The sequence below is a fragment of the Puccinia triticina genome, chromosome 2A (genome assembly GCF_026914185.1).
Source record: "Puccinia triticina chromosome 2A, complete sequence".
NCBI classification, from domain to species: Eukaryota; Fungi; Basidiomycota; class Pucciniomycetes; order Pucciniales; family Pucciniaceae; genus Puccinia; species Puccinia triticina.
Window position 1 is genome coordinate 133,148 of NC_070559.1, and position 56,015 is coordinate 189,162.

Genomic DNA, 56,015 nt, shown 5'->3' on the forward strand with positions numbered 1-56,015 from the left:
ACTCTTGATCAAGAGTGTCCAATGGAAAGTAGCTCTTGGTTTCCATTGTACACTCTTGCTTGTGATTGTCAGTTGGATGGGGTTTTGATGTCCAGTTGAAATTTTTGAGGGCTGAGAATCTGTTGGACACTTTTGGAAGTGTACAAGTAATAGTCAGCAAACCTGGAATCCAATGGATTCCCACTGGGCATCCTGTGGGCTTTCTTCAGCTTGAAGAATCTGTGGTACGTATCCCCGTTCCAACTTCTCTAAACCTGTCCTGTGGTGTATAGGGCTCTGTGGCGATACAGGCCAGAAGGGGGTCAGCAGGGGTACTGCGGCGAGGCATGTGAGGATGTGGAACGGGTCCAAACCTTAGTTATCATTAGTTTAGTTTTAGCGTGTATTTAGTCTATCCATGTTGAACCGTTTCCCTTTTCCTTTTTTTTTCCTCACTCACTCATCTCTTGTCAAAACTCCTCCGCACCTTCCATTGGCATAGGTGCTGAGTTGTTTCTCCACCTCTTCTCTTGTTCCTATCATTGGCCTCCCATCATCGGCTCCTCTCAGCTCACTGCTCATAACTGGTGTTTCACAGGTTATGAGCCCAGCGCTACCGCGTGATACCTAGTATATTATGGATTCCTGTTATGATAAACCCCTTTCATAGCACGGGGGGCTGTCAGGTTGTGGTTCTGCTACTCTTAGCTTTATCATACCTGCTGGTGTCACACATTCATGACCGTGTTCAAGGCTGTTCTTGAAGACCAACTTGCAAAAGGATATTCATGAAGGCTTAGGGGGATTTGTACAACATGACCTGCATGGAATTTTGCAACTGGGTGTTCAAGAATAAACTTGAACGCTGACTTGCAAAAGTGCATGCAAGTTGCACTTGGCCAACTTTGAAACCCCCTATTGTATCAAATGATATCAATCCAGTGTTGGGAGAACATTGCATGCATATTTGAATAGAAATGATGAAAAAATAGTGAGACACAATAGTGAATCTCAAAAATAATCATTACGTGTTTGAGAGAGGATATGATAAGGAGACCCAGAAATCATCTTGTCTAGCCCAATGATAAATAGTCCAATTGAGATATTAGAGTCATATTTTTATTTGGAATGTGATACCACTGGCTCAATACAAGTTAAAAAGGTTTGATAAAACCAAGAAATCTAATTGAAACTTGACAAATTCTTCTTGGGGGACAAAATTCATTGATAATTTGATAATCAAAATTTGATCCAGATTTTTAGATGAGGTAACCAGTTTGATTTTTTTTCTTGGTCTATACAGTCACCAAATTCCTATGCATGTGCATTTGCTGATATCTACCCCCACTATCCATCTGCTGATGTCCAGCCCCAGTGGCCATTTGCTGAGTTCCAGCCCTGTTGGCCATTTCTTGATGTCTAGCCCAGCCAATCATTTGCCAATATCTTTCCCAGCTATCTTGTACCAAGCGCCCATCAGGGTCTTCATGAAAAATATATGATGGGTTATTAGTTTAAAATGGCAATTATTCAATCCTGAAAGAAATAAAAAGTGGAGACTTTATGGGGAGCTTAGTTTTGGTTGAAGTGGTTTGCTCACCTTTTGCCAATAGCTCATAATGGTGACCATGTAAAAACAGTCCCACAAACTCTTCAGATTCTTGATCCAATTTATGAACCGAAGGATGCACAGATCTGTCTCTATCAATCAGAATAATATGATTTTTCTTATAGATCTTTTGAAAGGCAGATTGCTCAGTAGGACCACCCCATGCACCTTCTCTCTCCATAAATTCAAGGTGTTGCTGCATTCTTATAATTGGATTTTCATGTCCTTCAATAGAATCTATGAATTCACCCGGGTTCTTTTTTATGTAGTCCAGGATTTCCTTTTTGATCATTGGATATTTTTCTTGATCTTGGTGAACTATGTGAGCGAATGCTCTAAACATACAGTTACCATCTGGTTCTATAAATCTTTGTGTAACTGCATAACCTGGGAGGTAGTTGACAGAAACCCACATGGCAATTTCTGGTGCTGGTAAGTGAGTTACTAGTTTTTTATTATCCAATTCATACACCACACTGTTGGTACCTTGCCGTGGTGGTTGTGGCTGCAGATGATGGGGAGCTGATGACTGCTGAAGCCATGAAGGCTGCAGAGGTGGAAGGTGTGATGAAGGCTGCAGAGGTGGAGGGTGTGATGAAGGCTTCAGAGGTGCAGGGTGTGGTGAAGGCTTCTGGTGTTGAGGGCTCCAGGAACCAGATCCATCTGAAAATGAGTCCCAATTGGAGCTTTCATGACCTGGACTGCCACTGCTGGAGGAAGAAGAGTGACTCAGGTAGGAATCACCAACTGGGCTTGGGTATAATGGACTGTTGGCAGTTGGGGCTACATAGTTTGTTTGGCTGGGTTTTCCTTGGGCTGCTCCGTTTGCGTTGATGGTAGATCCTGGGCCTACTTTGTTTGGCTTGATGGTAGATCCTGGGGCTACTACGTTAACATTTGTGGGATTTCCTGATACTGGTGCTAGTTTAGAGAAACATGAAAAAGGGTCAAAACCCTGCTCATTTTTTTTTACTTGGGGAGATGGGGTCATGCAGGAGACTGAGTCCAGCCAGATAATAAAAATCAGGTGAGACTTACGTTTATTATTTTTTCTCCCCCAGGTAAATGCTCTCTTGAATTTGGCAATGAAATTTTTGATCCAATTCTTGATGCTAGTTGAAATATTTTTCCACTTGAATCTTTCCTTGGGTTTTTCACCCAACTTAGTCCTGGGGAATCCTCCCTGGGGCAGTTCTACATTTGGTTTGACAGCATGTCCAATGACTGGGTTTTGACCTCCTGGGCCCCAGGATCCTCCAGCTTGATCCGGGACAAATATTGGATTCCCATTGAGATCATGGTATTGAACACTTGTTGTGCCTGCGGTGTTTTCGACCTTTGGAAAATGTTTGGGAACCTGCTGTACAGTGTGCACTGAAGAAGCTGGGTCAAAAAATCCTGTAACGGCGGCTGTTGGTCGTACACGGGACATCATTCCTTCCACGTCAAGGAGGAGTGATGTGAAGCATGCCATCGAAAACATTGCTAGAAAGCCGGTGTAGCAGAGGCCCATTGGGAGTGAATGTGAATCATGATTGTTCAACCTTCGACCCTTCATTGTACTTGGTTGATCTAATCTTAAGCAGGCGGCGGGTTGGTGATATGTTGTTTGGGCAGGCTAGAATGTAAGATACGAGAGATCACAATGCGGGTTTGAAGAATGAAGGAAATGATAAGAAAGAGGATCATGATTGCGGTGAGGTCACTCCTGATTAATACCCTCAGCGAAGGCCACTCACAGGATGTGTGGGCGAGGCTTTGCCAAAGCATTGATTCAGCGACGCACATATTTATTTAGCAACTGCGTCTATGGAGTAGGTGCAGCACAGCCTCATTGACCAGTGATGTAGAGCCGTTAAACTATGAATGTCTTGAGCCGGCAGCAGTGCAGGCCTACAGTGACACGCCCGCACCCGAAAACGGTGCCTGCATCCTCGAAGTCGAGCCTCGATATCCTTACGGCCCAAGCCAATCAATGATCATCATCATCCATCCATAGTACACCCCGACCGACCGAACTCCAGCAGAACCATCATCATCCATACTCTCAACCCCAGCCCGACCGTCATGAGCCACCAATATAACCAGCATCATCGGTATATCAGCATTCCAATACCTTCCAAACTCCGGCCGTCTCGACTCCGAGCCTTCAAACTCCGACCCTTTCCCCGGCCTCAGTGAACCAACAACCGTTCCGACCCCGGGAAGACCCCTGTTGTATGAGGACTGTATCCTTACGTGAATGGCACAGCCTACTCAAAATGCTGTAATATCGACCCCCACAGACCCTGTTGCAAAGTTGAGTGATGTCCCCCTTTTTTTCCTCAAACTGTACTTTATGTAAGGAGATAGACACTGATCCATCTGGTTTTCTGTACACATATTTAAATAGTGTTGGTTGAAGTATGACAATTAGCCTTGGCAAGTTTTCCAGCACGCTTCCCTGTGCACACACTGCAAAGCAAAGCCTCTAGGTAGACCTCCCCGCAGCATCTAGGTTAGGGCGCCATTTGGATGCATCATAATTGTAGTTCTTATATTGCACAAATCCTTACATGGAAACAAACCATTATAAATATGGCACATCCTCAATTGTCTGTCAGGAAAGGTGAACACCTGTTACACTTGTAGGGGTTTTATTACACAACAAAGTCATGTACATACATATAGCTGGTATTGTAGGGGGATCAAACCCTTGGGAGAATTAGAAATTCTGTTTTTTACCATCATCTTGCTCTATAACACTCAATATTTTGATCAGATTGAAACAATTTGCCCATCTTCAACACCATAAAAGCAATATTGTGCTTTAAATTTAGGGGGTTACTAAACGTACCCGGTTTTTCCGCGTTTGTACCCGGTTTTTGCGTACCCCCTTTTCCGCGTGCGTACCTGGTTTTTTTCTACTCATTTCTACGCAACCCAAATAGGCTTAAAATTCATCTAAAATCCTGAAAAGAATTATGATACATTCAAAATTCCAAAAAAGCAACTTTAAATGATTTAATTAATTTTTTGCATACCCCCTTTTCCCAAGTGTGTACTAAGGGGATATCTTTTTTGTTACATGTACCAGGGTTCCAAAAATTTGAGGGAACATTTAAACATGCATTAGAAGCTTCCTTTGAAATTTTTGAGAGAAAAAAATAGGTGCGTGGCGGGTACATGGTGTGCTTAGTAGAAAAATGACTGCTACATGTATAATGTTTTTGTTACACATTTAAAGAGTCTAAAAATTTCAATAATGTTTCTATGGTGTATATTCTGTGCGCCATTAAATTTACGGACTTACTTCGCGCACTGCGAAAAACACTTCGCGCACTGCACAGTGCGCGGATTCCCAAACACTTCGCGCACTGCGGGTAAACTACACAACTTTTTGAAGATTTTTCTTGACAAATCAATAAACAGGCTTCTCATTGGCCTCTCTGAATTTTTTGGAAGTTTTTCAAAGCATTCTTCTATGTTTAAAAAAATCATTAAAAACCAGAAGAAATGTAGGATTTGGGCGCCTAAAAAACAAGGTTCCTATAGCCCAAAAATTTCAAATAATTTTTTGAGTAATGAGAAATGTAAGAAAAGCTACTTCAAAACTTTTCAGCCACTTTTTGCAAGCATACAGGTCTGAAAAATGAGGATAATTTAGATGCAATGTGCTAATATGTGTTGAAGTTTCTTATTTTTCAGACCTGTATGCTTGCACAAAGTGCCTGAAAGGTTTTGAAGTAGCTTTTCTTACATGTTACATTACTCAACAAATTATTTGAAATTTTTGGGTTATGGGAACCTTGTTTTTTAGGCACCCAAATCCAACATTTCTTCTGGTTTTTAATGATTTTTTTAAACATAGAAGAATGCTTTGAAAAACTTCCAAAAAATTCAGAGAGGCCAATGAGAAGCCTTTCTATTGATTTGTCAAGAAAAATCTTCAAAAAGTTGCGTAGTTTACCCGCAGTGCGCGAAGTGTTTGGGAATCCGCGCACTGTGCAGTGCGCGAAGTGTTTTTTGCAGTGCGCGAAGTAAGTCCGTAAATTTATAGCAATGGGGTAAACACCAAACATGAGATATAGGGGGGGCGGGCAGCCTTAATAGGAACAATCTGGCTAGTTATTGAATATCTTTTTTGATAAATTTCCCAGAAGTCTAAGGACTGCAGGGTTTGTAGAATGATGCATATTCTCTGCGCTCTGAAACTTTTGGCAATATTGGTACCTCAGAACATCAGATATAAGGGGTGCGCAGTAAGGCAATATGACTACCACACACCCCTTATATTTCATGTTCTGAGGTACCAATATTGCCAAAAGTTTCAGAGCGCAGAGAATATGTATCATTATGTAACCCCTTAAGTCCTTAGACTTCTGGGAAATTTATCAAAAAAAAATTCAATAATTAGGCAGATTGTTCCTATTAAGGCTGCCCGCCCCCCCCTATATCTCATGTTTGGTGTTTACCCCATTGCTATAAATTTAATCGCGCACAGAATATACACCATAGAAACATTATTGAAATTTTTAGACTCTTTAAATGTGTAACAAAAACATTATACATGTAGCAGTCATTTTTCTACTAAGCACACCATGTACCCGCCACGTACCTATTTTTTTCTCTCAAAAATTTCAAAGGAAGCTTCTAATGCATGTTTAAATGTTCCCTCAATTTTTTGGAACCCTGGTACATGTAACAAAAAAGATATTCCCTTAGTACACACTGGGGAAAAGGGGGCATGCAAAAAATTAATTAAATCATTTAAAGTTGCTTTTTTGGAATTTTGAATGTGTCATAATTCTTTTGAGGATTTTAGATGAATTTTAAGCCTATTTGCGTCGCGTAGAAATGAATAGAAAAAAACCGGGTATGTACGCGGAAAAGGGGGTACGCAAAAACCAGGTACAAACGTGGAAATACCCGGGTACGTTTAGTAACCCCCTAAATTTATGGTGTTCAATGTTGAACTGGTTACTGCATAAATTCATAAATGCTTCAATTACACTTTCATAAACTCAATTTACAGGCAATTGAAAATTTGAAATTGAAGTTTGCCTGCAAATTGAGTCTATGAAAGCACAATTTCCCTTTGGAGCATAAGACTTGTCTCACTCTTCCTATATTGTTTGCCACTACACATGTTCCTCAAAGTCCAATTATCCTTCTCCCATGAACCTTCAAAGTTATGGATTTTCAGGGTTCCTTGAGCTGTATGACCTGTGTGTATTGAACTGAGCACAGAAAACAGTATGGTTGTTCAATTATTATTCAATTACACAGGAACCAGGCTCTCCAAGCTCTGGTTAAGATGCCTTGGCCACTCCAGCTCCTGCATCCAACAGGGCCAACATGAAGCCAAGATGGTCAGCTATCTTGACCCTTCAGGGCTTCAGCAGAGGTTTGCTAGTTTTTGCTGTGTGAAGGGTGAAAGGAAAAAAAGGGCATAAGAAGCCCCAAGAGCCCCAACCTCTCAGGCAAGAAGTATGGCATAAGTCATAAGTCTCTTCTACGGGGAGTCCCTCCAGGACGCGGGTGGTTAGACGGAGCTAGAATTTTGCTGGCAAAAGCATGCAGAATGCACCAGCAATCAGGAGAAGGCACCATCACAGGGAAATGCAGGGAGCGCGGATTGGGGGGCTGGGAGCCGGATGACGGGGCGGACCAGATAGTTGGAAGTTGTCAATCCCCCTAAGTTGATGCGGCTCACGTCGTAGCAAGCTACGAGTCGTATTTTTGAGGCCATTGCCTACAACACGGAACATACCCTTGTGTGTTTTTGATTAATTCTGTGCTTTTTGGTGTTTTTAAGAAGCAGTGAGGTTGTACACCATGAGCCCACTTTTCCCTCTCGCATTAATTGTAATACCGCTCGATGTACATACTATAGCAGGCCATGGTAGACACGTTGAGAACCAAAGACAGTAAACGTTGGCGGATAAGCCAATCTTCCTGCTTGGATGTGCAAAGGACAAAGAAAGCAAGATATAAAGAAGGAGGAGGAGTGAATGTTAATGACGACTGTAGGGTTTGAATCGGTTATCCTTGGAGGAGTGTGTCTTGTTGATCAGGCCCGAGTCAGGCGTGGGATGCGGGGGATGAGCAGCCCGTTGGTTTTGAGTCTGGATGGCCGGGGTGGCGGAAGGATTGAAGCGATTGACGAGTCGGAAGCTCTGCTGGTTGGCTGTGTCGTTGGACCATATACAGACCATCCCGTCTTCTCCTCCGGTCAGAACCAGACCGTTCTGTGTGTTGGGTAGGTAAGTGATTTTTGTTTTGGGAGTTGAGAAGACGCGGATGACTCAACCTGTGGGTGGAGTGTGGCGCATCGGACCATTTCCGAGTGGCCTCCGTTGAATGATCCCAACAGCTTCCATCGGTCGGCCTCTGGATCAGTGGTCTCTACCAATGCGACGTCGCCCCTGTGGGAACGAGAGAGAGAGAGCATGAGGATCCGGTTGGTGGGTTTTCAAAGTAAGTTTTGATGGATGCTGACGATTGTGAGCCTGCAAAGTAAGCGGATCGTGTGGGGGATGGGTTTGCCAGGCTGATCAGGTAGGAGACCGGTTGGAGCCAGCTCGGGTCCGGTTTGGCCAGACTGTCTTGCCTCAGATCGCCATAATCCTTGAGGAGTGACAACTGCAGGGGAGGTTAGATAAGAGAGTGTATGTGTGCAGTGTAGATATGATCCACACACCTCCTCGGCATCCCACCGGCTCAGGGTTTCCATGTCCGAGCCGGCCCAGATCGTCTTGGGGTCGGCAGGCAGCCACTGGGCGTGGGCTAGGCTGGCGCCGGTGTTTGAGGTGAGCAGGATGGACTGGTCCTGGTCGGCGAGCGAGGTGTCGTGGATGGCGAGCAGGCCGTCGGTTGAGGCGGAGAGCAGGTGGTGGGTGTTCCCGGCCGGGCTGAATTCGAGGGCGGTGACCGAGTCGGAGTGGGCCTGGTCGTAGACGCAGCACGGCAGGGAGGGCCCGCGCAGGTCGAAGAGCTCGATCTGGCTCGCCGTCGACTCGTCCTCCTTCGCGCTCCCGGCGGCGATCATGAGATGGGAGTCGGAGTCGGAGTGGGCGAGGGCGAGGAAGGGTGTTGGGGAGTGGCCGGCGAGCCGGATGGTCGGCTGGCTGCCGGGGCGGTGGTCGGGCGTGCGCAGGTCCCAGCCGAGGACGGTGCTGGGGGAGGCGAAGCAGGCGAGCAGGAGGGCGGGGCTGCTCCTCAGCTGGGTGGGCCGGCCGAGGGCGTGGGGATGGGCGATCGCCCCGATGGCTGACTGGCGGGCGAGGTCGAAGATCCGGATGGGATCGCGCGGATCGGAACTGGCGGACGCACAGCACTGGCCGGGCAGCGGGGCGAGCTGGAGGACGTAAGCCATCTTAGAGTGCGGAGTTCCGGGGAAATTAAGTAAACCAAGACCATGCAGATGGGCTCATCCGACGACTCCCCCGCAAAACGGAAGCGAGCAGACGAGGACCCGCCGAGCAGCAGCAGACTGCCCAAGCGGCGGGTGGCCGTGCTCGTCGGATACTACGGGCGAGGATACCAGGGATCGCAGATCAACCCCCACACGACCACCATCGAGGGCACCCTCTTCCGCGCATTCGTCCACGCAGGCTGCATCACCCAGGACAACGCAAGCCACCCCACCAAGGTCAGCAGCAGCACAAACACAAACACAAACACCACAACACCACCACAAAAGCTGACACATCTCTCCAGGTAGGACTCCAGAGAGCCGCCCGCACCGACGCCAACGTCTCGGCCTGCTGCAACCTCATCTCGCTCAAGCTGATCCTCAATCCACCCGGAATCGAGCAACAACCGGGCGAACTCGATCCACTCCACAAAGCACTCATCGAACAGCACTCACAGACCTCGCACTATCCACTCATCAGGCACATCAACCGATTCCTGCCCGCCGAGCTCAGGGTCTGGGAGATCCTCAGGGTCCAGAACTCATTCAACCCGCGCTCGCTCTGCGACTCGAGGGTCTACGAATACTCACTCCCCACCTGGCTGTTCCTGCCCCCGAAGCCCGGCTCACCCCTCCACCAGCGATTCAGCCAGAACCACGCCCAGGGGATCGGCCAAGAAGACCCCGAAGCGGCCTGGTGGGATGTCCACTCGGACCTGCTCGAGAAGGACTTCAAAGCGATCCAGGCAGAGAGGCGGGGATCCTACCGAATATCCCACACCATGATCGCCCGCATCCAAGCCGTCCTCGACCAGTACAAAGGCACCCACAACTTCCACAACCTCACCGTCGCCAAAGCGTTCACCGAGCGCAATGCAGTCAGAATCATGAAACACTTCTCCGTCTCCGAGCCATTCCTAGTCGCCGCTTCGGACCCGAACGACCATCCCACCGAATGGATCTCGATCACTTTCCACGGTCAGAGCTTCATGCTCCACCAGATCGTTCGTTCCTGCTCGCTTTCATCGGCACTTCTTCAGTTTTGAACTGACCTAATCACATCATACCTTGCTTGCAGCGGAAGATGATCGGCCTGCTCGTCCTGGTATGTAGGACTCGGACCCCAGTGACGATCATCAACAAGCTCTACGGCCCGAAGAAGGTCAGCATCCCCAAGGCGCCCGGGATCGGACTGATCCTGCGCAAGCTGCACTTCGACGGCTACAACAAAAAGATACACCGCATCAATCAGCAAACCCTGAACCGACAGCAGAAGAGGCGGAAAGGACCAGCACAAAAGGGAGGAAACAGCCAGGAGGACGACCAGCTGATGGTCTGGGACTCGATCGACTGCAGTCGGTTCGACGCCCTCTTCGAGCGATTCAAGCGTGAAACTCTGTTCCATCGCATCTTTCTCAACCAACCCTCTCAGCCATCCAACGAGCCGCAGAACTCGAAGCCTGCCCAGCCGATCTCCGCGGATGACGAGAAAGTGGGGCCTGTAGAGGTGGTGGATCCAAAGAAGGTAGAAGAAGAATTAGCAGGCTCAAAAGATCCCAATCCAGCACCGACTCGGGGGCCCGCCAAGCGGCCCAAACACGGTCAAGCGCCCGATGACGAGGATGACGAGGATGACGAGGCGCATGCAGACGAGGAGACCGACTTCCTTCCTGCCGAGAACCAGGAGGGCGAGGATCCATTCGGGGTGTGGATGAATTACATGGACGTCTATACCGGAGCCGACCTTGAGTTTCGTCGCCCTGCTCCTCTCTCTCCCGAGATGCTGGCATCATACTGACTTCCCGTCTTTGTAAATCTGGGTAGCTTCTTGGATCCGAAATGGGGCTTACCTGATCAATAGCTGGGAGGAAATAAACCTACGATGTGGATATGTAACACGTGCTGTGGAAGATACATCCAGACCAATGCTTTGAACGATGGGGGAGTAGTATGTTTCAGTTCAAATTGATAGTGATTGCTCCGATACCCAGACCCGAAGTTTCTAATTGGGCGGTGTCACATCACATCATTTGCTTTTCCAACTGGTCGTGTCTGTGGGGACCCAACAAGCCGATCAGAGGACTTTCTGTCAAATCTGCAGCCTCGCAGATGTCAATGTGTGTAGAGCTAAAAGGCCTAGGTGGGAAGGCAGTCCGAGAAGTTCCAGAACAGCTTCGGAAGGGTCTGGACTTCGTGACCAGGAGTCCTCTAGTGGAGGACTTCCCTTCGCAATCTGGGAGCAATCTGGGAGCCTCCCAGAGTCTCAAAGCCTAGATTTACCTGCAAAATTTGGCTCAGATCCAGGTCTGGAAGGGGGTCCCAGACTCCAGTGTTTGTTTTGATTACTGGTTATACCTAATTTTTGTACAGCTCCTGGTCAAGTAGAACTCATGTTTGCAATTTTGCCATGAGGAGACAAAAACCCACAGTTTCTGTGAATACCTTTAACCATTAGCACTCCCTGGAGCTTTGTTCAATCAAGCTTAGTGTGTTGTTGGGGAACAGCTCTTTCAAAGTCGGGGTCAAAAGGCTATCATGTTTCCAACCACCTCTCCATATGCCTTCTGGCTCTCATCAGCAAGCACCAACCCCACCAAGTGCATGGTCAGGAGGTTATATAAGACAAAAGATTGGAAGAAATGAAGGACAGCAAAATTTGGATTCCAAGGCTCAAGCATAAGATCAAAATGAATCACAGAAAAGTTGGCCTTCAAGAATGCAGGTAAAAATGTGAAGTCATGGTTTGTAATGAGTGGAAATGATGATATTTTTTTGATCATGGCAGTCAGGTATTTTGTAAATAGATGCAGAGAGATGTATTTATGGGGTGCATAGACAGAAGCCTAGATTCATGGAGAGTGTGATGAACTGCTGTTCAAGGGGATCAATTCACCATTCCAGGTTTAGATGAGTCCAGAAGCTGAAGTACTGGGAAGGATTGAGAACTTGCTAGGACTTGGCCAGAGTTACTGGTACTCTTTAAGGATTCTGAAGAGCCAGCTCATGCATTGGCCCGGGGACTTAATTGGGTGAAAAGTATAGATTCAGCTATATTCACAACAGAAAGAAAGAAGAAAAAGTAATCAATTCAATCAGTGAGTTATTCAAGGATTGAGTTTGAATAATGGGGACTTACACCTTCCAAATATCTCATAGTGTCCATTTTCCACAATTAATCCTCCTTGGACAAGGGAACCCACATTATCCCAAGAAAGCCCATAGTGAATCTGAGTGGGAGCTTTTCTCTCAAAAGCATCCCTAGTAACAACACTATAACCATACTGATAGTACCTTGAAAAGGCAGAAAGTAAAACACCCCCTGTACCACTTTGGTTGCGCTTTCCATAAGTAATGCCGTTCACATCAATTGTTTCCACATATTCATGTTTATTCTCATCCTTCATCATATATTTAAAAAAAATGCGTGGATTGTTTTTGATGTATTCTAATAGATCTTCTTTGATGAGCTGATGCTTCTCTTGATCTTGGTATCTGATGTGTGCAAGTGCACGAAAGATATTCTTTTCATCTGCCTTGACAAAGTCCTTGGTTATAGAAAGCACAAATTCAGTTCCAGCTCGCGCCGGAAATGGAGGCCTGTATTTTGCTGGTATTGCTGCTCGTTTGATGGGCAAACCCATGTTTTCACCTTTTTTGATAAGATCTTTGGCTTCAGAAGGATTTTGCCTAAATAGTCTAGATTTGGCTGAATTTGTGTGAAAACAACTAGATCAGTGATTTATTCAAGGATGGGTTTTGAATAGTTAAAGGATACCAACATTCCCCAAATATCTCATAGTGTCCTCCATCTACAACTAATCCACCTTTATTCAAGTCCAGTGGTTCAAATTCAATAAGGCCATAGTGAGACCTCTTTTCTGAATCCTGAAGCGCATATCCATGTCCTCCATTTTTGGGAGCTTTCCTTGGTGCAACACTAAAGCCAATTTGATGATACCATGAAAAGGCATCAAATACCACCCCCTTTGTCCCACTGTGACTGATCTTCCCATACTTGGTACCATCCACCTGGATTGTATCAAGATATTTTCTCTTATTCTGGGGTGTTATCTTAATTTGCTGGCGGTGGCTAGAAACATGAGAACTGGGCTGTGTGAGCTACTGTGGCTTCAACGAGAGAAACTACATAAATACTCATTATGTTCCGTAGGCAAATCGGATGGATCTGACGCCGAATACATAAATACAACACTTAATGCTTGTAAAAGTCACAGCATCTCCATCGAAATTGGTCGGACAAATCCCTGGCGGGGGCGGTGCCGTAATCCTGATTGCCAGGTTGTGTTTGTAGCAGGTGAAAGTAAATAAAGGGAGTTGAAAAATCGACTCCCATAAATTAATTTATCGACTCCCAAAACGTGTTTACGTCGCGGGGACCGTCTCACAACGTCCACCCCGGGTCCGCTGGACCAAATTTTGACCCGCGCAGTTGTTGGGAGTTGGAAAATTAATTCTGCTAGCCAGAATGGGAGTTGGAATTTTTATTTCACAAAGCATGCCAAAAAATAAAGAAAAATTTATCCCTCCTCACTGGGGCGCCCAAAGCCCCCCAAAATTTTACAGCAGTCAGAAAGTGCTCTTGAGAGCACATGGTGAGCTGCACAGTAGTATCACAGCCCATGAAATGGGTGTGCTACTGTGGGTCTAATTTTGGGGATTTCCTACTAAGGAAATCCGCCAAAGCATTAGCTATGGTGCCCCAAAGCCCCCCAAAGTTTTAGGGTCTGCCTTTTTGCACACCAAAAAATTACCCCGCGCACACCAAAAAAGGTGTGCACTCCAAGGTTTTTTGGAGTGCACAGGTGTGCACTCCAGCATTTCTTGGAGTGAAAATAGTTCACTCCAAAAAGATGTGGTTTTAGGAGTGAACTATTTTCACTCCAGGAAATGCTGGGTGTGCAGAAGCGCACTCCAAAAAACCTTGGAGTGCACCCTGTTGCACTCCTGCCTTGACGGCCGCCGCAGACCGGCCATCAAGGGTAGACCGGTCATTGGGAGGAAACATCCCTCTTGATGGCCGGTGCTGATTATCGAGATCCTCCCAATGACCAGCACCAGTCATTGAGAGGGATGAGTCCTCCCAATGACCAGCACCGGTCATCGAGAGGACTCACCCCTCTCGATGACGGATACAGATCGGTCCTGATTGGTCATCAGGAGGAAACAAGTTTAACCCTCTCAATGACCAGTCTATACCGGTCATCGAGGAGATGAGTCCTCCCCATGACCAGCACCAGTCATCGAGAGGACTCATCCCTCTTGATGACCGGTACAGATTGGTCATCGAGAGGGTTGCTTCCTCTCAATGACCGGTCTGTCCCGGTCATCGGGAGGAAGCAACCCTCTTGATGACCGGTCTGTCCCGGTCATTGGGAGGAAGCAACCCTCTCGATGACCGGTCTGTCCCGGTCATTGGGAGGAAGCAACCCTCTCAATGACCGGTCTGTCCCGGTCATTGGGAGGAAGCAACCCTCTTGATGACAGGTCTGTCCCGGTCATCGGGAGGAAGCAACCCTCTCAATGACCGGTCTGTCCCGGTAATCAGGAGGAAGTAAACCTCTTGATGACCGGTCTGTCCTGGTCATCAGGAGGAAGCAACCCTCTTGATGAACGGTCTGTCCCGGTAATCAGGAGGAAGCAACCTGTGAAACTCCATAAAATATTATGTGTCCTATGAGAGTTGAACCCATGTCTCTTATATCCATGTCAAGTACTGTACTAATGACGCTTGGATATGAACAGCTGCAGGTGGGTGAATGAACATCCACTGGTGTCACATGAAGATCCCTAATTGAGGGTAAGACCTGTACATGACAGGTCATGAATGAGTGACACCAGCAGGTATGATAAAGCTAAGAGTAGCAGAACCACAACCTGACACAACCCTCTCAATGACCGGTCTGTCCCGGTCATCGGGAGGAAGCAACCCTCTCAATGACCGGGACAGACCAGTCATTGAGAGGAATGAGTGGGATGAGTCCTCCCAATGACCAGCACCGGTCATCAAGAGGGTTGTTTCCTCTCAATTACCAGGCCATACCGGCCATCAAGAGGGATGAGTCCTCCCAATGACCAGCGCCATGCATTGGGAGGACTCATTCCTCTCAATGACCGGTATAGACCGGCCATCAGGAGGAAAAAGCTCTCTCAATGACCGGTCTGCCCCAGTCATTGAGAGGGATGAGTCCTTCCAATGACCACCACCGGTCATCAAGAGGGATGAGTCCTCTCAATGACCACCACCAGTCATTGAGAGGGATGAGTCCTCCCGATGACCACCACTGGTCATTGAGAGGGTTGTTTCCTCCCAATGATTGGGAGTGATGAGTCCTCCCGATGATTCGCAGGGATGAGTACTCCCGATGATTGGGAGGGATGAGTCCTCCCAATGATCGGGAGGGATGAGTCCTCCCGATGATCGGGAAAGATGAGTCATCCCAATGATTGGGAGGAATGAGTTCTCCCGATGATCGGGAGGGATGAGTCCTCCCAATGATTGGGAGGGATGAGTCCTCCCAATGATTGGGAGGGATGAGTCCTCCCGATGATTGGGAGGGATGAGTCCTCCCAATGACCAGCACCGGTCATAGAGAGGGCTGTTTCCTCCTAATGACCGGTCTATACCGGTCATCAAGAGGGCTATTTCCTCCCAATGACCGGTCTATACCGGTCATCCAGAGGAATGAGTCCTCCCAATGACCAGCATCAACCGGTCATTGAGAACTCCAGGGAAGCGTGGTCTTTGGAGTACCTGACCCGCACTCCATGGAAATTGGAGTGCACAGACATGCACACCAAGTAATGTGGTGTGCACAGACTTGCACACCTTTTTGGTGTGCGCGGGGTAATTTTTTGGTGTGCAAAAAGGCAGACCCAAGTTTTACAGTGGGCAGAAATACCGCTGAAAGGCACCTTGTGATCTTCTTGGCAGTAGCACACCCCAGGCAAGTCATGTGCAACTGGGGGTCTAACTTGTCAGATTTCCTACTAAGGATATCCGCCAGAACCAGCTACTGTGCTGCAAAGTGCACCAAATTTTGGATCATCAAGTTAAATAATCTGTACTAAAACATTTAGCTGCAAGGCAGTAGCCCGCCAACAGAAATAATTTTGAGTCAGCTGGGGCTTTTGGTCATATCTACTACTAATTGCCTCCGCCATAGTTATTAGTCCCTCTGCCATAGTTATTGGTCCGTCTGCCACAGTAATCTGTCCCTCTGCCACAGTTAGTAGTACCTCCGCCAAATTGAATAGTGCCTCTGACACAGTTATTAGTCCCTCTGCCACAGTTATCAGTCCCCCCACCACAGTTATTGGTCCCTCCACCAGATACTAGTCCCTTTGCCTATTAAATGTGGAAGAGGGACTGTTATCTGTGGCAGACACACTATTAACTGTGGTTGAGGGACTAATAACTGTGGTGGAGGGACTAATAATCATGGCGGAGGGACTAATAACTGTGGCGGGGGGACTAATAACTGTGGCGAAGGGACTAATAACTGTGTCAGAGGCACTATTCAATTTGGCGGAGGTACTACTAACTGTGGCAGAGGGACAGATTACTGTGGCAGACGGACCAATAACTGTGGCAGAGGGACTAATAACTATGGCGGAGGCAATTAGTAGTAGATATGACCAAAAGCCCCAGCTGACTCAAAATTATTTTTGTTGGTGGGCTACTGCCTTGCAGCTAAATGTTTTAGTACAGATTATTTAACTTGATGATCCAAAATTTGGTGCACTTTGCAGCACAGTAGCTGGTTCTGGCGGATATCCTTAGTAGGAAATCCGCCAAATTAGACCCCCAGTTGCACGTGACTTGCCTGGGGTTTGCTACTGCCAAGAAGCTCACAAGGTGCCTTTCAGCGGTATTTCTGCCCACTGTAAAACTTTGGGGGGCTTTGGGGCACCATAGCTAGTGCTTTGGCGGATTTCCTTAGTAGGAAATCCCCAAAATTAGAGATTGAGAGGAAGGTGGTCACAGTTGACTGGCGAGTAACAATTCTTTTTTGAGGAGGATCCAACCAATCCTGGCTGTTTGGAACAAGAAAAAAAAAGTGTAAGGGTTCTGTGAACCCTCACTAATGGCGACGACGAAAGGGGCACGGAAGCGAGGCAGGAAGCCTTTGGAGTTCTAGTTCCAAACGTAGGGGCTATATTTCAAAGTCTAGTCGAGAGAGATTAGATCTCTGGCTAGATACAATCATCACACCTAACCCTAAACCCCCTGCAAGACTCGTACTTAGACTCGACCCCGCTCTTCCCTAGTCAAGCAGAGATCTAATCTCTCTCGACTAGGTGAGCCCCTTTTTCCTTTTCTCTTCTTTTGATGATTGTATCTAGCCAGAGAGATCTGAAGTGGGGATCTTCAGATGACAGGGGCTCAGCGGAATGGACGCGCGCTCAGATGAGAAAAACTAGCTATGTCTAGGATTTTGACTAAAAAAAGGAACTGGGGAAAAACCCCTACAACTGAAGAGAGGCCACTTTATATAGTGGCCTCAAGAATGAAACAACAACACGTGACTACCCTGAATACAGGGGTAAAAGCAAGTGTCTACAGCCGTACAGGACAAACCCCTGCGGCTGTAGCAGGAAGAAAGAAAGGAGGCGATTTAGCCTACTTCACAGTTGAACCTGTAGGATGCAGCTAGTGGGAAACTCCATTTGATGGGTTTTTACTGGCCATCAAAGTGATTGTGTCTCCTCAATGGCTGGTACAACCCAGCCATCAAGAGGATTTCCCACTCCCCCACTCCCTTTGATGGAAGAGTTGCACCAGCCATCAAAGGGAGAGTGTACTCCTTTTGATGGCAGATACAGCCTATCAATCAAAGGGAGTGTGAGATCCCCCCAATGGCTGGTATAGCTCAGAAATTGGATGCAGACTCCCTTCAATAGCTGGTTTTCACCGGACATTGAAGGGATTTAAGGAGGCGGTGGTGGGCTCAAAGGCCCCCCAGGGGATCTGGTTTTGTCTTACCCCTTCCCTGGAGCTGCCCTAATCAATTGATTAGGCCCTCCTTGATTTCCAAAGTGACCAATCCCTTTTTGTGTATTGCTGCAGCACGGGCTGAGGGGTCAATCCAAGGTGCTCTTTGGAGTGTTTGGGGATTAAATTCAACAGCTAGGTGTGCTTTTTGCTAAAGAACACATGCAGAAACTTAGATCTGAGGTGCCAGGATTGTGTGATTTCAATAAACTTGGATAAATTGAAAAAAAAAAGATGTATCTATTGGAGCCCACAAGAAAATAACCCAGAACCTATAAGATGCAGGCAAAATGCAATTAAGTGGTACTTCAAGTTGATCAATATACAATTCCAGCTCGAGCTGTGATGTGGAGTATGGAGATTTATTGATCATTCATTGAGGAACATCTGGTTTTATTGACAGTGGTTTTGGACCCATTTTTATACCATTGGTTGAAGATCTCAATCTTGTGAACAGAATAGATTCAGCTTGATTGACAGAAAAAGTAAATAGAGCATTAAATCAGTGTGTTATTCAAGAATTTTTCTTAGCTGATATAGTACTGACGTCTCCCAAATACCTCATATTTTCCCCCTTCTAGAACTAAACCTCCTTTGACAAGGTTTTCATTTTGAGGCCAAAAGAGGGAATAGTGTGCTGTATTGAATTTGGCTGCAAATGCTTCTTTTGGAGAAACACTGAAGCCAGTTTGATGGTACCGTGAAAAGGCAGAAAATACAACCCCTCTTACCCCACTGTGACTTGTTTTACCATATTTAATGCCATTAACAGTGATTGTATCAAGATATTGACCTATATTCTTCTCTGTGATCCTATGGTTTTCAAAAAAGGATGGATTTTTCCTGATGTAATCCACTATATCTGAGGCAACAAGCTGGTGCTTCCTTTGATCTTGATATTGGAGGTGAGCAAGTGCTCTGTAGACATTGTTTTCATCATTTTTTATGAAATCCTGAGTTTTGTAGATATTGAATTCAGTGCCAACTTTCAGTGGAGACTTGTGGTTAGCTGATATTGGCCTGCGTTTTATTTTGACCACCATGTTATTCTCTTGCTTCATTAAGGCTTTGCTTTCAGAGGGAGTTTGAGTGAACAGTAAAGTTTGAGCTTGTTTCACATATATTAAAGAAGGAAAGGAAAAATAAGTTATTTACTTCAAGAATTATTAATTTGCATTATGAGATACTTATGCCTGCCAAATATCTGAAAATGTCCGTTTTCTACCACTAATCCTCCTTTTTCAAGGCTCCTCTGATCACTCTGGCTAAGGGAATAGTGAAAAGCTTCATTTAAAGGGGCTTTGTTTTGTACAATACTAAAGCCCCATTGATGATACCTTGAAAAGGCATCAAATATTGCACCTTTTCTTCCAGTGCTGCTGATCATTCCATAGGTAATGCCATTCACCTTAATTTTCTGAAGATATCCACCTGCATTCATATCTAGGATCCTATATTTTATAAAAAGATCTGGATTTTGTTTGATGTATTTTACTATATCTTTTGCAATGAGCTGATGCATCTCTTGGTTGTTGTATTTGAGGTGAGCCAGTGCTCTAAAGACATTGTTCTTATCTTTTTTGATGAAATTTTTGGTTTTAGAGAGATGATTTAAGTGAAATTTAGCCCGGTATTTTGCTGGTATAGTCTTTCTTTCCATTGTGACAGCTATTTTGCATTTTTTTTTCCAGCCAAAGAAATCACCATACAATATTTTTCAGAAGCAGTCATTTGAAGGGATTGTGTTAGAACTGATATGATGTGTGGTTTTCTCTTTAGAACATAAAGGATCGTTCTTGGAAACTTACCTTGAACCTTATCCTCTGACTTCCTAAAGCCACCAAATATATTGGCAATCACTTCTGCCAGTTGTTTCAACTTGTTTTGCAGGGCTCTGAGTGCTTGAGTGAATATGTTTCGGGCTGTGTTCTTGGGTGCTTGTCCAGCGGGCTTGGAGGGTGGACCTTGAAGCACGTTTTCTTTGGGCTGTACACTTTCCACCTCTCTGCTGATTTGCTTTGGTTCCGGAATCACGGGCGGGGTGTCCGATTTCCGCAGATTTCCGGCCAAAAGCCCCGATTCTTGAACTTTAGCCCCTGCGGCGTGATTGATGTCGGAGGCTGCCGAAGCTGCCCTGGTACCAGCAGGTACATACATTCCTCGGATTGTCACTGCCGCAAGCATGAGCAATGTCAAGCACGACAGCAACGAACCTTTGAAAGATGTAGGATGGGAGGTGGTCACCGAAATACGATATGAAGCATAATTATAATGAAATTTTCGTGCTACCATTCTACTCTTCTCGCTGCTCCGTAAAGCCACATGTAAAATTGTAGCAAAGAGTCTTGGCACCGTTTACGGGAGGAGGGATTGGAGGGGTTGTTGGTGTTTGTAAAAAAGAGTGTAAATATCGATCGGGTTAGTCGTAGTCGCTGCACTCGACTCCAGATGTTATGTTCAGTTAAAAACCAGGGTCGATGATGTTCTCGGCAGAACAAGTCTCGGCGATGGCGATTTCAGGGTTGGCCGGGGCGGTCCACAGCTCGCCTCGGTTGTTGGGGGCCGAGGTTAACTATGATGTACGTGGTGAGCGGGTCTGGGCCGACCTTAACCAAGCCTCTCTGGAGGAGAGCCCCGCTCTGTCTCACAGAGATCTGTCTCACAGAGACGGAGGCTCGCGCTTCGCGCGAGGGGCGCCCGCCGAAGGCGGGGGCTGACTAAGTTCGGGTCTGGGCGGCAGCCCAGTCGTCTCCTTCAGCCAAACGCTGCACGCCCGCAACGGAGTCTGGGACTTAAATTGAGTCGAGCTTAACAAAGCCTCTCTGGAGGAGGGCCCCGCAGCGAACTTAACACAAGTCCCCTGCTGCGGGGTGCGGCAGCCAGTTGAATCCCCCGCGGGCAGCTTGACCCTCTGCGGTGGCTTGACCGCGGTGGCTTAGCGGCACTTTGGCGGCTTGACCGCAGTCTGTCAGCTCGACGTTGGCTGCAACAGTGGTGAGAGCTCAAAAAACACACTTGTCAGCCAGGTGATTTGAACCCACAACCTGCACCACATGTTTATGGCAGTAACCAGCCAGCTCTTACCGCAAGGGCTCATAACAGTACTACAGGCATGTAGCTGTTGCTGCGGTATGCAGTATCACCTTGTCATTGCAAGCCCGCATGACTGCGCAAGTAGGTGCAGTCACTGCGGCCGCGACCCCAAATGCAACTTCAGGTGATGCTGCAGGCTCCAACAACAGCTATTTGCCAGTAGTGTAACTTTATGATCATTTGAAAAGTTTTGGAGATTTATTCATACAATTTTCTAAATTAACCATGTGAATTCCATTTTTCTGACTTTTTTTTACATCATTTTTATAATTGATTTTTTTGGTGACATGTGTAGTCTCTTCTTGATATTCAAAGAGGCTTAGAAAAAGACATCAGAAACATTTTTTTCTTTTTCTAGCGTGATGCGGTCAAGCTGAAAGCATGACCGCGGGTAGGCCAATCGTGGAATCCTGCCAGTTTTTGACGTCTGGCAGCCCAATTTGGCAGGATTGTACATTTTTCTTTGTCTAGATGCGGTCAAGCCAACGGCATGACCGCAGGTAGGCTGATGTTGGAGCCTTGCCAGTTTTCAACGGTGGGCAGCCCAATCTGGCAGGATTGCACAGATCAAGTTATTCCTGACCAGTGCTCAACCGTGGCACAGCGTGGGGTCAAGCTGACAAGCGGCCACCCAAAAATTTTTGACCTGTGGTGTAGCTTGTTTTTCTTGCTTTGATTGCTCATGATTCAAACGTAGCTATTTAGTTCCAATGATTGATTACTATTCTGATATTGTTCTTGTTCATAGTGAAATATGACTTGCAACTTCCTTGTCATTGTAGGATCTGAACTTGAGGGACAATCACCACGGCTTGAACTAGAAAGTGATCAGCATACCTAAGCCACCCGGAATCAAGTTTCTTTGCAAAACTTTGTCTTGGCCTCATTAAGGATCCTCTGTATTCTCACCCTCCCCATCTTCCTCGGTGCCGTCGATCCCTCGCGAGGCTATGGATGGACGCTGGACTATGTACAGCCAAGACTGGGGATCGCTTTGATTCCGTGTCAGGCATTGGGTGGGCCCGGGACATGCAGAGACTCGGAGTCGGCGGGTTCAGAAACAGATGTGCATTTGTCAAATTTGCGCGCCAGATTTACTTGGTATTCAAACTTAGCACAAGTCCCTCGCCTGCCGGGGGGCACGGCACGAATTGCCTTGCACAAAGTGCGACCTCCCGTCAGGGAGGGACTTGCATGGAATCCCTGATTCCTGGCGTGAGATCCCCGCGTACAGCTCTTTGTTTTTGCAGGTGGCCAACTTTGTGCCCTCCAAAAACCCACTTCTGTAAAGAACTGAATCCCTCCCCAGATGCCAAAGAAAGGCCTTCTCTCTTTAATTTGGCGGCAGTCATAGGTTGATAGCACTTGGTTCATGGCCTGGAGAGCGGTTTGAAAAAGGCCTCTTTTTGAGACGCATTCCTGCTGATTTAAGCAAGAATGCAGTATTCCACTGCCTTCCAATAGATTGAAACAGCTTTTGATACAAAGCCACATGTATTTACAAAAAAATTCTCTGAATATGGTCCGCTTTTCTCAGTGTTTGAAAACTTCAAACGCAAGGATCAGGCCTTATATCAGCAGCCACAAGGCCTAAATAATTAAATTGCATCAAAAGAAGAGCACTGCAGCCTCAACGGGCTGACGGTTGATTTACCAAAAAGGAAAAAGTGAAAAAAGCTTGATACAGGCTGATAATCCTGGGCTGGGGCTCTCAGGCCAGATACAGGTTTTTGCAGGTAAGCCTCTCTGTGAGACAGAGAGCCTGCGGGGCTGCTTCACTGGGAGGCGTTGTTAAGCTTGCTTGGCATCCAGCCATCCAATCCTGCCTATGTATCTACTTGTCTCAAGCCCCTTACTACCCATTGACCAAGCACATTAACCAATTCCTGCAGTAAACAGAAAAAGAAGATCCCAAAGCAACCAGTAGAATAGTGAGGATATTCTTGCGCAAAGAATTTGGTTTTGAGTTTGTCTGAGCACTTCCAGAGTTTGTAGTTGAGTGCACATTAAGGATTCAATCAGTTGTGTGTGGTGTACCTGGTTATTGTTGCTGTGGGGAGAAGGAATCAAGTAAGACACATGATTCACTAAAAATTTAATAATTGTTGGAGAGTAAAAAAAACTCACTTTCAATTATTGCCCCCTTCATGAAATCTAATTGTGCGTGGTTTGAGTCTAATAGTGCCAGCAAGCCTATGGCTTTGGATATGGCCTCACAGTGTCAAGGTAAAGCGTGTCATCACCATTGAAGAACATTTTTGGCCCCGCTAGTGTAAGAGCAAGTGTTTCCAAAGACGGCTGGTTGGGTTGATCTTGATGCAGTGACTGAGGTGACAATGGAGCGGCTGAGAATAGGGAGATGTGAGGGGTTTTTTTGGCAGGAGGAGTGATTCCTAAGTCATCCAGTAAGAAACAGTGGGTCTCAAGGAGTAAACAGAAAAATTGTTGTGGAGGACACAGCGATGGATTCCAGTTTGGTGCGGTGGAGTCAATAGCAATGGCAGTGGCGTTGAGGCTGTGTCTATAAATACCAGGCGTGAGGAAATGTTATTTCCTCAGACAATTCCTTGGGCTGGCTTCCAGCCGGGGGGTTGTCTCACCCCTGCTGAGTGGACGCCCCCTGCAATGCACAACAAGCTTTTTTGCAGTGCGTGAAGTATGTATGTACATCTGTTTTTAATAGTGAAAATCAAGATTTTTCATATGATAATAAGTGATCTTATATGCTGATGAGTTGTATTGAAAAGAAGTATTTTTGGAGGCCAGAAAAGGAACCTAGATAAAGGTAAAATGTGATTGAGTTGTAGTTTGAGCTGATCATTAAACTTTTTTAGCTTTAGCTGGTCATCAGAGTATTGGAATTGAGTTATCATTCACTGAGCAACCTCTGGCTTGATTGATGATGGTTTAGTACCCTTATGAATATGATTGGCTGAGGATCTCAATTGTGTGAATAGAATAGATCCAGCTTGATTGACATAAAAAAGGAAAACAAACACTAAATCAGCATGTTATTCAATAATTGATCTTAGATGATATTACACTCACGTCTCCCAAATATCTCATAGTATCCATCCTCTAGAACCAATCCTCCATTGATGAAACTATTTGCTTCAGGCAGAAGGAGTCCATAGTGTAATGTTTTGTAAGCAGCTCCAAAATCTTCCTTTGGAGTAACACTTAATCCAGTTTGATGATATCGCCAGAATGCAGAAAATAGGACCCCCTCTGCCCCATTGCGACTGATTCTTCCATAGGTGATGCCATCCACTTTTATTCTATCCACATATTTCGATTCATTATTCTTTGTGATCTTGTATCTTTTGAAAACCTCCGGATTTTTTTGGATGTAATCTAAGATATCTGCTTTCACAATCTGATGTTTTCCTTGATCTTGATATTGAAGGTGAGCAAGTGCTCTATAGACATTGTTTTCATCCTTCTTTATGAAATGTTGGGTTTGATGGATATTGAATTCAGTGCCAACTTTCAGTGGAAATGGAGACAAGTGCCCTTTTGATAATGCCTTGCGTTTCATTTTGACAACTGTGTTGATATCTTTCTTGCTTGAGGCTTTGGTTTCAGAGGGAGATTGAGTGAACAATCTAGATAGAGCTTGATTTGCAAGGAATGAAAATTAAGTTATTCATCTTGAGCATTAGATTTACATGAAAGGGTGCTTACGTCTCCCAAATATCTCATAGTGTCCCTTTTCTACAACCAAGCCTCCTCTATCAAGGATATTCTTGTCCTTTAGGTCAAGGGAATAGTGCCAAGCATCTTTTACAGGGGTTTTCCTTTTTACAATACTAAAACCCAATTGATGATAATGTGAAAAGGCATCAAATATGACACCCTTTCTCCCATTGATGCCGATCATTCCATACTTAATGCCATTCACCTTTATAAATGTCTGGTAATTTCTTATATTTTTATCTGTGATCACATGATGCTTGAAAAGATTTGGATTGTTTTTGATGTATTCTGCTATATCTTTTGCAATGAGCTGATGCTTCTCTTGATCATTGTATCTGAGGTGAGCAAGTGCTCTAAAGGCATTGTTTTCATCATTTTTGATGAAACCTTTGGTTGTAGAGAGATGGTTTAGGCTCTGAAGTTCAAATTGAGTCCGGTATTTTTTTGGTATAGTCCTGCTACCTATTTCTTTTTATTTGTTGTCAAGCCGGAGAAGATAACACATAGTGTATTTCAGATTTTATTATTTGAACTTGAAGGGATGGTTTAAGAACTGAGATGGCATGCAAAGTTCGCCTGTAGAATAAGGATCAGTCTCGGAAACGTACCTCTAAAAAATATATTGGCAATCCATTCCATCAGTTTGCTCCACTGCTCTTTCAGGGTTCCGAGTGCTTGAGTTAATCTGCCTGGGGTTTCTTTCTTTGGTATTTTTCCAGCGGGCTTGGAAGGTGGTCCTTGAAGGATATTTTCTTCGGGTCGTAGGATTCCTTCCTTTTGGCTGATTGGGTTTGGGCCTGGAAGCACCAAAGGGGTGTCTGTTTTCCTTAGATTTCCGGTCAAAAGCCCCTCTTCTTGGGCCTTAAGAGCGCCTGCGGCATGATTGATGTCGGAGCCTGCCGAAGCTGCCCTGGTGGTACTAGCCGGTCCAACATACATTCCTTGGACTGTCACTGCCGCAAGCATGAGTAAAGTCAAGCACGGCAGCAATGAGCGTTCGGAAGATGTAGGATGGGAGGTGGTCATGATCGGAATACGATATGAAGCATAATTATAATGAAATTTTCGTGCTGCCATGTGACTTTCCTTGCTGAGCTCTATGCCAACAAGTAAGTTTGGGCAACGTTTACGGGAGGAGGGATAAAAGGGGTTGTTGGTGTTTGTATTGGGTTAGTTGTAGTCGTTGCTCGCTTGACTTTGATGATCCAGATGGGAGTGTTTTCAAACAGAATTATATGATGGATGTCTCGCCACAAACTCCGGGCAATGGAGCACCGATGATGCTTGAAAGCTGTACATCCTCTCGGCAGAACAAGTCTCGGCGATTTCTGCATGAACCAATCCTCGGCCGAGGCGGTGGAGGGCGTTGCACAGCTCGACGCGGTTGTTGTGAGCGGGGAGGTCTGAGGGAGGCTTGGGCCACACTAAAGTCTACCCGGCCAGAGGCATGCTCGGAGTCGAGGGAAAAGAGCCTCATGGCTTGGCCGACACAGCAATCAACTTCCGAAACCACCTGACCGTGATCGATAACTAGAGCTTTCAGCTCCGACCGTAATCCAGCCAGAGTCGTGAAGTTGGAGTCAGTCTTGGTCGAAGGTTCAGCTTGTCGAGCCCGAACGGTAAACCTCAACACGGTAGGTTATGTAGTTTCACGAGAACCCTTTACATCCGAATCGTGGATCTCGATTACTTTTCACCTTCAGAGCTTCATCCTCCTTCACATGGTTTGATTTGCTTCCTTTGTTGGCGATTTTGATTCCTGCAGTTAATTGTAACTGTCGACTAACATCTCGATCCTTTTTTTTAGAGTGGAAGATGATTGGTCTGCTCCTCTTTGTATGCAGGACTTGTACTTCAATGAAGATCGCTACCGGCCGAAGAAAGTCGCCATATCCAAGCCACCCGGGATCGAATGCATCCTGCGCAAAAAACCGGTGATCTTTGCAAAACTTGCCCGTCTGCCGATCCACCGTATATTCTCATCCTCCCCTTCCTCCTCGATAATGTCAATCTCTGGCGAGGCTATGCATGGACCCTGGACTGTTTACGGCCAAGACTGGCGGTCGTCCCGATTCCGTGTCGGGCATCAGGTGAGGGCATCCAGAGACTCGGCGGGTCTAAAAGCAGATGTACATTTGTTAAGCTCGCGCGCCGGACTTGGTCCATCCGGTTCCACCTCTAACTGGTCCTCCGAAGCCGACCCGCTCGGTCTAGCCTGTCGCTAGCTCAGCGGAAGCACACACGAGCTATACAGCCCGATGTCTCCGCTGTCTAATTTAACCAAGTCCCTCCGAACTCCGCTGTCATCCTCAACTGAACTTTGTGACGATACGGGACAGAGGGGGTTCTTTGGGGTTTCTGCGGCGAAGCGTGTGAGGAGGAAAGCAGGCCAAACCTTCTTTGTCATTATAACATTAGGTTAACATATTAGGGGGGTTTACGATTGGATTTTTGGTTGCTGGTGGCCCCATAAAATGTTGCTTGCTGGTGCACAATTTGGGCCATAAAATTACCACCAGAAATGGTAAAACTTTGCTGGTCATGCAACAGGGACCAGCAAAATTTTAGACTCACGAGTGAACAGACCAATACCAGTCATCACCTGGAATGCATATGGTGTTGCAAGTGCGTCTGGCCACTCACCAAAGTTTGGCCGAAAAAAGGCCAAGCGCGTGTGGCCAACCCTAAAGCCAGCTTGGCCGATCCCAAAGCGTGGGTGGCACACGTCCAACCCCCGCTTGGCACAGTCCAATGTTGGGGTGGTTTGGTATAAAGCCCCGCTGGGCCAAGTTCAAGCAAGGGTGCCACGCACGCCAAACGCTGTGCCGGCCATCAAGGAGAGAAGTTTCCCTCCTCGATGGTCGGTCTACAAACTGGTCATCGAGAAGGGAAGACTCTCTTCCTGATGATCAATACAAGTATTGACCACTGCAAAGGGAGTCTTTCCTCCCTGATGACCAGCCTACAGACCGGCCATCGAGAAGTAAAAGCTCCCTTGTTGATGTCCAATGTGCGATGTCGAGAAGGGAGAACGTTTCCCCTCCTCGAGGGCACATTGTTCTTGCCTTTTGAGGCAGAGACAAGGGCCGGCGTCTGATGACCGGCGTGTTGCATGCCAAGTCACAGATCCCATCGGCCCAGAGCTTGATCTTGGCCAAGCGGGCCGCGCAACCTGCCCAATCAAGCCCGCTGGGCACATACCCAACCCCCGGAGGCACTGGGCCAAGCGGGAGTTGGGTAAGTGCACAGACGCCCTTGCAACACCATACCTCCATCTGATGGCCGGTGATCAACACGGGTCATTGGGTTGAGTACACACTCAACTCTTCCCCAACACCGGTGATTGGACACAGGCACACACCCCACTCCACTCAATGACCAACCCAGTCATCAAGTGGATACACACTCCACTCAATGACCAATTACCCGGTCATTGAGTGCATACACACTCCACTTGATGGCCGGACCGGGTCATTGAGTGGGTACAGTGTACACACTCCACTCGATGACCCAATCGTGTCATCCGTACCAACTCGATGGCTGGACCGGCTCATTGAGTGGACACATACACTCCACTTGATGGCCGGACCGGGTCATCAAGTGGATACACCTCCACTCAATGACCAACCCGGTCATTGAGTGGATAACTACTCCACCAATGGCCGGATCGGTCATCAAGTGGACATATACACTCCACTCGATGACCCCGTCTGGTCATTGAGTGGATAACTACTCCACTTGATGACCCAATCCGGCCATTGAGTGATCAAGTGGATAACTGCTCCACTTGATGACCTGATCTGGCCATTGAGTGGATAACTGCTCCACTCGCTGACCTGATCCGGCAATCAAGTGGATAACTACTCCACTTGATGATCCGGTCTGGCCATTGAGTGGGTAACTACTCCACTCAATGACCCGGTCTGGCCATTGATTGGAGTAGTTATCCACTTGATGGCCAATCCGGTCATCGGTGGAGTAATCCACTCAATGACCCGGTCTGGCCATCAAGTGGATAACTACTCCACTCAATGACCCGGTCTGACCATCGAGTGGAGTAGTTATCCACTTGATGGCTGATCCGGTCATTGGTGGAGTAATCCACTCAATGGCCGGATCAGGTCATTGCGTGGAGTTTATGTGTCCACTTGATGATTTGGTCCGGCCATTGAGTTGGTACGGATGACTGTGAAGCCCCCCTCAACAACGGGGCTCCACACAAAGGGCCACGGGATTACGTGACCCCCACGCGCCATGATACTTAGTCTCAGCTCTTCACTCCCTAGTCTGGCAGAGAGTTCCTCCTCTCTCCCGGCTAGGTAAGCTCGATCTTGTTCCTTTTATCATTTCCCTTCCTTTGGTATTTAGAACTGATGAGAGAGTTCCTCCTCTCTCCCGGCTAGTCGTGCAATCAAAATCCCACCAAGTTTGGACCTAGAAACCTCCTCCTCAGAGTCATTTGATTCTGCAGTCTGGTCAAAGTCCGTAAAGCCCCGCGCATAAAACCGCTTTACGTGCGTTGCCGCCGCTCACCGTTTCAAAGGCGTCCCGTCCAGCTCCTCCATCTCATGACTGCCTCCCGGAAATTGCAATACAATGCAATAAGGACCATTCCAGCGGTTAGCAAACAGCTTTCCCCATTGCAACTCGAGGCTACGATTGTAAAGAAGAACCAATTCCCCCTTGCGGAGGGAGTCCCGCAGCCTGTGGGAGCAGCAGTGGTCCCAGTACTGAACTGCCTTAGCACGACTTTCCTTGAGGCGTGCCGCCGCCTTCGCAATAACCAAATCCCGCCATAACAGCTGCTCTGCCCGCACCAGAAGCAGGTCGTCCGCCGATTTAACTTTCCACCAGTTGATTGCCAAGTACGTGAACATCTCTATGTCTACTGGCAAGACCAGTTGGCACCCAAACAACATCTTGTATGGCGAAAACCCCGTTGTCCGTTTAGTGGAAATCCAGTCCGCAAACAAAACGGCAGGCAAATACTGCTGCCACTTTTTACCATCTTCGCCGCACAGCTTTACCAGAGTGCTCTTGATTGGCTGATGTCCGCGCTCAATCATTACCGCACCCTCTGGATAGTACTCAGTCACCTTGCCAAACTTAGCGCCACATGACTCCACTAATTTCCGCAAACCACCACGAAACTCCGCACCGCCATTGACAGTGATCAGCCGTACACATCCAAACTGCACAAACCAGTCCTCTTCCAAGAACTGCCTGACTTTTGCCGCCGTAATGTTCACCAGCCGCCGCGCCTCCACCCAACCGGAAAGATTGTCCCGGGCCACGAGCAGGTACTTGAATTTCCCCGCCTTAATGTGCACCGCATCCATGGATATCCTACTCCGTTTCCGTAGGTTTCCCAATCTCTTTAGGCAGACGCAGACTACGCCTCTGGCATTGCTTGCAACTCCGCACCCATTGCCACACGCTCCTCGTGATACCCGGCCACCAAAACCGCGACTGGACTCGCCTTTTGTTTTCCGCTTTGCCTTGGTGACCAAACTCCCTGTGTAAGCTCCGCAGGACAGCCTCCTGATCAATGCGCCGCGTTACTACCACTAGGTGCACCGGTGTGCTCCGACGCCACAGCTGGCCCTCATGCACGAAAAAATTCGCCGCTTTTTGCTTAATCCAACGCTGCACTGTTACCCCAATTCCCGCGGGGTAGCAAAGAGTCGTCAAGAACACCACCAAGTACTCGTACCTAGCCATCTGCTTAACTGGAAAGCCTCCGTTGTGATTGTGTTGCCTGCCATTTGCACGTCAAGAATACGCCGCTCCACGTCCAGCTGCTCCGCCAGCGCAATTTGATCCTCTTCATCTCCCAGTGGAATGTGGGAAAGCGCTTCCGGTGTGGAACTCCTAAAAGATCAGGAAAGAGCTGTGAGGGGAAATAGTCAACTACACTACTGATAATGTAGAAGAGGCTACAGGTGCTGGTGAGGCTGCCCCTGGACTAATGCTGATGGAGAGAGGGTTACACTAAGAAAAAGAAAAGGGTGTGGCTGATGATTCTCTTTGACTTAGATGACTTTAACACTTTATGAGTTTGAGGTGTATCAATCCTACTGAGGGAGAGAGGAGAAGTGAGATGGGGAGAAAAGCAGAAGCTCTTGGGGAGTCACTCTGAGATGGGTAATGAGATATATGCTGGGGGATATATTTCTGAGGGGTGAAATGTTATCTAAGTGAGGTGTGTAAAGGTGCTACAGAGTGTATGTGGGGAAAGGTGCATACAGAGTGCAGTGGGTGAAAGTGCATATAAGGGTAGTGTAAAAGGTGCTACAGAGGGGATGTAGTAGAAAGTGCATATGAGGGTGGTGTAAAAGGTGCTACAGAGGTGATGTAGTAGAAAGTGCATGATCGGGATACAACATCTAGAGGGGTGTTTATATATGTGAGAAGTACTACAGGGAGGTAATACATGATGAGCACATAGTAACAATATCTGAAGATGAGCAGTAATGATGAAGGTGCAATGACCAAGGAGTGTACATGAAAGGTAACTATGTAGAAGATGAAATAATGATGAGCATTTGATAATAGCTACAGGAACTATGAAGGAATGTACTGCTGATTCATATGAAGGGAAAAATGAGTAATGAAGTTATGTAAGATATGCAGTCCTATGTAGCTATGATACTAATGAATGATGTATGTAATAATGCTAAGGATATGTATGAAGAAAATACCTTCCAAAACTATACATGCCAATAACTGCTGATCCATTTGGAAATCCTAGGTGAAATGAGTGGGTGACTAGGGGTAAAATGGGGTGTAGAATCTGAATATGAAGCAATGATGAGGTATTTATGAAGGGTTTAGGTGATATGAGGGTGATAGTATGAACAGGAACACGGTTACCACACCAGTAACGTAAAAGCTTTTCCTGGCACGTGCACCACCTCAAAAAAAAACAGTTGCAAAAATGCCACCCAGCGCGTCATAGGGGCATTAGGCAACAACAGAAAGTTGATCATCCGCATCAACGCCTCCGTGTCGACCAGTAATTCAAAATAGACGCCCCACAGTATGTGTTACAATCTCCGCACAATTTTTGACACTCCGCACAGTTCCAGCTTTGGTTGAGAATACCATGATTCCATGTCTGTAAATGTTACCAACTCATACAGCACAGGCCGGTCCTTTCCGTCCTCTTCCTGGATGAGAACTCTGCCTGCGCCAAACTCACTTGAGTCCGCCGCCATCATAGTCGAGTTCCTTTAACAAGATCTTCCTGCCTACTATGTCCTTCAGCATTGCAAAATCCTTGTTGCATTCTTGGGTCCAGTTCCATTCCGCATTCTTGCGTGTCAGTCTCCGCATTGGACCAGCAATTTCCGCAAACCTCTTGATGAACATGCAAACAAAACTGCAAGATGTGAAACACCGTCCGCGGTCTTGGCCAGTCCAGTATCTTCTTCTGCTTTGGCTCTGCAACCCGCCGCCCGTCTCGAGACACCTTGTGTCCAAGGACCTCCAACGCCAGCATGCAAACCGCAAACTTCCTCCCTGAAACCGTAAGACCCGCTTCCTCAATCCAAAACAGAACCCGCTCCAGGGCCACCGCGTACTGCCAGATGAACCGCTGTATATTACACTACAAACATGGATGAATTTGGGATGGCATATATTGATCAAATTATATTGATCATTTTTTTTTTTTGAAATTTCTCTTTAATTTGTTTCCTTCCTGCAACATCATAACCCTTCTATAATCTCTCTTTCTCTTGATTTCCTCCTTTCTTAGTTTTCAACCATAGTAAAAGCTTCATTTTGTTGCCAGATCAAATAGGTCATTTTTACATACTCATATGAATTATTCCTGAGAAAAAATAGTCTGTAAAGTCAGGCAGGGAGGGGAAGGGGGGAGGAGGAATGGGGAGGCATGAATTATTGTCACTTGAACCTTGCAGAAGTGTTGAAATCTACTTTCCGAAAAAAAAAAAAAAAAAAAAACAATCAGTCTCAATATATCATGCTACATCAATTTTGTTCAAATTTAATGGCTTGTATATATGACTCATCATATCCAATATCCTAAATTTCTACTAGGCCTGAGATTGATTTAAAGTTTGTACCAGATTTGAGTAAGGTGTCTTATATCATGGAAGAACTCCCACGCTGCGCTAAGATATAGTGGGAGAAACAGCAGGAAACTACCAAATCAGTGATATTTGGCAACTGATCACATTGTGGTTGTTACATTTGGAGGTTTTGAGGTCATTCAAGGTACACCATGATCCGTTGAGGCCATTTGATCATTTTTGTACCAATATCATGGAAGAACTCCCACGCTGCACTGAGATATAGTGGCAGAAACACCAAGAAACTACCAAATTAGTGATTATTTGGCAACTGATCACATTGTGGCTGCTACATTTGGGGGGTTTGTGGTCATTCAAGGTACACAATAAATCTCTGAGGGCATGTGAACATTTTGATACCAATATCATGGAAGAAATCCCACGCTGCGCTGAGATATAGTGGCAGAAACACCAAGAAACTACCAAATTAGTCATATTTGGCAACTGATGACATTGTGGCTGCTACATTTGGGGGTTTTGTGGTCATTCAAGGAACAAAATGAATCTCTGAGGGCATGTGAACATTTTGGTACCAATATCATGGAAGAACTCCCACGCTGCGCTGAGATATAGTGGCAGAAACACCAAGAAACTACCAAATTAGTCATATTTGGCAACCAATCACATTGTAGCTGCTAAATTTGGGGGTTTTGTGGTCATTGAAGGTACAAAGTGAATCTTGAAGGGCATGTGAAAATTTTGGTACCAATATCATGGAAGAACTCCCAGGATGCGTTGAGATATATTGGGAGGAACACCAGGAAACTACAAAATTAGTGATATTTGCCAACAGATCACATTGTAGCTGCTACATTTGGGGGTTTTGGGTCATTCAAGGTACAAATTGAGACTTTGAGGGCATGTGAACATTTTGATACCAATATCATGGAAGAACTCCCACGCTGCGCTGAGATATAGTGGCAGAAACACCAAGAAGCTACCAAATTAGTCATATTTGGCAACTGATCACATTGTGGCTGCTACATTTGGGGGTTTTGTGGTCATTCAAGGAACAAAATGAATCTCTGAGGGCATGTGAACATTTTGGTACCAATATCATGGAAGAACTCCCACGCTGCGCTGAGATATAGTGGCAGAAACACCAAGAAACTACCAAATTAGTCATATTTGGCAACTGATCACATTGTGGCTGCTACATTTGGGGGTTTTGTGGTCATTCAAGGTACGAATTGAGACTTTGAGGGCATGTGAACATTTTGATACCAATATCATGGAAGAACTCCCATGCTGCGCTGAGATATAGTGGCAGAAACACCAAGAAGCTACCAAATTAGTGATACTTGGCAACTGATCACATTGTGGCTGCTACATTTGGGGGGTTTGTGGGCATACAATGAATCTCTGAGGGCATGTGAAAATTTTGGTACCAATATAATGTAAGAACTCCCATGCTGCGCTGAGATATAGTGGCAGAAACACCAAAAAACTACCAAATTAGTGATATTTGGCGACTGATCACATTGTGACTGCTACATTTGGGGGGTTTGTGGTCATTCAAGGTACAAAATGAATCCCTGAGGGCATGTGAGCATTTTGGTACCAATATCATGTAAGAACCCCCACGCTGCGCTGAGATATAGTGGCAGAAACACCAAGAAACTACCAAATTAGTGATATTTGGCAACTGATCACATTGTGGCTGCTACATTTGGGGGTTTTGTGGTCATTCAAGGTACACCATGAATATTTGAGGGCATGTGAACATTTTGGTACAAATGTCAAGGAAGAACTTCCACGCTGTGCTGAGATATAGTGGCGGAAACACCAAGAAACCACCAAATTAGTGATATTTGGCAACTGATCACATTGTGGCTGCTACATTTGGGGGTTTTGTGGTCATTCAAGGTACACCATGAATATTTGAGGGCATGTGAACATTTTGGTACAAATGTCAAGGAAGAACTTCCACGCTGTGCTGAGATATAGTGGCGGAAACACCAAAAAACCACCAAATTAGTGATATTTGGCAACTGATCACATGGTGGCTGCTACATTTGGGGGTTTTGTGGTCATTCAAGGTACAAAATGAATCTCTGAGGGCATGTGAACATTTGATCATTTTTTTACCAATATCATGGAAGAACTCCCATGCTGGACTGAGATATAGTGGCAGAAACACACAGAAACTACCAAATAAGTGATATTTGGCAACTGATCACATTGTGGCTGCTACACTTGGGGGTTTTGTGGTCATTCAAGGTACACCATGAATCTTTGAGGGCATGTGAACATTTCATTACCAATATCATGGAAGAAATCCCACGCTGCACTGAGATATAGTGGGAGAAACACCAAGAAACTACCAAATTAGTGATATTTGGCAACTGATGACATTGTGGCTGCTACATTTGCGGGTTTTGTGGTCATTCAAGGTACAGAATGAATGTTTCACCGCATTTGATCAATTTGGTACCAATATCATGGAAGAACTCCCACGCTGCGCTGAGATATAGTGGCAGAAACACCAAGAAACCACCAAATTAGTCATATTTGGCAACTGATGACATTGTGGCTGCTACATTTGGAGGTTTTGAGGTCATTCAAGGTACAAAATGAATCTTTGAGGGAATCTGAACATCTTGGTACCAATATCATGAAAGAATTCCCATGCTGCGCTGAGATATAGTGGCGAAAACACCAAGAAACTACCAAATTAGTGATATTTGGCAACTGATCACATTGTGGCTGCTACATTTGGGGGTTTTGTGGTCATTCAACGTACACCATGAATCTTTGAGGGCATGTGAACATTTTATTACCAATATCATGGAAGAAATCTCACGCTGCACTGAGATATAGTGGGAGAAACACCAAGAAACTACCAAATTAGTGATATTTGGCAACTGACCACATTGTGGCTGCTACATTTGGGGATTTTGTGGTGATTCAAGGTACACAAAGAATCTTTGACCGCATTTAATCATTTTGGTACCAATATCATGGAAGAAATCCCACACTGCACTGAGATTTAGTGGCAGAAACACCAAGAAACTACCAAATTAGTGATATTTGGCAACTGATCACATGGTGGCTGCTACATTTGGGGGTTTTGTGGTCATTCAAGGCACACAATGAATCTTTGAGGGCATGTGAATATTTTGGTACCAATATCATGGAAGAACTCCCACACTGCGCTGAGATATAGTGGCCAAAACACCAAGAAACTACCAAATTAGTCATATTTGGCAACTGATCACATTGTGGCTGCTACATTTGGGGGTTTTGTGGTCATTCAATGTACACCATGAATCTTTGAGCGCATGTGAACATTTTACTACCAATATCATGGATGAAATCTCACGCTGCACTGAGATATAGTGGCAGATACACCAAGAAACCAACAAATTAGTCATATTTGGCAACTGATCACATTGTGGCTGCTACATTTGGACGTTTTGAGGTCATTCAAGGTACACCATGATCCCTTGAGGCCATTCCATCATTCTAACAATATCATGGAAGAACTCCCATGCTGCGCTGAGATATAGTGGCGGAAACACCAAGAAACTACCAAATTAGTCATATTTGGCAACTGATCACATTGTGGCTGCTACATTTGGAGGTTTTGAGGTCATTCACGGTACACAATGAATATTCTAGGGCATGTGAAAATTTTGGTACCAATATCATGGAAGAACTCCCACGCTGCGCTGAGATATAGTGGGAGAAACACCAGGAAACTACCAAATTAGTGATAGTTGGCAACCGGTCACAATGTAGCTGCTAAATTTGGAGGTTTTGTGGTCATTCAAGTCACACAACAAATCTGCGAGGGCATTGGATAATTCTGGTACCAATATCATGGAAGAACTCCTGGCTTAATCCTCAAACTTGCAATGTCTTTTTTTCAGCAAGAAAAGAATGGTGTGTGTCGCATTGATGTTATCAGAAGTCTTCCATAAATTCCAAATCTACTTCATTTCAAAAATGGAAAATCATTGACCCCTCACCTCTCTCATGATACCATCCTTCAAGAATTTTTAAAGATATTCCATATCATCTTTGATATGCTGCATGCATACAAGGCCTTTTGAAACTAATTTGCCATGGAAATGATCAAATACCCTCAAAGACTCATTTTTTACCTTGAATGACCTCAAAACCTCCAAACGTAGCAGCCACAATGTCATCAGTTGCCAAATATGACTAATTTGGCGGTTTCTTGGTGTTTCTGCCACTATATCTCAGCACAGCGTGGGATTTCTTCCATGATATTGGTACCAAAATGATCAAATGCGGTCAAAGATTCATTGTGTACCTTGAATGACCACAAAACCCCCAAATGTAGCAGCCACAATGTCATCAGTTGCCAAATATCACTAATGTGGTAGTTTGTTGGTGTTTCTCCCACTATATCTCAGTGCAGCTTGGGATTGCTTCCATGATATTGGTAATGAAGCGTTCAAATGCCCTCGAAGATTCATGGTGTACCTTGAATGACCACAAAACCCCCAAATGTAGCAGCCACAATGTGATCAGTTGCGAAATATCACTAATTTGGTAGTTTCCTGGTGTCTCTCCCACTATATCCCAGCGCAGCATGGGAGTTCTTCCATGATATTTGTGCCAAAATATTTGCATGCCCTCAACGAGTCATTGAGTACCTTGAATGACCACAAAACCCCCAAATGTAGCAGCCACAATGTGATCAGTTGCCAAATATCAATAATTTGGTAGTTTCTTGGTGTTTCTGCCGCTATATCTCAGTGCAGCATGGGAGTTCTTCCATGATATTGGTACAAAAATGATCAAATGGCCTCAAGAGATCATGGTGTACCTTGAATGACCTCAAAACCTCCAAATGTAGCAGCCACAATGTCATCAGTTGCCAAATATGACTAATTTGGTTGTTTCTTGGTGTATCTGCCACTATATCTCAGTGCAGCGTGTGAGTTCTTCCATGATATTGGTACCAAAATGTTCACATGCCCTCAAAGATTCATTGTGTACCTTGAATGACCACAAAACCCCCAAATGTAGCAGCTACAATGTGATTGGTTGCCAAATATCACTAATTTGGTAGTTTCTTGGTGTTTCTGCCACAATATCTCAGCGCAGCGTGGGAGTTCGTCCATAATATTGGTACAACAATGATCAAATGCCCTCAACGGATAATGGTGTACCTTGAATGAACTCAAAACCTCCGAATGTAACAACCACAATGTGATCAGTTGCCAAATATCACTGATTTGGTAGTTTCCTGGTGTTTCTCCCACTATATCTCAGTGCAGCGTGGGAGTTCTTCCATGATATAAGAAACCTTACTCAAATCTGGTACAAATGTTAAATCAATCTCAGGCCTCGTAGAAATTTAAGATATTGGATACAATGAGTCATATATACAAGCCATTCAATTTGAACAAAATTGATGTAGCATGATATATTGAGACTGATTGTTTTTCTTTTTTTTTTGGGGGAAAGTAGATTTCAACACTTCTGCAAGGCTCAAGTGACAATAATTCATGCCTCCTCATTCCTCCTCCCCCCTTCCCCTCCCTGCTTGACTTAACAGACTATTTTTTCTCAGGAATAATTCATATGAGTATGTAAAAATGACCTATTTGATCTGGCAACAAAATGAAGCTTTTACTATGGTTGAAAACTAAGAAAGGAGGAAATCAAGAGAGAGATGATAGAAGTCAGATGTTGCAGGAAGGAAACAAATTAAAGAGAAATTTCAAAAAAAAAAAAGATCAATATAATTTGATCAATATATGCCATATTGATCAATATATGCCTTCCCAAATTCATCCATGTTTGTAGTGTTAGGGTTCTCCGCCAACGCCGCCCTGCTGTAGTCACTCCTCGGTCCCTTCACGGCCGCTGTGATGAACAAAAGTGGTCACTGCGTAGAAATGTCAGGACCCTGCCGCTCCAAGATGATTCCCAGGTAAAGTCGGGTGATCTGGAGAAACTCCGCTCCAAAGCTCTGCCGCGTTGTAGGGCTCTGAGTGGGATAAATAAAGTAAAGCACATAAAATAATCTAGCTCCGCAAAAGTAAACAGTAAATTAAAGCTCCGCCGCATAAAGAAGATAAATCCGCAACAATTGCAAGAAAACAGCCGTAAAGCAAGCACAAAACTCGGCAAAGCGCAACCGTAACACATAAAGCAAGTCCGCAAAGTAAAAAACTCCGCTCTGCAATGTACGCAAAGTAAAAGAAGCACAAAAATCCGCAAAGTAAAGTAAAAACCGTAAAAGAGAGTCTGTGGGGAGTATGATGATGCAGAATCCTCCCTCCACCACTGTAGTTTTATAGAGAAAAGGAAGAGAACTAAAAGATATCCTCTGCCCGCCTCCCACGCACGCCATCCGCTAACTCCGTTCACACACGCACACTCGTCATCCACCAAGCGCTATACACACGCACGTCATCCGCCAAGCTCCGCTCTCACGCCAACTCCTGTTGTTTCCGCCGCTTGCCTTCGACCGCCGTCAAACGCCTCTCTCTAGCTCCCACGCTCCTGTCTAGCCTATGATGTCAGGATCCCACACGCCGCCCTTCTGGCTGCCACGGCTTCCCCCAATCACCACCTCTCCTATCCAGTCCGCGCTGGCCTGCTTAATCTGAGTCCAGTTCCGCCGCTGAGCTCCGCGCGCCGCCGCCTTCAGTTGTGCGCTCTGCTCCGCTCCATTCCGCACCGTTTCCGCACCGTTTCCGCACTGCCTGTGCGCCGCGCTGATTTCTCCGTGGACAATTTGACACAAGTTCCATAATTGATCACCACAACGTTCCTCCAGTTGACACCCCCGGCCAATCATTCAGTGTGCTCCGCTGATACAGCTGTCGCCTCCTCGCCGCGATTGACTGATTAGGTGAAAACTGACTCCGCGCTGACGAAAAGGGTAATTGTCCTAGTCTTGGTCCTCCCGCTGCTCCCAACCACGATTGAGTTTTGGCTGGTCTTGAGGAAGAGCCTTCTCTGTTTTCCGCAGTTACCCTGTCTCTGCTGTCTGAACCGCCTGATCCAATCTGGGCTTCTTTGTCACCTGGAGTAAAGAATTTGCCTTCCACAGGGTTCATTCAACGTTTCCGCATGTATCTAGTACCCAAGTATCCAATAACGACACAAAGTTGGTTTCCCGGCCAAACCCCCACTTGTGAGAATAAAAGCTGGTTAGACGGTGGAAAATGTCTGCTGACCGCCTTCTTCAAGAATATTAGTGTCCGGGCTGTGTGATTGTTGGTTACTCGTCTCCGCACCGCTACTTTCCGCTAGCCTTCAGCGCTCCTCTCTGAGCCTGATCTATAGCGTAATAATCCACAAGTGAATAGAGCTCCACACTCCGTAAGCACAGACTCCGCAAGTAGCCCTGAAAGTAAAGATAAGGTCATGAATATATCTCCTATAACTCTAGTACGTCCGCAAGTTGTGTGTACAATAGTGAGTAATCCGTAAGATGATAGGATAATAGGATGAGAAAAGTCCATGAGCCCCCTTTTTCCCATCCTTCCCTCCGCGCACATCACCGTTCCCACCCGATCCCGCACATCTGACACTTTCCCCCACTAGTCCTCCAGCTCCGCCTGCACTTCTGCTCGTCACTCTCCCAGACTCCGCCCATCTCTGACGCTTGACCTCCCACTGTCCTCTGTCTTGCCCCCACCAGTCGGTCTCTCACCACCGCCTCCACCCCGGTTCCACCTGCTGGTGGAACCCGCTGACGCGCCGCTGCTACCAGTCCACGTGTGTAGTCCGCCGCAGTCCAGCCCTGTCTTTTTTTGCTTCAATCCAAATACCCAATCAGAAATCTGTGATCCGTAATCCGCGCATTATGGTCCGTGTGTGACTTTCCGTAAGCTTTCCTAGCATGCTTTTCTGACATCATCCTCAGTGCTTATGTCACTGGAATGCACTCTGCCTGAGCCACTCTGTGCATTCCCGCCCGCGCTATCCCCCGCGTGGACATTCTACCACGCTCGCCTATTTAAATCACCACAATGTCTCGCTCGATGTTATGAGGCTTCTCGCATTCCCTTTCTTGACAAATCACAATGAACTTTGCCTTGGAGTTTGGTTGCGATTTCACGAAACTGGGGAGAATTTGGGGTCAATTTGATTTTTAATCAGATAGAGCACCCAATGAGAAACTGACCTTTGCAAGGGTTTGGCAACACGAGTCCAAAGTATAAATATCATCAGCGCGCTCCTCTTCTATGTCTTTGAGGTCAGCCAGAGTCATCTCATTGTCATTGCCAAGTTCACCATTGGTAGTCTGAGGAAGATTGTTGACGTCCTCTTCATCATTGGAGTCACTAATGTGATTGACATTAGTTTGGAAAATAAAAATGTAGACACACAACAAAAGTTTGTCATCAGCAATGATATTCAAGCATTTTATAGTGTCCAGAAAAAATACCTTGCAATCAGATCATGCACCTCTTCTTTTTAATCAGCAAAATCCATCTCGGAAACTCTGGGGGTGTTCAAACGGGTGTTTTTTTTGTGCGCAAATGGTTGAAGTATTGCCTGGTCAATGAGATTGAGGATATGTGCAAAGCACCTTATCCAGTGCCTCTCACCTTGGAATTGCTTCCATTTGAGCTTTTCCAACTGATCAATCATTGCTCCATTGTTTGCTGTGTTATCGGAAACAATCCCACAGATCTAGCAAGTCGGATAGTTTCAGAAAGGCGAGCAGGAAATCAAATAAAAAAACTAATGTGTACATACCCAGTTTTCCAATCCAAACTTCTCAACTATGTATTGTACCACGCGAGCTAAGTAGGCACCAGTATGCCTCTTGTTGAGCTGGACAAAATCCAGCAGCATTGCATTCAATTCAATTTTAACGGTTGCATTGTTCAAAAGTTGGTATATAACTGCACCAATGATGTCGTATCCATTTGTTGTCTGCCATGCATCAACACCCAAGTACAGTGCCCCACCGTGGACCTGCGTTCAAGTTGACAGTTTGGCGGCAGTCAATAGGTAATTGATATATAGAAAAGAAAAATTACTCTTGCTTACCTTCAACTCCTCAAGGAGTTTCTCCTGAACACCCGAGTAGAGCTTATGAATTGCAATTGATACCGCCTTCCGAGTCAGAAGATGCTTTAAGACCGCTGGGTGGAGAACTCTCTTGAGACTGACTTCTTCCAAGGCTTAAAAGGGTTTCGCTCCCTCAGCACACCATAGAGCACATTGTTGCAAAACCTAGAGCCGGAGAGAGAAGAACCAATGAGAAAACAATCAATGAAATTGAACATGAAACAAATCTCACCTCCCGTGGGTCTGTGTCACCTGTGCCGGTTACACCACACAATGCAAGTGACTTATTTGAAGGTGGTGTTTGTTGCTTCCTCAGGCATTGACCTGCATGCGTCAGAAGATTACTGCAGGAAAAGTTGTATGCCGGGAAATTGATTTTTTTAGTACAGCTAGGAAGAATAATAATCATTCAGCCCCTGTTAATATTCTTCTGAAAAATAAGTGAGTAAATCCTATAGTACATACATCTTACATTAGGGGGTATCAAATATGAGAAATCCACAATTAGAAACCAGTCAATTGGCCAAAAATGAAATTTCTCACCAGTGGTTCCCAAAATGGAGTAGAAGAAGGAACAGCATGTTTTAAAAATGGTGGGTTTTTTCAAACCCGTCAATTACATAATGGTGGATTTTGTCATATTTGATACCCCCTATTGCCATGCAATCATGCGGCAATTAAATTTATCCATCTGATCTGACAACATGGGTGTCTTGTATGAAGTGTGTGCCGAACTTACTTGATTCAGGGAAAGTTTGGTTGCATGTTCTATATTCACGCGTAGAATTATGGTGAGCTAAGTATAAATATATAGATGAAAAGACAGAGGCATTTACCTAGACGCTGCTCATTGGTTGTTTCAGGTTCCATAGATACATTTGGGCCGGTTGAGCCGACATTGTGCTCATGATCTTCTTCGCGAAATTTATCTTAATTGTTTGAATGGAAATTGGGCCTGTTGGTTTGGTCTTCTGACCTTTGTCGGGTTTGCTTACGTTCTCGGGCCATTTTTAGGAGTTGAGGAGTATGGTTGAGCAAGGGGGATATGAGCGGCGGCGGAGGGGAAGGCCGGTCAGAGGTCCTGCAGGGCGCAGCTGAGGCGCACACCCGGTTGGAGATCCCGCGGTGCGCAGCTCAGACCCACAGATGTTCAGCTGTGGGCAGGGGCAGAGGGTGTGGCATGAAATACCCGGGTACCCGCCGGCTTTTTTGCGGAATATCAGACATCCGCATCCAAACAGGCACATGCTGGCGGGTACCCGCAACGGGTTTGTCGGGGCCATCTCTATCTGGTACCCCCCCCCCCCCCCACGGGTGCCATGTACGGGTACGGGTCTGTGAAATATGGCTGAAAAATAGCAAGTACCCATGTTGCACACAGGTACCCGTTCAGGCACCCGCCGCTGAGTTCTCCAATCCTGGAGAGTGACGCCTTTCCCTAGATCCCCCGACCTCAACCTCACACCATGACACAATCAAGAAAGAGACCACACCAGACCTTGATTTTACCGACATCCTTGCCACCGGGACCGTCAGATGGTCTGACCAAAGCAATTTGATCTGTTGATACCAATATCCCAGTTTCAAATGATGATGTCTCAGATACCACCACTAAGACCGGTCATCAAGAGATGTGAGTCCCCTGGATGACCGGTCTGACCGGTCATCCAGAGATGTGAGTCACCTCGATGACCGGCAAAGACCGGTCATCGAGCGGAGATGTGTCCCCTCGATGACCGGCAAAGGCCGTTCATGGAGAGGAGATGTGAGTCCCGATGACCGGTACAGACCGGTCATCAAGCGGAGATGTGAGTCCCCTCGATGACCGGTCCAGATCGGTCATAGACATTTAACTGTACTGCATATGTACTGACGACTGAGTCCCCTTTTTACCCTTGAGCTGACCTGTAACCACTCGGACAAGTCTGTACAGGCCAGCATTGTGTCTGCCCAGACGCAGGGCCCTGGCAACCAAAGTTGAGGTGCTCAGGGTGCAAAGCATGAGGACCCAGGTCTTGTGCAGCTGGTTTGGATACTTAAAGGGTGTGAGAGCATCTCCAGCAGAGCAGGGATGGGACCCGCGAGCTATAGCCGGCTGGGACCACCTTTCACACCACTGTCTCAGCTGTTTCACAGCAGCTACACAGCAGCTCCACAGCAGACTGGCAATCACACCGGGGGTGGATATCCAGATTGCCCTGCAAAACAGCACCAGGATGAATTCGGTCAAGTTACTCAACTTCATGGACAAGGACAACAACTTTGTGGCCTACCACACATTTGATCCGATTATCTCAGGCGAGCGCAATGAACCTTGAAGGGGAGGAGAATCCACTGTTGGCCGACAAACAATCAATTGTGAATGCCGCAAAGGTGAACTTCAGCTTCACAAAGATTATTTTTCTGATAACCCATCATATCTGGAAGAAATTTTTGCCGACAGTTCCGAATGCACTGAAGCTTATTTGTCCGAATTCTCAATGAAGTTGTGGCATACAATCAATATTTTGTCCAGAAGCGGAACGCCTCTGGTCATCTTGGGTTTTCGCCGTATCAAAAGATATCATGCGCCATGAGGATGCTTGCTTATGGCTGCAGTTTTGGTCTTTGGTGTTTTTTTGTTTGCAGGCTTGTTGGCTTTCTTTCCTTGAGTGGGTTGATGGTTTTCAACTTGTGGAGATGGTGTTCTCGGTGGAGGGCTAGGAGCAGGATCTTGCAGAGTTGGATCAATCATGTTGTTGGCGCGGGTGATGACTGGCAAGTGGGCGATGTCTGGTGTGTAGCAGCCTGGGTCCCGGGTGGCAATGGGATGGGGTTTGTAGCCAGCCGCGGTCTGGGATGGGATGGACCTGGATCGATCACAGGTCGTTTAATGGGTCTGCTGGACCCCCAAAATGTGGAGTGACCTGCCAAACGAGTCCAAAACTTGCACAGTCCAAGCTCTGCTGGAGATGCTCTAATCACTTGATTAGGGCCTCCTTGATTACATTTTTGACCAACCTTTTTTTGCCTGTTGCTCTGGCACAGGCTGGAGGGTCAATCCGAGGTGCCCTCCGGGGTGTTTGGGGATTAATTTAAACTTTTATGGGATTTTTGCTAATGAGCAGAGGCAAAAACTTTGATCTTGCCTTCTGTGTTTCTGTGATTTTAATAAACTTGGATTTCATAGTGCTCATCATTACTTCACTTCATCATTACATTACATAGTGCTCATCATTACTTCACTTCATCATTACATTTCATCATTGCTCATCTTCAGAAATTGTTACATTGTGCTCATCATGATTTCCCCCTTGTTGTATTTCCTGGGAGGGAACCGGAGCGCAGCGTAGCGCAGCAAGGTCCCGTGGTCCATGGGCTAAGCCCGTAGTGACAAGTCCTGGGACGCGTTACTAGCGCCTCCCTTCCCCTAGGAAGGGGCAAGCCACGGGTAGGCTAGGGAGCTGGCACCCGGGCACTCGTAGGCGCCTCAGCCGCTGTATCTACAGCAACAGAGACGCCAGGTCTACGTGGCACGTGGCTGTGCTAGCGGCCCAGGGACGGTCCCGATGGGACGAGGTCGCTGGAGAAGACATAAATAGAAGGTACCTCAAGTGCCCATCTTGTCTCCCCAGCTCCTTCCTCTCCCATCAAACCTGAGCATCCAGTCGTTTTACGCTTCCCACCTTTCTTCTTTTCGGCAAAAACACTCTCAAGTGCACTCTCATTAGCCAAGTTATCCCTACGTAAACCTCTTTTTTGCTTTATTAAAACCGCAAGAAGCATGAACAACCGTATCACTCAGTTAATCAACAAATTCCGGGCAGCAGCCTCTGGCTCAGATCCCAACGCCAGCAGCGCCGCTGCAGCCCATAGCGGCTCGGCCAACCCTGACAAAGGAAACCAGACCACAGACTCCCAGGAGCTGTCGGAAGACCAAGGACCGTCCAATGGCCAATCAGGCTCCCAGGCTCCGGCCGCAGGGAAAGGAGGACCAAAGAAAGGCGGCATCCAAACAAGGGGCGCAGCCAAAATTGGAGTCGTCCCAGACTCAGAGGAAGCTGAACCGGCGACAACCGCTACGGTGTCGAAAGGCAAAGGCGGCAGTGGCTACCCGTGTCGGTCTCTACATGCTCCAAAAAGCTGGGTGTCCGAGAAGGGGAAACCCTCATGGGGTGGACCAACAACACAACAACCGAGGCAGCTACCAAAATAGGCGCTCCCACGACATCCACGTCAACGAAGAGTGTAAGATCATCCAGAAGCTCCTGGTAGAACTTCAGATTGATCTGGTGGCGAAACGGGTCACATCAGCCGAGAACAAAGCCGATAGCTTGTCAAGATGCGACAACTCCGGGCTAGGACCCAGCTTCCGGGTAAGGTTCTGATCCGGTGCCCCGGAGCCGGATATCACCCATCCCGCACCCTGACCCTGGTCCTATCCGGAATCCGGCCGGATTTTCCCGGATCTGAAAGCAAGGGGCATTTCCCAAAAAAAGTGCCAATTTGATTGGGTATGCCGGGGATTCCCCGGTAGAGTTCCCAATTCATGCGGGTTTGACGGGTATTCCCCGAGAAGAGTTCCCAATTCATGCGGGTTTGACGGGTATTCCCCGAGAAAAAACCCTATTTTCGGGTGTTTTCTGAGGTTTACCCGCATAAATCTCGCTTTTGGAGCGCTTTTCACTATCCGACCAGATTCCGGATCTCTCGAGCTCAGTCCCGAACCCTGATCCGGCTTGCGGGGTTTCCGGATTTCTCCGGATCTGCGGGGTCCGGATTGGAACCTTACTTCTGGGTACCAGTACTGCTACCGCTAGACCTAGACTGTCTTTTCTGGCAGGTCCGAAGTAAAACACCGCAAGCCACGTTTTGTAACTAGACTGCGTACTTGTTATCATACATGTTCCGTTCGTATTGTACTAAACCAATGGTAGCGTTTTGAACATGCTTGCTTGCAACAACGTTTGTATTTTACTACCAACGGTGGCGTTTGAACATGCTTGCTTGCAACAACCAAGACTTATTAGGGGGTTTCAAAGTTGACCAGATGCAACTTGCATGCACTTTTGCAAGGCGGTGTTCAAGTTCATTCTTGAACACCGAGTTGCAAAAGTGCATGCAAGCCACACTGTATTACACCCCATAAGCCTGCTTGAATGTTTTTTTTGGATTTTGGTGTTCAATAAAAGCCTTGAACACCAACTTGCAAAAGTGCATGCAAGTTTTGCATGGCCAACTTTGAATCCCCCTATTGTTGCAACCTAGCTATTGGGCTGGTCGCACCCAAGCTCAAATTTGGCGAGACACCGGAAAACCGGCCAGCCACAAAATAGCAGCGACAACGCTGGTTAAATATTTATCGGGCATCAAGGCCTGGCACCTTTACCACAAGAAGCCGTACCCAAAAGAATGGGAGGGGCGAGTTGAAATCTTCGTGAAATCAGCAGCTAAAGCGGACGCCGCAGCACCTAAAAAACCAAAAAAAGAGGCAATAAGGGTGTTCAAAGTTGAAATCATAAAATTTTCAATGCATAAAATCATAAAATTATAAAACTTTCAAGTGATGATTTCATATGTACCATTCTAGAAATGTTGCTCTAATTTGAGTGCTTGGGTGCAACATATTTTTTTCAGCTTAGAATTTTATGATTTTATGGTGTTATGATTTTATGCAAGTCAACTTTGAACACCCTAAATACACCTTTCACATATGGTGTTTTTAGCCGAAGAGCTGGTAGACGGCACGCCCAAAGAGAGAGCCGTCTCGGATCTTGCTATTGTAGCGTTCTGGGGGATGGCCCGACTAGCAGAACTAACATACGACACAAACGAAGGGTCGCTACAACGCTCCATGAAGTTGCTGAACTCTGACGTCTCAACCGAAGATCCAGAACAAACAGTCCTCACGCTACGCAGCGCAAAGACATGCAAGCCAGGGGAAACCCAGCAGATAAAATTGGCTCGGCTCCCGAATGCCTTATGCCCGTCCTGGGCAGCGCAGCGACGTCTAGACGAAGCAGGTACAACCGCAAAAACCTCTCTTTTCGGTTACAACGCGGACGGGGAACGCCACCACCTGGCAAGGTCGGCGGTAATCTCAATACTCACGACAACAAAGGGTAGTTACGCTACGCGTAACGCGTAGATAAAGGTAACGTAACAAAATTTTTGTCGTTATCTACGCGTTACACGTAACGGCAGTGCGATTACGTTATTGCAACACGTTGAGCCGGTTTTTTTTATGCTCGTTGCGTTATCCGGGCGCGCGGAGCCCTTGAGAACGGGCAAAAAATGAGGCTAAAAAGCCTTAAACGATCCGTTATCACGTTATCCCGGGGATAACGCGATAACGGGCCTCACAAATGAGGCCCATTACGTTACGCGCGGGGCCTGAAATGACCCCGTTACTAGTAAAGTAACGGGGGGCCCTGGATAACGGGGGTAGTTACGTTACCAAAATTGCGCGGATAACGCAACGTAACGTAACTACCCTTTGTTGCTCACGAGGACCTGGACCAAAGGGAGCTTCCACAAACTCTCCGGAAACTCCTTCCGAGTAGGTGGCGCATCACTACAGATGGCCTTAGGGATTGACGTAGACGAAATATGCTCTCTGGGGCGGTGGAAGTCCGACTGCTACAAGCTGTACATCAGAGAATACACGCCTACCCAAATCAAAGACACCCTTGTCTTAGGCCCCAATTATAAACAATATTTGAAACTTTATTCAAATATATTTACAATTGTTTTGAAGCCCAGTTATAACTCATTCATAGCTGAATACAGGGTTTCAAAAGTGATTCAAAACCTGGCCAATTATAAACCCAGGCGCACAAACAGCCAATTTTGGCATTGGTGAGCAAGAATGCTGGCCAACTGGACTGTTCTACTTCACTAGGGGTCGACCAGTTGGCATGGGAACTCTCCTGGGGCTCGCAACCCAGTCGGCGGGCTTGCGTCGAACGGAGCCTATCTCAATCTGCAGACCTTGCCCGGCGGCTTTGGCCCGGGCCCCTTCAGCAACCCCAAGCCTCTCAAACGGAGGGGCCGAGGGACCCCGTCCGGAGGGCTTTCCGTACACCCGGGGACTCCTTTGACGAGGATCCCAAGGAATCCTCACAGGATTCCGCGTAGTGCCCCTGCGCAAAGTCAGGCCAGCAGCTGTTGGTCCACACGTTCTCGTGGGGAGGGGATGGAACGAGTGGGTTTGGGGGTTGGGTGGTGGATACTGGCATCCCAATTCAGCCAGCCAGATGTGTACATGGTTGATTGAAAGACACATCAACCTCAAGATTTATGGTACAGGAGCTCATACGGTGTATTGAGACCTGTAATCATGTACATTAGCAAATTTTGGCAAATTTCAATTTCAAAAGTCCTCGATGAGGACTTTTGAGCTCAAAAACACTTTTGAAACCCTGTATTTAACTATGAACAAGTTATAACTGACCTTCAAAACAAACGGAAATATATTTGAATAAAGTTTCAAATATCGTTTATAATTGGGGCCTTACTATCTGACCTGCAGGACAGGGCGAGACGCCGGGAAACCAGCAAGCCACGAAATAGCAGCGACCACACTGGTTAAATATCTATCTGGCATCAAGGCCTGGCACCTGTACCACAAAAAGCCTTACCCAAAAGAGTGGGAAGGACGAGTCGAAATCTTTGTAAAGTCGGCAGCCAAGGCAGATGCCGCCGCACCTAAAAAACCAAAGAAAGAGGTGATCCATCTCTTGCATATGGTGTTCTTGGCTGAAGAGCTGGTAGACGGCACACCAGAAGAGAAAGCCTTCCTAGACCTCGCCATTGTGGCATTCTGGGGGATGGCTCGGCTAGCGGAACTGACATACGAATCACAGGAAGGGTCGCTACACCGCTCCGTAAAGTTGCTCACCTCCGACGTCTCAACTGATAACCCAGAGCAGACGATCCTCACGCTCCGCAGTGCGAAGACTTGCAAACCGGGGGAAACCCAGCAAATTAAATTGGCACGACTCCCAAACGCCTTATGTCCATCCTGGGCAGTACAAAGCCGCCCGGACGAAGCGGGTACAACCACAAAAACCTCTCTTTTTGGTTAAAACGCAGAGGGGAAACGGCACCACCTGAAAAGGTCGGCGGTAATCTCGATTCTTGCAAAGACTTGGGCAAAAGGAGGCTTCCACAAGCTCTCTGGACATTCCTTTCGAGTGGGCGGCACGTCACTACGGATGGCCTTAGGGATAGAGATAGACAAAATCTGCTCTCTGGGAAGGTGGAAGTCCAACTGCTACAAGCTGTACATCAGAGAGTACACACCTACCCAAACCCAAGAAGCGCTTGTCTTACTATCTGACTTACAGGATAGGTGGGAAAACAAGAACTAGGAAATATAACACGTGGCAACTCAGTCAAATGACCACAAGTATGTGGGGTATTGTGCGAGGCTCAGGCTTCTGGTCTTTCGCCAGAGTTGATGGGTCTAGCACTGATCCCCCACTAGCGTGCTCCTTTTTCTTCTGCTCCGGGGGGTTTTTCACTCCTCTCGAGCTTCAAGACACAAAACAAAGTTTGAGGTGTCTTCAGAGGCTCGAGGGACACGGGGTGGAAACCCCCCCCCCCCGACCCACACACGGCCGACTTGGAACCCCCCCCAAAGGGGTTCGGGCCGGCCTAGGGCCCGCGTGGAAAGAAACCTTCTTCACACGGGCCTGAACCTTTAAGAAGAAAAAGTGAGACACTGGAAGGGGCTCCAGTAGTCCAATATGGACAAGAGAGCCCCTCCCGCTACCCAACCAAGGTTCCCAGAGGGACCTAAGTTGCGGAGGGTGCGTAAAATGGATCACATATATACTCCCCTCTAGATGTTGTATCCCCACATGCACTTTCTACCCCATACACCCTGTATGACCTTTTTACCACACCATTAGATTCACCTTCATCAGTACATATTTCACCACACCATTAGATATCATTGCCATTCACACATCTTATACACTTTCATACATACCAGAAATATATCCCCCTGCATACATCATTCACATTTGCACATCACCTTTCATCTTTGCCCCCTCTACTCCTCCTCTCCTCCTCATACCCTACAGGTACAAGTAGTCAGCTCATAGTATTAGTCAGTCTAAGATTATAGTAGAAAAACCACACCTTTCTTCTTTTTCTTAGTGTTACACTCATCCCCAGCAGTATTAGTCAGGAAGGCAGCTCTTATATCAGCATCCTTGGCATAGCTTACATTATTACTAGTGTAGTTATACATTTCCCTTCCCAGCTCTATTCTCTCATTTGAGTAGTTCCACAGCGGATAACAGCGGTTATCATAGTGTATTGTAACTTAAACTACCCATTTTTGCTGCTGGGTTTTGCTTTTCTTACCTCAATTAATCCTGGTGTGTTGCTGTGGTGTCCTAGCCCTCCAGTTGTCACCCTATCGTACGCGCGAACAATAGGGTGACATTGGCGAAATGCAAAACAGATTCATATTCATATGCATCTGGAATTTTCAAAAACATAAACAACAACACAACTGAGCGGCTGATTTGTGTAACGCTGTTGGTTCCTCTATACAAAATCTGGCAAATAAAAGCTAGTCTTGACTTTAACCAGTTTTCTGCCCCTTTTACATGATATTCTATCCATTTTCTGAGGTAAATTCAAGGAAACTCCCATCACATTAAAGGAATAATTTCCTTCCAGTTGTCACCCCATTGTACGCGTGTAAAATAGGGTGACATTGACGAAATGTAAAACAGGGCGATGTGCATATGCATGTGGACATTGCAAAAGCAAAATCTAAGAAGCTGATCTATGTGAAGCAGTCGTAAACTCTGGATGAACTCTGGAACAGGAAAGGCAATCTTGACTTCAACTAGTTTTCTGCCTCTTTTACATAATATTCTAGCCATTTTTTGAATGGAATTCCAGGAAAATCCAATCAATCTGAGGGAACTATTGTACTCCAGTTGTCACTCCATTGTACGCGCGTACAATAGGGTGACATTGGCGAAATTTAAAACATTTCCATGTGCATATGCATCTGGAAATTGCAAAAACAAAAACACAACTGAGCCGCTGATCTACATGAAGGGGTTGTGACCTCAGATGAACTGTGGAACAGCAAAGCCAGTCTTGAATTCAACCATTCTTCCACCCCTTTTACATACTATTCTAGCCATTTTTTGGTGAATTTCTAGGAAACTCCTATCACTTTGAGGGAATCATTTATATAAACTACTTTTAATAAAGTATGTGAAGAATTCATTTCACCCACATGTTTTGGATTGATGTCACATCTCAAATTTCAAAATATAACAATGGGGCCAAAGAATTTGTCATGTCACATGCAATGGCGGGTAGGTACAGTATGGATATCAGTAACATACCAATATTGTAACAATTTTTTGCTTTTTACCACTACCACTAACATAACAGAAGTGTGCTACAATATCACACCTCAGGTAGCTTTATTTTTTTTTACATTATTTACAATATCTGGTGGCGTAGAGGGGCAGATATTGGAAAATTTATTGGAAAGAGGAGGCCATTTAACCCTCTGTATTGTGTTACTCAGTGGTTAACGTGTTGATAGTAAAGTCAGCCTGAAAAAATTTACCTCTTTAAAATGTGGTCCCGGGCTTAAAAGTTATTGTTACTAATACCAATACCACCTGAGGATAGTAACAGCAAGTGTTACACTACACAGATAAAGGCAGCTATTTTACTGTATTGAAACAACCAATTTTCTGGGGTTCACAAGGTGTCACCAATGGACACCTGCCCTGTCACAGCCTTGTAGATAGCCCGTTCTCATTCCTTCTCTGGCTCAGTAGAGAACTGACACCCTTCTCTCTGAGCCAGGTAAGCTCTTCCCTCTTTTCTCTTCTTCCTCTCAAGGAGAGAACTGACACCCTTCTCTCTGAGCCAGTAATCAAACCCCCCTGTGTTTGGTCCTAGAACCGCTCTAGGCTTTCCGCCTTGTCCCTTGTGCCTGTTCCACCTCACTCTCAGTGAAGGACTAACAGAGTCCTTACATTTTGTCACATTCATGAGGCTAGCAGTTACTGCACCACTCTGTAGTTGTCTTGTAAAAATGGTGGGTAAATACAGGGTAATTTAGCATTAGGGTGGCAGTGCTAACCACAACTTTTCCTTTGCAGTGTTACAATTCTGCCACCCCTGCTAAGCTATTTTATGCTCTGAAACAGTCCTTGCAGCGGAAAAAAAGTCTAAAAATCTGCTAAATAGTGCTGTAGCGCAGCGTAAAAGGCGCATGTTTGTGTCCTTTGCGTGTAACTTCAGCACAGAGATGGTTCAATTCTGCTACTTGACACCAATTTGTAGCGGAATTGTGATACTCTAAGGTGAAAATAGCTGTTGCAGAATTCCTTTTAGCTGATAACAGAGAGGTTTTTAATTCACAGTTCCTTTGAAGATGTGATATCTATCTGCAAAGGGATTTCACACCACAGTAAAAAGAATTTGGGGATGCAAGAGTTGATTTGGAAATGTAAAACATGGGTTAGGATTGTAATGAACTTGACTTCAATATGAATTCAATGTAGTTGAATGATAATTCACATTGAATAGTTACATATCAATCCAAATTCGATTGGCCTATTGTTATTTCCAAGTAATGAAACAATTCAAACATCAGATAGTAAGGAATTCCGCCTCAGTTCAGACAAAAACTAGCACCAAATTCAGTTGTGGCACTTCATGGGGAGTGCCCCCAAAGCTTCCCTGGAGAATGGTCAGGACATCCTCAGGATAATAATTTACCGCTTAGTTGAGAAGCATGGCGGAAAATTTGAGCTGGAGTCCATGCCACTGGATTTTGTTTGGCTGGCTTGGAGTCACACTGGAGAATATCTTGCCAAAACAATGCAGTTGGTTGTCAAAAAGGTTGATGTTCAAGATATAGTAGGTAAATTAATCCCTTCTTCTTCTTGCTAGACATTTTTACGACCTGATTCATCCCCTCCTAATCAGATTTGTGGCATCATTGCCAACAATGCCTCAAATAACTTGTCAATGGTGGCGGCAATGAAAAAGTTTAAATGGCCTTGATTCAAAGGTGAACCGCAGTGGATCAGATGTTTTGCACATATACTCAATTTGAATTTCCATTCAATCATGTGACCTTTCAAGAAAGTCAAAAATAAAACTACTGGTAACCTGGTGTCCAATCTCAAATCAGATGAGGAATCAGAATATGAGGATGCTGAGAATCAGATCCGTAGGCAAGTTCTTTTATCATTTAATAAAAGGTAAAAAAGATTCTGATCTTTGAGTGGCCACATAGATACAAGAGCAAGGTTTCCATATGTGGGGAAGATGATCCTGCAAAAGGGGACCCTGCTGACAGTGAAGATTTGGAAGAATACATCTGCAATGATGGGTTGTAGTCTGACTTTGAAGAGAATGACCTCTACATTTTGGTTTTGTGCAAGCAAAGCTTAAATAAGGTAAATGATTGAACTCCGCACGTGTTTCATAATCTCACAGTACTTCTTCCTAGTTCTGTGGCATAGCTCGCAAGCTGCGCAAATCTTCCAATTCAAAGGCCAAGTTCATCAACCTATGTGCCAAAATGGAATGCTCAAAACCTCACAACATTGCGAGAGATGTCCAAACACGATGGAACTCCACCTTTGCTCAGCTCAAAGGCATCATCCAATGTGAGAAAGCAATGTGGGTAACTTATCTGAGATGCTCATTTAACATGAAAGCTGATTATCATTTACGGGGCAGCTTCATATGGCAAAAGGACCACAAATGTGGGCTGCCTTGGCGCTATCACATGAGCAAGGTTGATATACACTTGGCTTGCGACTTGGTTGCAATCCTGCAGATTTTCTATGAACAAACACTCCAAATATCTGTGTCTGAATCCGCTCGACTGACTCACATTATTGTCTTCATAGATGAGATAACCAAACATCTTTCAAATGTGATCAAGGGAGACAGCAACAAATACCCACCTGCACTCCAAAATGCATGCAGACTTGGCCTTCAGCTCACAAATAAATATTACACACTTACTGACTGCTCACCATTGTATTGCATTGTCATGGGTGTGTCCTGATTCTCTCTCAATCCCATCTGATCATGCTAAACCCAATATATTGTCCTGGTTCTCTCTCAATCCCATCTGATCATGCTAAACCCAATCTATTGGCATACCTTTTGAACAGTACTCCACCCATCCTTCAAACACTGGTACTTCAAGATTGCTGGCTGGGAAAAGACTTGGATTGATGAGGCACTTTGGCTGACTCGTGAGATGTTCAATACATTATACAAGCTGCCACTCAAATCTCTCCCCTCCAGTCAATCAACGAAGTCAAGCAAGGTGGGCTTTTTAGATAATCAATCAGAATCCTGACTTGCTCAGCTGACCACTGATTATTTCAGTCCAAGTTGCACAGCTTGCATTGGCTTCTCAATTGGTTCAGTCCTCAAACAATCCACTCGCTATCTGGCTATCTTCCGGCCTGATTTTAGACAATGTCACCCTGAGCAATGCACTTGAGTGGTGGATCCAACAAAAGCACACTGAAAATACCCACTGTGGGCTTGTGCAAATGGCCCTTGATGTCCTCAGTTGCCCAGGTAAGTAATTGTAACTTGACATCATTTTGGTCTGCACATCTGATTGTTACTCAATCTAGCTACTTCCGTCAATGTCAAGCGGGCTTTCTCATTTGGGCGGGATTATCTATCGGAAAAAAGAAACCGCCTCAGCCCAGTTTCTATCACCAGGGGGATGTCTGTGGCTTTTTACTCAAAAAAAAATTAAAAGAGGGATTGTAAAAATATACAGCCCCATAAACAATAGGATTCAAACTTTTACAGTGATAATCAAGTTGGGTTTATAGGATTGATTTGTGGATATGGTACATCAAAGACAATTCATGCAGGAAGGAGGAATAATATCAGTTAACTATGTCATACTTTGCATGTAGGATTATGTGCTTACCATTTCTTAACAGCTCATAATTATGCCTGTTTAAAATTATTCCATGTGACCCATGGTAATGTGGGTTGAAATTATATTGCCGGACAAAAACATTTGGTTTTGTATCAGCTACAACAGCAATGTTGTATTTGTTCTTTTTTGCAAATGCATAAAGAGCTATA

At 46.0% G+C, this 56,015-nt stretch overlaps 6 protein-coding genes across 6 annotated transcripts; 2 read left to right on the forward strand and 4 right to left on the reverse strand.

The window, feature by feature from the left end:
• Positions 1–1,411: 1,411 nt before the first annotated feature.
• PtA15_2A19 (uncharacterized protein) lies at positions 1,412–3,146 on the reverse strand (the record flags this gene model as incomplete). The annotated part of the gene is made up of 3 exons (XM_053166195.1): positions 1,412–1,515; positions 1,580–2,509; positions 2,627–3,146. The coding sequence occupies 3 exons, from the start codon at positions 3,144–3,146 to the stop codon at positions 1,412–1,414; spliced, it is 1,554 nt and encodes a 517-aa protein (XP_053017263.1).
• A 4,438-nt stretch (positions 3,147–7,584) lies between these two features.
• PtA15_2A20 (uncharacterized protein) lies at positions 7,585–8,945 on the reverse strand (the record flags this gene model as incomplete). Its single annotated transcript, XM_053166207.1, has 4 exons — positions 7,585–7,818; positions 7,881–7,995; positions 8,070–8,212; positions 8,271–8,945. 4 exons carry the CDS (start codon positions 8,943–8,945, stop codon positions 7,585–7,587), a joined length of 1,167 nt encoding a protein of 388 aa, XP_053017264.1.
• A 42-nt stretch (positions 8,946–8,987) lies between these two features.
• PtA15_2A21 (uncharacterized protein) lies at positions 8,988–10,845 on the forward strand (the record flags this gene model as incomplete). Its single annotated transcript, XM_053166218.1, has 4 exons — positions 8,988–9,173; positions 9,290–9,988; positions 10,063–10,733; positions 10,809–10,845. 4 exons carry the CDS (start codon positions 8,988–8,990, stop codon positions 10,843–10,845), a joined length of 1,593 nt encoding a protein of 530 aa, XP_053017265.1.
• Positions 10,846–20,458: 9,613 nt separating this feature from the next.
• PtA15_2A22 (uncharacterized protein) lies at positions 20,459–23,346 on the reverse strand (the record flags this gene model as incomplete). The annotated part of the gene is made up of 2 exons (XM_053166229.1): positions 20,459–20,569; positions 23,308–23,346. The coding sequence occupies 2 exons, from the start codon at positions 23,344–23,346 to the stop codon at positions 20,459–20,461; spliced, it is 150 nt and encodes a 49-aa protein (XP_053017266.1).
• Positions 23,347–25,332: 1,986 nt separating this feature from the next.
• PtA15_2A23 (uncharacterized protein) lies at positions 25,333–25,812 on the reverse strand (the record flags this gene model as incomplete). The annotated part of the gene is made up of 2 exons (XM_053166240.1): positions 25,333–25,339; positions 25,439–25,812. The coding sequence occupies 2 exons, from the start codon at positions 25,810–25,812 to the stop codon at positions 25,333–25,335; spliced, it is 381 nt and encodes a 126-aa protein (XP_053017267.1).
• A 306-nt stretch (positions 25,813–26,118) lies between these two features.
• On the forward strand, positions 26,119–27,011 carry PtA15_2A24 (uncharacterized protein; the record flags this gene model as incomplete). The annotated part of the gene is made up of 2 exons (XM_053166251.1): positions 26,119–26,175; positions 26,631–27,011. 2 exons carry the CDS (start codon positions 26,119–26,121, stop codon positions 27,009–27,011), a joined length of 438 nt encoding a protein of 145 aa, XP_053017268.1.
• Between the last annotated feature and the right edge of the window lie 29,004 nt (positions 27,012–56,015).